The sequence below is a fragment of the Miscanthus floridulus genome, chromosome 6 (assembly GCF_019320115.1).
Source record: "Miscanthus floridulus cultivar M001 chromosome 6, ASM1932011v1, whole genome shotgun sequence".
Lineage (NCBI taxonomy): Eukaryota > Viridiplantae > Streptophyta > Magnoliopsida > Poales > Poaceae > Miscanthus > Miscanthus floridulus.
The window spans coordinates 3,327,373-3,399,461 of NC_089585.1; the positions used below are offsets into that span (position 1 = coordinate 3,327,373).

General features: G+C 43.1%; 3 protein-coding genes across 3 annotated transcripts in view; all 3 read left to right on the forward strand.

Moving 5' to 3' along the window:
• The first annotated feature begins 28,483 nt into the window (after positions 1–28,483).
• Positions 28,484–32,387, forward strand: LOC136457430 (protein FLOWERING LOCUS T 1-like). The gene is made up of 4 exons (XM_066457457.1): positions 28,484–28,823; positions 29,004–29,065; positions 29,302–29,342; positions 31,754–32,387. Exons 1-4 carry the CDS (start codon positions 28,614–28,616, stop codon positions 32,011–32,013), a joined length of 573 nt encoding a protein of 190 aa, XP_066313554.1. The 5' UTR covers positions 28,484–28,613; the 3' UTR covers positions 32,014–32,387.
• A 16,200-nt stretch (positions 32,388–48,587) lies between these two features.
• LOC136457431 (protein FLOWERING LOCUS T 1-like) lies at positions 48,588–52,496 on the forward strand. The gene is made up of 4 exons (XM_066457458.1): positions 48,588–48,939; positions 49,120–49,181; positions 49,418–49,458; positions 51,870–52,496. The coding sequence occupies exons 1-4, from the start codon at positions 48,730–48,732 to the stop codon at positions 52,127–52,129; spliced, it is 573 nt and encodes a 190-aa protein (XP_066313555.1). The 5' UTR covers positions 48,588–48,729; the 3' UTR covers positions 52,130–52,496.
• Positions 52,497–68,721: 16,225 nt separating this feature from the next.
• LOC136457432 (protein FLOWERING LOCUS T 1-like) overlaps positions 68,722–72,089 on the forward strand; it is a 3,752-nt gene continuing 384 nt past the window's right edge. The window contains exons 1-4 of the mRNA XM_066457459.1: positions 68,722–69,073; positions 69,254–69,315; positions 69,552–69,592; positions 72,004–72,089. The exon at positions 72,004–72,089 is cut by the window's right edge and continues 384 nt beyond it. Of these exons, the coding sequence (XP_066313556.1) occupies positions 68,864–69,073; positions 69,254–69,315; positions 69,552–69,592; positions 72,004–72,089 (399 nt within the window). The 5' untranslated portion in view covers positions 68,722–68,863. The remainder of the gene's footprint in view (positions 69,074–69,253; positions 69,316–69,551; positions 69,593–72,003) is intronic.

The following is a 72,089-nucleotide window of genomic DNA, read 5'->3' on the forward strand; positions in this document are numbered from 1 at the left end:
CCGGTGCAATACCCTAGGTACTATCCTGACTGACCAGTTTGATCGGATGCAAGAAGCCAGCGTCCGGTGCTTTCTGACCCAGTGTTCGGTCAGTTGACCGACGCCAGTATCTTCGTGACCAACTCGTTTTCACTTCTAACTTCTTGACCCTTGCTCCAATGTGCCAACCACCAAGTGTATCACCTTATGCACATGTGTTAGCATATTTTCACAAACATTTTCAAGGGTGTTAGCCACTCAACTTGCCACGCCACTCGATCCTAGCGATGATGCAAAGTTAGATCACTCGAGTGGCACTAGATGACTGATATGCAAACAAGTTTTCTCCTCTTGATAGTACGGCCATCTATCCTAAACCCGGTCATAAACTTCTCTACACACCTATGACCAGTGAAATGAAATGCCCTAGGTTATACCTTTGCCTTGTGCATTCCATTCCATCTCCTCCAACGTCGATGCAACACATGCACTAACACGATCAACAATGATATGATCCACTTCATATCATCATGTGATCATATTAGTTCATCGATCTTGACTTTACTTGCTCTTCACCGTTGCCATCATCCATCGACGCCAAGTCTTGCTCAAGCTTCACCACCACGCGGTCCATCACTCCAAAGCCTTTGACTTGCCCTTCACGCTTGCAACCGGTCCATCAAGCCAAGTCTTGTCTTGATCTTCTCCACCTTGATCACATGACTCAATGTCATGTCTCATGTGCATTTTAGCTCCTTCATCATCACATGTGTGAGCTTTACAACATCTCCAAGCCATTTTCACCTTCATGGCATATGTTGCTCACACACATGTACCTATGGACTAATCACCTGTGTATCTCACATAAACACAATTAGTCCACCTATGTTGTCACTCAATTACCAAAACCAAACAAGGACCTTTCACTTGTTTCCAAACCCTTGGTGAGGTGGGACCTATTGTCCCTAAGGCTATTGGGGCTGCACCTGCTGCGTGGGAGCATGGTACTATGTGGAAGAAGTCTATGAAGTTTGCTAGGGCTGCCGAAATGAAGGCCCACCTGATGATTGATAGGGCCCCCGCCGAACAACCTGTACCTTCTAAGTATGAGGGTGGCTAGAAGACCCTGTAGCCACCTACTTCCTCTTCCACTCTACCTAAGAATCCTGCTGCAAGCCCTCCATGGCGATGGCAGTGTTCATCATTGCCCCAAAAGTCTGATAGTTTGCAGTGTACAGCTTCTCCTAAAGGATATAAGCGAGGCCGCAAAAGAAATGGTCCTTCTTCTTCTTGTCAGTGTCCACATAAATGCCAGCATACTGGGACAAGTGATTGAACTTATTCACATAGTCCATCACTGTCATACTCCCTGATGCAGCTCTAGGAACTCGGTCAGCTTCTAGTTGATGACACCAGTAGGAATATAGAACTCTCTGAATGCTGTGGTGAACTCCTGCCAGGTTGCCGGATGATCTAGCTGCTGCATGGCATGGAAGGTATCCCACCATGCACTTGTGGACCCCAATAGTTGCTAAGATGCAAAGCGCACTTTTTGCTCATCGGCCACATTGACCAATAGAAACTTCTGCTCCAAAATGCAAAGCCAATGCTCCGCATCTAGAGGCTCATCTATCAGTGTGAAAGTGGGCGAGTGGGTCTTGAGGAAGTCCTGGTAAGAGGAGGGTCCCTCAGGACGGCAGACACCACCCCCATTCCCACCATTGCCCCTGTGGCCTCTGCGGGCGAAGCCAGTGACAGCTTATGCCATTATCTCCATGGCATGGGCTGACTCTTGGCGAGCAGCCAACAGCTCCGCTATCATCTCTACATGAGTCATCGGAGGCGACGGTGGTGGAGGAGGACCCAGAAGTGGAGCCCCATGGCTCTCCCCGTTGTGCTCATGGGCCTAGCCACTCTCGCCATGGCTCCCGCATCCAGACCTTAGATTCAACTGTAAGAGATAGGAACCATCCATTTAGAACAACCTTCTCGATCAGAAGCTAGGAATTAGAGAAATGACAACACATTTAATTAAAGCATTCTTTTAATTAAGCCTATCACTTTACTAATCCAATTATACGTGTAGGGGGGAATTTTAGTTTAAGCAAAATGCTATTATCATGATGCATGTATCGTCCTATACGTTCACTCAAGCCAGAATATAGCGGCATTCGAACACATCGCACACTCACTTTCCGCATGCTAGATGATTCCTTACGCAACGTAAGTCAGTGTACCTACAGAAAACTAATTAGATAAAACCAGTGCCGCTATCCTAGATAGACCATATTGCTAGGGCTAATACTTATTTACATAATGTAATCGCATCCTACTTTTTGTAAAACTTTTGTTGGTCAAATTTTTAAGTTTTGAAAAAGAGTGATGAAACTCATAACCATTATTGGCTCTAGTACCAACTGTGGTAGAACCACCTTCCACCAGACACTAAGCACCCCGAAAGCAAGCTATCCATCGGGCACACCCCGAGGGAGAACCCAAAAGATCCACATATTTCCCAAGGATCCAATAATGAAAGAGAGTTACAATACTTATCCATTTCATACATCAGAAGTTCTTAAAAAGTACATTATTACATTACCAAATATCAGAGTGCAGAATAATAAATAGTGAAATTTATAAGAAGCATCTAACGATAAGAACGAGGATCTATCTGAGCCCACCAGAAGAATCCTCCACACAACGGTACTTGTCAAGCATCACCTGCAATAGGGGTAAATAAACCCTGAGTACACAATGTACTCGCTAGACTTATCTGACTAGTGGGAATAATTTCTCGACTCCAAGGAATATGAGAAGCTTTATGGTTTGCTGGTTTTCTTTTAGCAGAAAGCAATACTAATAGTGAGTCCTTATTTATGTTATTATTATCAGTCATATTAAGTTATTATCTAGCTAGTCTATATAAGCACTTGTTCTACTTTCAAGCAAGAGTTGAGCAATCAATTCTATTTCTTCTCCTTTTAACTTTTAGTTCTTACTACGATGCTAGAGGTAAGACAAGTCGTACCGACTCGGTGGTGATTCACGAACCAATGTGCCCAGCTGGGTGCCCCAAAAACACATGCCCCACTTGTACCCTAGGCACAAGCAGGACTAACTCATCGCCCTCCTATCCTAGGTGTTTAGGTCCTCGTCCAAACTTGGACTCCAATCCCCCACTCCTAAGTCCTGGACTCAGTGCAGTGCAAGGACCTCCACCATCCCTGCCTCCCATCAGTCGGTTTGGAAAGAGCCGGATCCATGACAAGAGAGCAACACATCTTCCCTACGTCAATACCCAAGTATGCGCTCAGGACAATAGATCTGTGAGTTGCCTCACGTCCATTGCAACGACCGGTCCTTAACCGACCAGATAGGAAAAAGTGTAACCAAGCTATGCCCCGTTGGCCGCAGGACACAACCCCTTACACCCACTAGTACCCAAACCATATCCCTATCCGGTCACCAATTTTCCTTTCCACCATTTTCTCATGAGGGATCATATTTATCACCTATTTGTGAGTAACGGCAGGTTACTCACGTTACTGATATCCTGAGCATAGCGGCTACTCGACATGTACTAGTAGGACTCATAAGTAGATATATTTATGCATATAGTTTCCATAAAATACTTGTAACGTAAATGGACATCATATATATATTCAGTGATAATTTAAAATAAGGATTATGCACCGGGGCTTGCCTTGGGCAGGCGACGGGTCAGTAAGGTCAGCACCAAAAGGCTCCGGGGCTCCCTCCTGCATGAGGATCTCCTCCTTGTACTCCTCAATGACTTTGTCGTACTCCTATTTATTGATGGGCATGAACTCTACCAACTCATGATCTACATGCATGAAATGATGATGCAATACTTAGTAATATAGAAACAGCAACTCTTAAAATAAGGTACATCTGTCTAACTACTAAGCTAGTGCTACAGACCATGGTACTAAGTTATTTATTGTTTCCAATAACAAGTATGAAGTATGGTATACCTTATTATAGCAACTACATGTATTCTTACTCCTAATGCTGATTTACGCTATATATGATTAAGCAAGGGTAATAGCTACTCTATTTATCAACTCACTCTAAGTCTACAAAATTTATGGCAAGTACATAATAACCTAGTGAGCCTACTGTAAAATTTTCATAGCTATAGCTACCACCAATTTACCACAAAAATTCCTACAATTATTAATCTACACAATACTAAGTTCTTTGGTTTGAATTTATGAACCTACCATTGTTATAGCTAACTGTAATCTAGCTACACTAACAAGTAGGTGGTATTTTTGTGAACCTAACAAAATTGGTTTTACTATTTTTGGACAACTACACAATTTACTACAATTTATCAAAGTTCAGCTAGAAATTATATTGAATAAATGTTGGTAATCTACTGGAGAATTGAAAAATGAATTCACCGCGCGGCCCACGAGCGACGGCTCGGCCCACCCTGGCTGCCCACTCATGTGCACGTGCAGCAACCGGTGCGGTCCACATGGTGGCGCGCGACGCGACCTACTCAGGTGGCCCACAGCGGAGCCGCGCGTGGCTGGCTCTTTAGCGAAAAAGCCCCTGTTCTCTACCCTATTTGCACAACCCACTCGAGTACTATTTCATCGAGTCATAGAGTTTGCATCTAGGACCTTACTTCTATTCGAATTCATGTTTTACGAAGCCCCTGGCCTAACTAACAAGGTCGCAGCCTCGCCGGCCAAACACTACCGAGCACAGACCTCTCCGACATACACCAGCACCCCCATGAGCTTCTACATGTCACACGCAATGGATTGAGGTAACAAACACCAAGAATAGCGCACCACGCAGGCGTGGCCACATGTCGTGGCGAGGTCTGGCCGCAGTAGCCCGATGCTGGTGAAACCACCTAACCGAACGCCTCTACTGCTACTCGGTGACCATTTGTAGGCTCAAAGTAACCACCTTGAAGCCCTAATTGAATAATTGCTGCACCCAACCGAGCTGGCCATAGGAGCGGCATCAAAACCAGCTCACCGGTGGCTGCCCCTGTGCTCCGGCGAGCCTCAGCCCTAATTGAGTCAACCAGCTACTATAGGAGCAAGAGGACCTCACTAGCGATGTGATGGATAGGCTAGGCGAAGTCATGAGGAATGACAATGGGCTGGCCACGCGTGCGAGGTTGTTCTGGTTCATGCTGGCCACGGAGAAGACGTTCCCGACGACTTGCTGCACCATTGGCAGGGCCACTGCACGGGCGAGGCAAACAAGTCAAGGAGAGGCAATAGTCGTGCTTGATTGAAACAAAAGCAAGGAGCAGTGCCCCGGGCCGAGAACTTATCTCACCGGCCATGGTGGACCGCCGAGGGGAAAACTCTCCCATTACCTCACCGGAGGAAGGAAGCCCGCCGAAATGACTCCAATCAGAAGCTAACTACTCTAGCTATTTGGGCGCACGAGTGAAAACTACAGAGTGGCGTGGCACAAAGTGTGGATAGGACGGCGAAGTTAGGTAGGGCAAGGCCATGCACATGTAGCTGAAGTGTCAATGGCAACAGCGGCCGTGTAGGAGGTGCGTGTGAGCGTGCTCGGGCAAGTGGCGACACCGGTTCGAATGAGCCGAACATGCCGGCAGACGTGATGGCGAGCAGTGGCACAGGTGGACTTCATGGAAGGGCAAAGCATCTAGGCCCATTGGGCCCTACAACGACGGGCGGGTAGTGGTGACTGGGTGCGTGTGGCGTGTACGAGCTACGCTAGAGCGTGGTGGCAGGAGGCCATGTCCAGCAGCGCAGGGAGCCATGTGCATGGACGTGGCTACACAGGTGTGATGGTGGTGACACGGCCAGCACAGCAGCGTGCGCTAGGTAGGCTAGAGCAGAGGTGCTAGGCCGAGCAGAGGCGGTGACCGCGCCCAGAAGTGGAAGATGTGTCGTGCACGCTTTTTAAAGCTGCTACCATGACCAATTCGACAATCCAAAAACTAAACCAGCCATTCTATCCTTAAGGGGGTACGTAGGGCTATCGACCTAAGCCATGACATCTCGCCACTTCTTAAGCCTATCGCTCTACAAAAAATTGCCAAACATGGCTTTGCCGACCCATTTATAGACTTACGCGAAATGACTAAACCTCGAACGGTTTTGTGTTAAATTCCATTTTCGAGCTACTTGATATACTAGCTAGCGAACCTCATCCTCGACCGCACATATTTCATCGTTGCCTATGAAGTTCGGGCTACCAACTTTACTATGTTCCATCGATGCGTTCCATAGCATTTCTGTTCGATAAAAATTCATTTAGAACCCTAAGTGATAATACGCGACACAAAATATTACATTTGTTTCTTCTTTCAAATGAATGTTTCAAGTTCCGAATATTAATTTATACTCTATAACACACACATTTACTCTCAAGTATGATGCTCATACAGTGTTTTAGCAAAAACTGTACAATGTAACACCGAGGGTGTTACAGCGCGCCTCCTCCAATGGGCGCCAGAACAAGTACCTCCTTGTGGAGGTGCAGCACGTCGAGCCGGTCGGTGACGAAGCCCAGGCTTCCAAAGAGGAAGGCCTAGGATGGCACGAAGACGGGTGGAGCCCACATCCCAATAGGTGGGAGTGTGGGAAACTCCAATGAGCTGAAGCGAGTCGTATCGCTTGAGCCTGCTATGGCGAAGATGGTGGAAAAGTGGGCCATCCGATGACCAAAAGCGTGAACGTACGACGTCTTCCCCATAGACGGCGCCAACTATCGGTGCAGAAAGTGACCAACACATAAATATTTATAGTTTTGCCGTACATTGTGATCGGATGTGGCCTACCACTCAATGACATAGGGTTTATACTAGTTCAGACAATGTGCCCTATGTCCAATTTGAGTCGGTCGATGACTTTATTCCTGAGCCTAGGTGCTCAAAGTTTGCTGTGGGGTTACAAATGGAAGGAAGTAAGATGGGGGTGCAAGAGGTCCAGTCAGACTCTAGACTGAAGGGCTGAGAGTGATGGGAGCTCCTATGTGCACTAAGTATTCAAGCGTGCACTCTGTGTAGCTTTAGAGTGTCTAAAGCTAGCAGAGGGTGAATCAATCATTGGTTGTTCATATCATCAGAGAGTTCCTAGAGTTGTGTTTGAATCATCAATGGATCCCTCTCATTGGGAGAGAGTGCACCCCCTTTTATAGATGAAGGGGATGGCCTTACAAGTGAGAGGGGGATTGTTTATGTATGTTACTAAGTCTTGTTGCCCACGCCATCGGGTACAAGATGATTGTAGGCGCCCACAACACTCTTAATGTCAGATGCATGTGGGAGGTTCTATCGTCTTCTTCTAGCATGGCAGATGTCGGCGCCTACCATACTGTTGATGCCTAGAGGCATGGGGTGGGGGGGGGGGGTTTACCATGTTCGCCTGGTATGGGAATTGATGGCGCCCATAACACTGTAGGGCAAAACATCGGCGCCCACAACACTGCTTGGGTTCTGACATGCCTGGAAGGTTGCAGGACACCCTTTTGTTATGTCCTATCCATACTGTCCTGCAGGTGTATAGGGTATGGTTGTAGTTGATTTGAGTGCCCTGCATTACTTGCTCTGCCTGTTTCCTGGGTCCTCACTACGTAGGCATCCCCAATCGGTTAGTCCCAGTTGGCTCTGACTGCGCCAGTCAAACAAGAGCTATAAGCAGAGGTTCAGTGCATCCCTGGTCGAAGACGTGGGTCAAAGTCGGAAGCGGCATTGGCAGGCCTTCCGGTCGGAGAGGTGGGCCAAAGTTAGAAGTGAGCGACGTTCCTCCTGTAAGGATCAAGATGCCCAAGATGGGGTGTGAATTGGGCTAATTCTAAAATTCTTTCAATAATTAAACCCTACGGTTTGCCCACTTTACCCCTTGTGCCTAGAAAGGGTTTCTATTGTTCTAACACACAAAAGTTTAGCAGCCTATGTTCCAATCCTACTCTAGCATGGCAATTCTATGAATGTAAAGACATCAATTGAATTGCTCAAAGTAGATGCTTAAAGTAAAGAGAGAAGGAGGAACGCGGTGATGTTTTGCCAAGGTATCGGAGAGTCGTCACTCCCCACTAGTCCTCGTTGGAGCACCTGCACAAGGGTGTAGCTCCCCCTTGATCCGCGCAAAGATCAAGTGCTCTCTATGGGTTGATTCTTCGACACTCTATCGTGGTGAATCACCCACAACCGCTCATAACTTGAGTTGGTCGTCCACAAGCTCTGTCGGATGATCACCAAGCTCCCAATCACCACCAAGCCATCTAGGTGATGGCGATCACCAAGAGTAACAAGCACGAACTCTCACTTGGCCATGACAAGCCTAATGAGAAGGGTGGATGCACACTTTGCTACTCTTGCTTTCACTAATGAGGCCACTCTTGGATTCTCAAATCTCAATCACCTCACTAGGACCTCGCTCTTCTTGGCACTCTCAAGGGTGTTTCTCAGCTGTTAGAATGAGCAAAAGTGATCCCTTGAGTGAATAGAGAAAGTATTTATAACCCCTCATTCAAAATGAACCGTTATGTGCATCTGTGGGGTGATCAGACACTCAGGTCAAGGTGATCGGATGCTCTGGTTAGTTCACTGCCTCTATGCAGTTTTAGTTGTGACCGGACACTGGCCAGCATCCGGTAATGAAAACTGTCCTCTAGAACCTTACTGGTGTTGTCCAGACTCTGGCACCCAGCATCTGGTCACTTTGCTGCTCAAAGTCCGGTCAGTAGCCTAAACCTGACCAGTGTCTGGTCAGCACTGACCGGACGCGTTCGATCAGGATTATCCCTCTTTGGAACCTTACTAGAGTTGACCGGACTTTGGCACCCAACGTTCGGTCACTCACCTCTCAGCATTCAGTCGCATCCAAACGATTCCACCTTGATTAAATGAACTGACCGGACTCTACGCCAGCATCCGGTCACATCAGAACCAATGTCCGGTCAGCATTTGACCCTCCATTCCCTTCTAACTCACAATCATATGTGAATGAAGTTTGCTCCAATTGATCTAAGGGCTTTTTAGGAGCTACCTAGTGCTAGATTAGACAAGTGTGCACCACACCTAACCCACTAGACTCACCTAGGTCAAGCTACCCATCCATTACCCCCTTAATAGCATGACCAAAGGAAAAACAAAGTCCTAAACTACTCTAAGTGTGTCCTCAACACCAAACGACACTTAGTTTTAGTTCATCCTTAACCTTGTCGTCCATCCTTTGAAAACCGAAATGATTTCCATCATAGGGGTATGACAACCATGATTGCTCAATCAATTATCATTACCATGACCTAACTTAATTGCATCTACAAAACACATGTTAGTCACAGTAATCTCATATTGTCATTAATCACCGAAACCCAACTAGGGGCCTAGATGCTTTCAATCTTCCCCTTTTTGATGATTGATGACAATACAACCTCGAGTATGTGAAAGAGATGAGGTTTTCAACATGCTTGGTTCATATAAGCTTTTGACAATAAGAACAAGAGAGTTAGGCAAGCTTATATGATCTAAGCCAACATGATGTACTCAATAGATATGAAATAAGCATGAGTACAAGTAATAAAGCTCATTTGCATCCGAGTAAAACACAGAAGCAAAGCAAATGAGCATAACACAAGTGATATGATATATAAATAATTCAAAGTAGAGAGCACACATGTCATATATCACATAAATATCATGATCATGTAGATATCACTATCACATAAATATAGTTCGATGCATGAAAGTAAACACATGAATGCATAATAGTGTATCACACATAAAAAGCCAAATATAATAGATAACCTCCCCCTAAATATGTCGCTCCCCTAAATCTAACATACTCGATCCCTCTCCCCCTTTGGCGTCAAACATCAAAACCTAAGGGTCGATCGGTGAAGCTGCAGTGGACAAGTTGGGCGCTGAGGTATAAGGAGCAAGCTGGAACTGTGTGCCATCATCATCTGATTCTTAGCTCTGAGCTGTATGACCCTCTGTAGCTAGAAGCGACGCTAAAGCATTCTGGATCGGATCAGGGACTGGTGTGGCCTATGACTCTATAGGTATGACTGTAGTAGGTGGCTTTGATGAAGCAACTAAAGAAGGGAGCATCTATGTAGTCCTAATAATAGGAGCAATTGTGGAAGGACTAGGGACATGTAGATATGGTGGAGTAGGCTACCCTATCAACTCATTGAATGTCGCACCGAGGCTCCTAAAGACTAAGATATTTGGCACAAGCAACGAGGAAGTCTGAGCTGGTATGAAGCCCGTCTAAAGAGATGTGAACTATAGGGCTAGCATTGACGAGGCAAACCACTAAGACACCTGCTCTATAGGTGAAGGAAACTATGTCGCTAGTTGTCCCTAACTCTGAAGCCCACTGGGCTGTAAAGCTAGGGTCATAGAAGTGGTGGTAGGCTGGCCGATCTAGGGTGAAGGCTGTGGTGGTGGAACCCCAATAGCAGTAACTACATGCTGCTTAAATCCGAGTAATTGCTGCTGCATGAGGAGCTACTGTTGATGCATGGCCTACTGCTTCTGCTGCTAGATTGCCTGTTGCTGTCATTGGAACTCATCCTATCTAGTCTAAAACTATGCAAATGTAGCTGCGGTCTCTTGAGCCTGGCAAGCCTAATCCTGCCTCATCCGCTCAAGTATAGCTAGTAGAGTAGGGTCTGTCTATGGTGCAGGTGGAGCTAAACTAGAGCTACCTGCCTTATGGTCATGTCACCGTGGAGGCATCTAGGGGATATCTTGGTAGTCATCATCTGAGCTGTCACTAGGGTCACTCTCTACCATCCCCTCCTGCTAAGCATCGAGCTACTCCTCCTCTGTAGCTGCTATACCCCTGATGGTCTCATCCTGCTGGCTATAGTATTAGGCACCTCTAGGTGACGGTGTGACTAGCTAGGTGCACTCGGCCTGCTATGATGGAGCATCTGGGTTATGTTATAGGCTAGAAACTCTGTAGTAGCACCAGAATACTCTACTAGCATCTCAAGAGGCCTCACTGTAACTGCCCTATGAATCAAGAATGTAATCTAGTGAGCATGTGGCAGCTGCCTATGACCTCTAAACCCCTCTACAATAGTATCCTCCATCTCTAATAATAAGAGATCCCAAATATCAAATACAGTCTGTTGCATCAGAGAGTTCAGTAGCCATAACTGAATGCAAGTCAAGCCCTCATGATATCTCATCCTTAGAAGCAGGGTCCTCCTCATGATAGCATCAAGCACTCTAGCTATAGGAGTGAGGTCACTAGGTGTCCTGCTCAACCCCTCGCCAAAAGGCTCTGTGAAGCAATAATGGACCAAATCAGTAGGAGGCACAAGACCGCTATGAGGGCATCTGGGAGGCGGTGTTTGGCCATAGCACACCTCATGTAGCTAGACGGGTTGCTCCTAAAGCCTGAGAATCTCCCTGACCCTAAAGCCCATCAGCCTATAATCTCTGCCTCTGAATGCAAAGTGAATGAATTTATGCTATGGGTCAATCCAAAGTGTAGCATAGAACTCACGGATCCAAGATGGAACACATCTGCATGTCCATCCAAGTCTATTAGCCCTGGCAAGTAAGATAGGTAAGGGCGACTCTGCTCTCCAGCTACTGCTACAATGGACTCAATGGAGCAAACCCTTTGAGACCTGAATGTTGCCCCACTGTTAAGATATGCATTATAAAAATCCCCCTGTAGTGGTGTGTAGAAGCTCTCTGATGCACACTCATCCCTCCTAGGTGGGAACCACTCCTTGAATTGCACAAATCTGAGCTGCTGCACCTGCTTGGCTATGGCGGCCCTCTAATCCAGAAGAGTCACTAGAGGTGGACCCTATGGTCTAGGAGGTGGGCGAGAACCCCTCTGTTGTGTCTCTGGCCTTAGTGTCACCTGAGTACGGGTACGACTAGAGCAACAAAGCTATGGCTAAGATGCTGGCTCTATCTCCTCGGCCTGCTCTCCCTCCTAAGTCTACTCTGCTAGCTATGGCTCCCTCTGAGGCTATGTCACCTCTAAAGCAACACGGTGTCCCTCAAGCATGATAGTCCTAGCTGGACTACCATGACAACGCTCAACCTGCTCTATAGCTGCCCTCTGGGCTGGTGAAAGCTAATCTACAATCTGGACTCCACTCCTAGCACCTCCTCTCTCTGCATGATCTGTGGTGGCTGTGACTGCTGCTACTCTCTCTATGTCAGCATCTACATACTTTCTCTTCTTTGTCGCCTTGTCTTTCACATCAGTAGGCAAGCGAGGCGGAGACCTCGAATCCTCATCACCGGGACCACCTCCGGTGTTCTTGACACATGCCATTTGAAACAATCTGCTACCTCGAACAAGAAACAACTATCACTAACACTTCTGAGGCTTGGCCTCGATCTGTACTCATGAGCTTAGCCCTGAGTTGACTGACAACTGCCAAAGTGTCCTCAACAACATCGACTCACTGCATGATGGAATAGATCAAATATATATGAATAATTTTAAATAAACATCTAGAGATGCAAAACCCTAAGAAGCAAGCAATTAGATACGAAATTAGAATCGAGGGCTTGCTACCTGATGAACCGGCGAATCAATGAGAAGAGGAACGAATTAGGGAACCACCAGATCGGCAACGACAGGTTAGGGTTTCGATGATGGCCAATCAGCGCAATGTGACATGGATCGGTGGCACTGCTGAGGAACAACGTGATTGAGGTGGCTCTGGTGGCACTATTGAACTGCGGGTGGCTAGTGCTATGGCGCGGTTGTGTAGGCATGATGGTGGCGATGGAGCAGGGCATGAGCTTGGCAGCGGCACAGGAGCAGGGCATGGGAATGGTGGTGGCACTGGACCCATAATGGTGATGCAGGAGCGGGGCGCGTGCATGGGCAAATGGCGTGGGAGCGGCGCTGGCGCGGGGAGGTGTAGTGTGGGCACGGTGGAGGAACACGGCGGCGCTGGAGGCGGTGGCTAGGGCACGAGTACGACATGGGCAAGAGCGGCGAAGTTGGTGCGGGTTGGTATGGGTTAGGTCATGGTGCGGCGCTACGGTTATATGGGGTCCCCTGACGAAATAGATAAGAAAACGGAAAAGAGTTGGAATCGCACACGATTTCTACTGATCGGATGCTCTGGTGGCAACGACCGAACGCTGCCATCTAGAGTCCGATCGACTCTAGAGAGGTCCAAAACCCCTCGAGTCATGATCAGACGCGTCCGATGACAACTGACCGGACGCAGCCAAAGTTCGGTTGATCCTGACTTTGTCTTCTTCACATGACCGGACGTAGGATCACCTTCTGATCGAACGTAGGGAGAACACTGGTCCAATGTCCGATCACTCCTTTTTAGCAATTCTTCAAAGTGCTTTGAGCTGCCTGTTCCCAATCGAGTCCCAACTTCAATAAGATCCAAATAAACACCAATTGGGACTGATGTGAGTGACCTCTCTCAAACCCTCAAGTTTTTTCAAAATATTTTGCCTTAGGCTATAATTCTTTTTAAGAAAATAGACAATAAAAGGGTGATTGTAGAGAAATGACAAAACAACATTCATGCATATGCAATGCAACACTTGAAAGTAATTATAGTTGCTTGTCATGTTTGATCCAAGGTTAAACTTCTTTACACGCTTTTTGGTGGTTATCTTAACCATGTTAGACAAGCCCTAAGTGCATTACCACAAAGTAAACATGTTGTATATTATAATGCAATGCAAGAGACAACATAAACTTATTTTCTAGTGAAGTTGCTAAAATCAAGCACATTGAGCTCATTCCTCAATCGATAAAATGTTGCCTCATCTAGCGGTTTAGTGAAGATATCTGCCAATTGATCCTCGGTCCTTACACCTTCTAGTGAAATATCATTCTTAGCAACATGATCTCTAAGAAAGTGATGGTGGATATCTATGTGCTTGGTGCGAGAGTGTTGAACCAGATTATTAGCAAGTTTTACCGCACTCTCATTGTCACACAAAAGAGGCACTTTTCTAGAACTACACCATAGTCTAGCAAAGTTTGCTTCATGTAGAGTATTTATGCACAACAAGCACCCACGGCAATGTATTCTACTTTGGCATTGGACAAAGCCACACTATTTTGTTACTTGGAGGACCAAGACACAAGTGATCTACCAAGTAAATGGCACCCTCTGAATATGTTTTTTCTATCAACTTTGCAACTGGCATAATTCGAATCAGAATGGCCAACTAATTCAAATCTAGCTCCTTTGGGATACCAAAGGCCAATGCTTGGTGTGTGCTTAAGATACCTAAGAATTCTTTTAACAACAATCAAATGAGTTTCCTTAGGATTAGCTTGAAATCTAGCACACATACACACACTAAACATGATGTTGGGCCTAGATGCGGTTAAATATAACAAGCTACCAATCATAGAGCGGTAGAGAGTTTGATCAACCGTGTTATCTTTGTCATCTAGGTCGAGATGTCCATTAGTTGGTATTAGTTTCTTGATTGGCTTACATTCATCCATTTTGATTCTCTTGAGAAGATCATTAGTATATTTCTCTTGAGAGATAAAAATCTCTTCTCTCATTTGCTTGACTTGAAAACCAAGAAAGAATGTAAGCTCTCCAATCATTGACATCTCGAACTCCTTCGACATCAATTCATCAAACTCTTTGCAAGAATCTTCATTTGATGATCCAAAGATGATATCATCAACATACACTTGACAAATCAAGATATATCCATCAAGCTTCTTGGTGAATAGTGTGGTGTCGACCTTCCTAATGGTGAAGCCCTTCTCAATGAGGAAGTCCCGAAGGCGCTCATACCATGCTCTTGGGGCTTGCTTAAGCCCATATAACACCTTGGACAACCTATAAACATGATTAGGATATCTAGGGTCTTCAAACCAGGAGGTTGATCAACATAGACTAGTTCATTTATAAAGCCATTTAAAAATGCATTTTTCACATCCATTTGATATAGTTTCATTTCATGATGTGATGCATATGTAAGTAGGATACGAATGGCTTCTAGTCTTGCAACCGGTGCAAAGGTCTCTCCAAAATCCAACCCTTCAACTTGAGAGAACTCCATTGCAACTAGTCTTGCCTTGTTCCTCACAAGAACACCTTGATCATCTTGCTTGTTGCGGAACACCCACTTTGTTCCAATGACTCTTGCACCTTGTGGTCGCTCTTCAAGAGTCCAAACTTCATTGTGGGTGAAGTTGTTCAACTCTTCATGCATGGCGTTTATCCAATCCAGATCTTGAAGAGCTTCTTCTACCTTAGTAGGCTTAAAGCAAGAGACAGAAGAGTGATGTTCAATAAATAAAGCAAGCTTTTGAGAGCGAGTCATTACTCCCTTTGATGGACTCTCTATGATAAGATCTTGTGGATGAGCTTGTAGTAGAGGTGAATTTCTTCTATCAACCACTTGAGGGGGAGGTTGTGGAGCATCAACATCTTGTACTTGTACCACCATTTGCTCATGGGAGACATGAGTGTCTTCATTTTCTACTCTCCCATTTTTATCACCATCTTATGGCACATTTGATGAAGAAGGTGGATTGATCACTTGTACATCATCTTCATCATCATTGGGCTTGATGTCTCCAACCAGAATATTCTTCATGGCCTTCCTCAATGGTTCATCACCTACATCATCAAGATTCTCATGTGCTCCTTGGGAGCCGTTAGATTCATCAAATTCCACATCATATGTTTCTTCAACCAAGCCAGTGGCATGATTAAATACTCTATATGCTTTGGACTTTGATGAGTAACCAACAAGAAAACCAGTATCACAATATCTTTGAAACTTCCCTAGGTGTTGTCGCTTCTTGTAGATGTAGCCTTTGCAACCAAACACTCTAAAGAAGGAGACGTCCGGCTTCTTCCCATTGAGCAACTCATAAGGTGTCTTGCCAAGAAACTTTTAAAGGAATAGGCGGTTGGATGCATAGCATGCGGTGTTGATAGCTTCCGCCCATAGAGCTTTGGGAGTGTTGTACTCATCAAGCATTGTTCTTGCTAGTGTGATCAATGTCCGATTCTTTCTCTCAACTACACCATTTTGTTGAGGAGTATATGTTGCGGAGACCTCATGCTTGATCCAACTTCATCACAATAGGCTTCAATGTTTGTGTTGTCAAATTCTTTCCTATTGTCGCTTCTAACACTAGTGGAGAAACGGGTTGTACTCCTGGTTCTCAACCGCCTTCAGTCCCGGTTTTGGAACCGGGAGTACGAAATCGGGACTAAAGGTCCCCTCCTTTAGTCCCAGTTTCGCGCTCGGGACTAAAGGTGCACCTTTAGTCCCGGTTGGTAAGACCAATCAGGACTAAAGGGCCTCCTGACCTGGCCACGTGGGGCGGCCCTTTAGTCCCGGTTGGTATTACCAACCGGGACTAAAGGTTTCCTTTTTTTCTTTTTTTGTTTCTATTTTCAATTGATGATTCGTTTTGGTTTTCAAATAGGTTTTTGAATACGCATTCTACGCTGCTAATAATATACGTATTCTACACGTTTATAGTGTTTGAACATTTTGTACAAACTAAAGTATGAAACTAACGTATATATTACATGCGTATACATATATTGTAAGTTATTTTATGTACATATAATATAATATATATGTATGTGTGTATATGTGTATATATATATATATTACAAATAAAGGTTGCATTGTATATTCTATCATATCCTTGGGATAACAAAATCACTCCATCTTGTTTGGCTTCCATGTTTTGTTGACGTCATTGTAGAACTCGTCGGCGGGGTTGAGGACCTAGTCATTAAGAAATCCTGCTATGGTCTCTTGAATTGCTTTCAGTTGGTCACGTCGTATGACTTTTTCCTTCAACCATAGAGTCTTCAATAAAAGTTAAAGGAAAAGTATTAATATATATATATGTGTTGGTCACTTGATTACTTATATATCTGAGCAAAATAAGAAATTGTGAATATATGAATATATTTATATAACATACTTTGAGGATCTCTTCAGGAGTTCTTTTTGTGTATGCCCCAATAAACTCGCAAACATAGTGTCCGCAGTAGTTGTTCCCCTGTTCTTGCCTCAGAACCCACTTTTATGAGAAAAAAGATCCGGTGAATTGAAAGCATGCATGGTGTTAATTGAATTATATATATAAATGTAGATAGTACTTACTTTGTGTGCGATTACATCCAGTGGTGCTTTGCAATGTTTCATGTGGTGATTCTCAATAAAACTTTTCCAAACACTATGCCCAATAAAATAAAACATTAATTTGGTCTTTAATAATTGTTGCAGTTAAGAGATCGGGGTATATATAGTTGCTAGAGAGGCCATATTACCCTTGGATAATATCTATCATGTCTTGGTACTCTGTTTGCTCTTTTCTTAACGAGTCTAAGATTCTCAACCGACTATTGGCCATATCGATGACCATCAATATCCAATGATTGCTGCATATATTTTTATACACAAATATGATCGACATTAACTAGAGTCAACATATATGTATATATATGGGAGATAGCTTAGCTAGTAAGCAAATAATTGAACAAATGTCCATATGATCGACATTAATTATTTAACACTCACTTGAAGTTGTAGGGGAAGAGTATGTCCTTGTTTTGTTGGTTCACTAAGAACCTCATGAGATTTTTCTCGAGTTCAGCTTTCCATTGAGGCAGGGGATTAGGGTATTTGAATACGACATTTGGATCAACGAAACCAACATCATTATCCTTTCTCTTTTTGAGTTATGTCATCTCATATCTGCATATATAAAAATATAGTGTGAGGATATATAATGTATATATATACATGTAGCTTTATATATACACACTTTAATAGTAGAAAATAATCACACTTATAGACAATAGCAGCTAATGAGACTTTTGTCGAGAGAGTCCAGGTGGCATATTGGTGTAATTCTTCAAACTCGACATATATAACGTCATCGTCATGGAAGTAATGTTGGTTTCTAACTCTGACAGTAACAAAGGCCTCTCCCCGTTCACACGCCACCATGTACCACTTGTTTAGCAGGTACATTTGTGTACACAGTTCACCTAAGGCCTCAGGGTTGTATAGACTCTTCCCATATTCAAATTTCTTCTAAGGATCCACTTTCAGAGCAGATGGTCCTTCAGCGAGCACTTAGGCAAGGTCCAAACCAGTTTCCTCGTAAAACCGAGCTAGCTCCTCAAAATCGACGTCTAAGTCTAAGTTCGAACCATATTGATTACGAACGACAAGAGGGGGGGACTAATTGTTGCGATTGTTGTCCGAGTTGTGCAACATCTTTCCCTGGTCTAGTCTTTTTCTGTGCTGCCTCAAATGACTTGGTGAGAGAGCGGTCGTAGTCCGATTTTGGCCGGGTCTTTTGAGATTCCCGCTTTTTCTGGTCCACCTTCTTTCTTAGAAGATCTGGAGGTAGGTAGAAGGATGATTTCTCTGGGTTCTCCCTCTCTTCTCGTTGCTTTTTTACTTTTTCAAAGAAACTATTCACATCTTTTTTTACTGCAGCTTTTAATTCCTTTTCACTTTTCTCGAAAGATAGTTTTTGGGGAATAACTAGATTAGATGAGGCTTTCTTCTTTGCCGGCTGGTGGGACAACGACTTTATTTGTGGGCAGACCTCTTAGGAGCTAGCTTCCTCTTAGTCATCAAGGGAGGCAGGGCAGCCATTGGAGGCGTTGGAGACCTCCTTGGAGGCATTGGAGACCTCCTTGGAGGTGGCGGCGGTGGCAGCGTTGCCACCTGATTGCCCGGAGCACTATGATGATCTAAAGATTGAATAATTGGACTTAGGTTGGCGGAGAGCCTGCTGTGTGATTACAAAAAAGAATAATTAGGTATAAGAAATTATTATTATTAATCATGCATGTCAATAGAAAGTTTGTGAAAAAATTGTTTCGTTCACTTTTGTCCGCACCTATTGTCTAGCAGTTGAGGAAGCGGCGGTGGACTAGAGACCCTAGGAATAATGATGTAGTGCTTGCGCCATAATATGAATGTTTTCTCTGCTTCTCCTAGAGTCTTCTCCCCATCACCTCCTGGAATGTCAAGAGGCAGGTCACTAAAACCTTTGTTAACTCTATCAACTAAGACGCTAACATATCCAGGTGGTATTATTACCCCATGGATTCTTGGTGTCTTGGTAGTATCTGGAGGAGAAAAAACACCGAGAGCCACCATGATTGTGGCATTCTCTTTTGGAATATGTAGCTCATATGATGTAAACGATGTAGTGATGTCATCCATGGGGAAACGTAGCATTGCGTCATCTTGATTTGGCAACTCTGTGGAAGCGTAGCTGCTTTTCAACTGATCAGGGGGCTAATATTAATGTTCATTCCTAGATCTGAAGCCTGCCTCTGGGCACTCATTGCTATTTGCACTTGCTTTATGATTTCGTCCTGCATTCTAGCTTGCATGTCTTTTTCGCGCTCCTGTGCTTGAAGCAACGCCTCCCGTGACTCACGAACCAATTCCTCCAACCTGCTGATCCACGCTGCATCCTCATCCTCCCTTCTCTACCGGCTTCTGTAGGTATCTCTGTTGTCAGAGAAACCATGCTCCCAAGAAATATTCCGTCCTAAACCTCTCGTCCGGCCACTGTGTTCAGCAGTCTCGAGGGCATACATCAGTTCATCCTTCTCACTATTGGGCCTAAACGCACCAATAGTTTTAGCATGTAGAGCATAAGATAATCTTTGTGTTGCTCTTTCGAGTTTTGAGCCATGAACCAGCTTCCCGGTCTCTAGGTCCAGTCTTCCCCCATGAGCGAAAACCAATTCTTCACGCGTTTAGGCCAATTGAGTGATTCTGGTGTGATACCCTTGGCAAGAATGTCCACTTCCATTTTTCCCACTTGGGAATGGCAGTCGCGTAGCCACCAGATCCCATGCCATGGTGGTATACCTTTTGTCGAGCATTCTCTTGGTTCCTTCTCACCCGTTCCTCACCCTCTTCCGATGTCTTGTACTGTACAAAATCATTCCAGTAGGGCCTCAACTTCGCGAGCGGGCCACTAGTATTGAAATTGGGCGTTATGTTCTTCTTAACGTATTTCGTGTATAGGGATTTCTTCCAAGTCTTAAATTGTGTGGCCATCTTCTTTATAGCTCAATTTCAAACTAGTTCCTTCAATTCATCATCGTTGATAGCATCATAATCATCCGCTTGCAACGTGAAATGTTGAAGAATATCATCCCAAATTAAATTCTTATCAAGATCAGAGACAAAACTAACATGAGGCTCGTTGATCTTTTGCTTCCATTCATGGGCACTGATCAGAAGTCTGTCCCTTACAGAGCACCCACAGTGTTGCACGAATTTTCTTGCGTGTGGACCAAGTGGTTCGCCTGTCTCGATATTGAATTCCGATATTATATAGCGCCCCTCCAATGGCTTTTTTGGGCCTTGAATTTTTTTGCTTTTCGCCGTTGTTGTCGTCGATCCAAAGGGCTACGTATAATAGATGATAGATATTCAAATATATATATGTATATTATTCAAATATATATATAAATATATATACCTTGCCTGTATTTTCTTGCACAATATTTTCTTGGTTATCTTCAAGAGTCAGGTATTGACTCCCGTCATCTACATCCTGCTAGTCACCATCGGCAAATTGAGTGTCGGTGTTGATAATATTCATCATTTCTTCAGCCATGTTGTCTCTCGGGGCGGCCATCTAGCTTTTACACCACTAGATATATCTATAAAAAATAAAAATTATATCTATAAAATGAACTCCTGCAAGACGTGCCACCTCAACGAAGAATACAAGCAAGAACAAGAAAGAAAGCAACCAAATTGCAGATGAATGATTAATATCACGAGTTGGGGTCTCACAAACCGATGAACGGCGAAACTATTATTGACAGATTAATCTAAGCAAAACCCAAACCCTAATGGAGGGGTGACGGCTGTTTATGAAGACTCTAGGCTCGTGCAAGACCCCTGGATGCGCCCCTAATGGGCCCAAACTCGATACATAGTCCAACAGACCAAAAGACGGTGTCGTAGCACCCTGGCAGATTCTGGATGCTGACTTGTTTCGACGATTCCCATTGATTCCGAATAGGTTTTGATGTGAAACCACTTGGATTGGCTTCCTTATCAAATTAGTTTTCCATCCATATGTGGATCATCAAAAACGGAGTCTGGATATGTCCTGGGCGACCAGTTTAAGGCAGACTGGTCCAAGAGGCCGAGGTAGACTCGAATTCTTGTTGGACTGGGCCTCCGGCTTGTGTTGGACATCCTTGCTGGTCATCATCAATTCCACCACTTCCTCTAAGTCCTTCATGACCCTCTCCAATGTTCCTAAGCAAGATAACATCATTAGGTAGTAGTTTATTATCAAAAGTATGAAAAGTATCGCTTAAGAACGAGCTCACCTCTAAATTGAGTTGTCGCTTTCGAGCCCGAGTCATTGGACCTTGCATGACGGTTGGAGGATCAGCTGGTACATCCAAAGGAGTGATGTCCTCATCACTTTGCAACCCAAATTTTTTTAGGCCTATTCTTGTTGGGAGGTCCTAAGAACATAACTTTCATCTTTCCACTAGAGTCCTTTCTAAGCATGTAATGAGCATTGAAGGCAAAGGGTCTAGCATGCTTGGACAAGGGTTGTGGTGGTGGAGTTTGACACTCATGGGCAAAGTGGCCTTCTTGTCCACACTCAAAATACCTCTTTGGCTTTGGTTTTGACTTGTGTTGTTGTTGTTGAGCTTGAGCCTTCTTCTCTTGGTTTGCCAAGTACCTAATGCCACTTCTATCCATCTTCATGACGGTGTTCATTAGTAGCTTGCTTTAAAGATGCTTGCCTCTTGTGAACTTGCTCAATCCAATCTTGAGATGTTCTTTCTCTAACTTGAGCTTCTTGTTTTCTTCCTTGAGTGCATCATTATTCTTCTCTTCCTTGAGTTTCTTATTCTCTTCTTTGAGCTTCTCATTCTTAAGAATCAAATCACCATCATGATCAAGAGTTTCTAGTACTATAGTGTTGGTGGTTCTGAGCTCTTCATGATCTTTCTTGAGCTTTTCATTATCATGCTTGAGCTTGACATACTCATCATAGTTGTTGGTTTCAACCACTTGCTTGCCTTTGCCACTAGATCCTTGCTCAATGCTCTCAACAATTAAATCATCACATGACGTAGCTATATCAATCTTAACAACATCGTTAGTAGCATCATGTGGCTCATTGGATAAAAATTCTTGAGCAATAACAAGATTATCATGATTTATCTTGAGAGTTGTATATTCTTCTTTTAGCATATTGTGCCTAGTGATGAGCTCTTTATGCATCCCCTCAAGTTTATCATGTTTATCTTTAAGCTCTTTCTTAGAAGATTTGAGCTCCTTGAGTTTGGATGATATAGCTTCATTTGCTTCTCTAAGCTCAACACTAGCATTTTTGGCTATATCACATTTAGCTAAAAGAGAATCATTCTTAGCTTCTAGCTTGTCATTCTTAACTCTAGTCTTTCTAATGATCTTAGTGTATTGATTTAGCAATTTAACAAGATCATCATACGAAGGTGATTCATATTCATCATCATCACTATCACTATCACTATCACTATCATCATTATTAGCATGATCATCACCACTACTATCATCATCATTTGATACCTTTCGTTCACCCTTGGCAATAAGGCATAGGTGTGTAGAGGATGATAGCGGTGGTGTCGATGAGGATGATGAAGAGTCAATCACAATGGGGCCGCCTTCTCATTACCACTATCATCATCGGATGAGCAATTTGATGAATCAATGTCTATGAGCCAATCACCGACAATGTACGCCTTCCCATTTTTCTTCTTCTTGTGGAAGTCCTTCTTCTTACCATCCTTCTTCTTGTATGGCTAGTTTTTCTTTTTCTCATCTTCATCTTCATTACTTGAGTCATCTTTCTTGCCCTTGTACTTGTTCTTGTACTTGTCTTTCTTGGGCTTGGTGCATTGATGTGCTAGATGACCAAGTTCTCCACAATTGTAGCAATCCATCTCGAAGATTGGCTTCCTTCTTGTGCTAGTGAAGAACTTCTTTTTCTTGCCATCAAACTTGATGCCACTCTTGTTGAGCTTCTTTAGCATCTTGGTGGTTCTTCTCACCATGAGAGCAAGACTTGCATCATCAACTTCATCATCACTTGAGCTCTCATACTCAATTCTAGCTTTTCCCTTCTCTTGGCTAGCCTTGAATGCTAAGTCTTTGTCTTTCTTCTTGGTAGAGGATGAGCCATCTTGTGGTGTGACGTGCATGTACATCTCATGAGCATTGATCTTTCCCAAGATTTGAGTCGCTGTAGCGGTGGAAAGATCACCTTGATGAAGCATGGTCATAATATGTCCATATTTATCAATGGGGAGGACACTCAAGATCTTTCTTACAACATCAGATGGTTGCATTTGAGTGAGTCCAAGCTCATTGACTTCCTCTACAAGAACATTCAAGCATGAGTACATTTCATTAGCACTCTCTTTAGGAAGCATCTCAAAAGAATTAAGCTTTTTTATTACGAGATGATAGCGTTCCTCACACTCGCTCTTAGTTCCGTCATGGAGCGCACAAATGTCCGACCATAGTGCATGGGCGTCCTTGTGGTTCCTCACCCGGTTGAACATATCTTTGCAAAGGCCTCTAAAGATGGTGTTTCGAGCATTTGCATTCCATTTCTCATAGTTCACTTCATCGCCTTGAAGGTGCGTGGGATCCTGAGCTTTTGGGAATCCTTGTGAGGCGGCTCTAAGTATTCCAACATCTAGAGCTTCTAAATACGCCTCCATGTAGATTTTCTAATAAGGAAAATCATCCCCCTCAAAGATAGGAGGAGGTCCATTTCCATGAGACATCTTTCTCTAGGCGGTTAAATCTAAATACATGAGCACGAGGCTCTGATACCAATTGAAAGGATCAAGATGCCCAAGAGGGGGGGTGAATTGGGCTAATTCTAAGGCCCCGTTCGCTTGTCTTAAAAATGGCTGGTTCGGCTTCTTTTTTCAGCCAGAACAGTATTTTTCTCTCACAACAATTCAGCCGGAACAGTGTTTTTCAGCCAGTTTCAGCCAAGTTTCAGACCAGCGAACGGGGCCTAAAATGCTTTCAATAATTAAACCTTACGGTTAGCCCACTTCACCCCTTGTGCCTAGAAAGTGTTTCTATTGTTCTAACGCACAAAAGTTTAGCAACCTATGTCCCAATCCTACTCTAGCATGGCAATTCTATGAATGTAAAGACACGAATTGAATTGCTTAAAGTAAAAAGAGAAGGAGAAACACGGTGATGTTTTACCGAGGTATCGGAGAGTCGTCACTCCCCACTAGTCCTTGTTGGAGCACCCGCGCAAGGGTGTAGCTCCCCCTTGATCCGTGCAAGCATCAAGTGCTCTCTACGGGTTGATTCTTCGACACTCCGTCGCGGTGAATCACCCACAATAGCTCACAACTTGAGTTGGTCATCCACAAGCTCCGTCGGATGATCACCAAGCTCCCAATCACCACCAAGCCGTCTAGGTGATGGCAATCATTAAGAGTAACAAGCACGAACTCTCACTTGGCCACGACAAGCCTAATGAGAAGGGTGGATGCACACTTTGCTACTCTTTCTTTCATTAATGAGGCCTCTCTCTTGGATTCTCAAATCTCAATCACCTCACTAGGACCTTACTCTTCTTGGCACTCTCAAGGGTGTTTCTCAGCTGTTGAAATGAGCAAAAGTGATCCCTTGAGTGAATAGAGTAGGTATTTATAACCCCTCATTCAAAACGAACCGTTATGTGCCTCTGCAGGGTGACCGAACGCTCCGATCAGTTCACCCGCCTCTATGCAGTTTAAGTTGTGACCGGACACTGGCTAGCGTCCGGTCATCACTGACCGGCCGCGTCCGGTCACAAAAACTGTCCTCTAGAACCTTACTGATGTTGACCGGACTCTAGCACCCAGCGTCCGGTCACTTTGCTACTCAGCGTCCGGTCAGTAGCCAGAACCTGACCAGCGTCCGGTCAGCACTGACCGGACACCTCCGATCAGGATTCTCCCTCTCTGGAACCTTACTGGAGTTGACCGGACTCTGGCACCCAGCGTCCGGTCACTCACCTCTCAGCGTCCTGTTGCATCCAGACGATTTCACCTTGGTCAAATGAACTGACCGGACTCTACGCCAGTGTCCGGTCAGTATTTGACCCTCCATTCGCTTCTAACTCGCAATCATATATGAATGAAGTTTGCTCCAATTGATCTAAGGGCTTTTTAGAAGCTACCAAGTGCTAGATTAGACAAGTGTGCACCACACCTAACCCACTAAACTCACCTAGGTCAATCTACCCATCCATACCCCCCTTAATAGTACGGCCAAAGGAAAAACAAAGTCCTAAACTACTCTAAGTGTATCCTCAACATCAAACGACACTTAGAACTAGTCCATCCTTAACCTTATCGTCCATCCTTTGAAAACCGAAACGATTTCCATCGTAGGGGCATGACAGCCATGATTGCCCAATCAATTGTCATTACCATAACCTAAGTTAATTGCATCTGCAAAACACACGTTAGTCACAGTAATCTCGTATTGTCATTAATCACCGAAACCCAACTAGGGGCCTATATGCTTTCACCTCCTTGGCCAGGCCTTTCGATCGGAGAGGCGGGCCAGAGTCGGAAGCGAGGTCTTCCGGTCGGAGAGGCTGGCCGGAGTCGGAAGCGAGTGTCGCTCCTCCTAGCCAGGCCTTCCGGTCAGAGATTGGATCGTCCTTCTGGCCTGTCGTTAGTTATTTGGGCCAGCTCAGGAGTTGCACGTCGTTCGCAACATCGTCTGCTGAGCCGAGCTTTTGCTGGGAAGCAGGTCCATGAGGGACCTCGGGTTTATGAACCCTACACTATGACACCAAATTAGAGTCCCTAAATACATTATGAAATATATTTCTATATTGTACTTATTTGATGTCATAGAAGTTGTCACCTTTTTCTATAAAGTTGGCTAAACTTAAGATATTTAATTTGATTCAAAGTGGTCCGAGGAATTGATTTATTTTGGTTCAGATAAAGTACTATGAAAATACTATATCTTATAATGAATCTAACAATAGTATTTTTATAAACCTACTCCATCGGGTAATTATTATGCATCATAAAATAATAGTATTTTTTATTATATATTTGATTGAATTTAAAAAAAATGACTTTTTAAAAAAACGAGATGTGCAATTATTTCACTAAGGAGGTAGTTGTTGATATAGGACAAAACTAAACTGTTTTTTTTTTCACATTCAGAGTGCGTACGAAGTAGAAACGTTGGCCTTGGCTTTTTTTAGGCTCGTCCTGTGGTACAGCCGATGCCGAGGTTGTGGCCAGCAAAGGCGATTCCGGCTGTGGGATCCTTGTGACGATCTTTCCTGGACACTGCGACGCCCATTCCTTTTTTTTTTTTTTTGACAACATACGCCCATTCCTTTGTTATCTGGGCGCAAGTTGCTTGGCAACCGCAGATTCGTCGTGCTCAGCATTATCGATCGCCACGAATTCGGAGAGCACAAAACAAAAGTGGATTCCGGGACGTCAAAGAGGCCAGCACCTTTGTACTTGTTCGTTGTATGTAACATATGCATCATGTCCTTTAATTTATCGAAAGGGCAGAAATTCTTTCATGACACCGCCCGTACAAGTGTTAGCTCCACCGGCACATATATAAACATGTGATGATCGATGCACCATGTCAATGCATGCAATGAAAATGACATAAAAAAGCGTGCACATGTGGGCACCTATCTAGTGTTTTTGGTTTATTCTAAGTCAACAATAAAATAAAGCGTGCACATGCACGCGCACGGAATTATATATTATGTGAAAATGACATAAAAGTGGAAAAAGAAAATTCATCCAAAAACATTTTACTCCCTTTTCCCTAAATAATTAATTTCTAGAGTTGTCTTAAGACAAACTTTTTTATGTTTGACTGAATTTATAGAGAAAATATAAATATTTGTGACACCAAATTATTATGTTATGAAGATAACAGTTTATGGTGTACCCAATGATACTAATTTGGTATCATATATATAAATATATACTATGACGTTTTGAAAAATGAAAAATTGGAACACCCATAGTTCATTTCAAGACACACTATATATGGCTAGCTGTTGTATGTACAGTTGAGATTCATACTCATTTTTCAAAAATCATACGAGAATATTAAATCTTGGGTGCATAACAGTACATGATTTTACCTTTTCTAGCTAGCCTGGCATCTCTAGCATTGTATCCTGACGACATGATGAGGCGCTTTCAGCGAGGTGCACATGGCCAATACCCAGGAGAGGAGGAAAGCGTTGCTTCTCTTATGAATCCCCCATTGAGAAAATCTATATATATCTTAATGCTTAACTGCGGCTTAGAAATGCATGAGTGATGACGTGTGCCGTTCTGGATGGATTTTTCCTGCTTCTCATTTGTTCTCTCTCCGCCCCAAAATTATTAGTGATTTAGGTTTGTTCTAAGTCAAACCAATTTAACTTTAATCAAATTTATAGAAAAGTACATCGACATTCATGACACCGCCAAATATGTATAATATGATATTTTGTAATAAATTTAATAATACTTATTTGGTATCATAAACATTAGTATTTTTATAAACTTATACAATCAAACTTAAAATGATTTAACTTAGAACAAACCTAGAATGTCGGTTATTTTAGGATGGAGGAAGTATAATTAAGCTAGCGATGTGGGCATGAGCAGACCAAACATGCCCTAGAGTTGACCCATCATGAATCTCGTGCTTGGCTATAATAAGTAGTCCCAGTTATAACATAATACTATATATTCTCCAATGAAAAAAAAAAGCCTATCAAGACTTCCGCACTATCTACAAAGGCGACACTTTGATTAATAATATCTGTAGTATAAAGCTGTTATTCATATTATTGAAAGAGCTTATATATTTCTTATGAAGGTATTTTTCATAATGAATCTAGTAATGTCAATCTTACGTTATGAATGCATATACATATACAATATTAGATATTCTTAGACGAAGGTAAAAACAATGTTCTACCTATTAGGACAAATCTAGCTAGATGGACTTTGACGAAGCAAATTTAAAATTTTATATAAGAGACCCTAAAGTGCATATAAGCATGCATCGAGCCTTTCGGACAAAAGCAATAGCTTGATTATTGCTTTTCAGAAATATTCTTTTTTTTTTCTCCATCAAGCGCCTGCGAAGAAGATAAGAGTATCTCCGAGAGCCTTTCTAAATCTCACTCTCTAAATTATCATTTAGATAATCATTTGCATAAAAATCGTTTTCTATATCTTTTCATTCTCCAACAGTTTTTCTATATCTCATGAGTAGTCTAGAGAGTCATTTCTCATCTTCTATTTTTGGCTAGCAAAAAATCTAGAATAAAAGATGATTATATTTGGATAACCATTTAGACAAACCATTGGAGGATAGTTTTTCACTAAAATCTCTATTCGTGGCATTTAAGAAGGGAATAGAGAGTCCTTGAGATGCTCTAACCCATAAACACGCACGGACTCTGAGGTCACCTCAGGACTGTGGCGTAGGCCGGCATGTAGATGATGTGAATGCTTATATAGTTATATATATATAACGCGACAAGATAGAAGGTTGGACCATAAGCTTGCTAGCTTTCAAACGACAAACTGCTTACACTGCAATGCTCTCGATGTCGACGACGTCAAGGGACAGCCTGGTGCTGGGGCGGGTGGTCGGCGACGTGGTGGACCCGTTCTCGCCGACGGTGGCGCTCCGGGTCTCCTACAACGGCCGGCGCCTCATCAACGGCTCCGACCTCCGGCCGTCGGCGGTGGCAGCAAGGCCTCGCGTCGAGATCGGGGGCACCGATTTCAGGCAGTCCTACACGCTTGTAAAGTGTTCCTCCATGCATCTCTTTTGGCTGATATTAGTCCTAATTATTAAAAATCAGCCTTGCTTGACGTGCGTGCATGCATGTCCTATTGCCATTCCTAGCTAAGCTAACTGATTATTCATGATGCGTTCATTTACATATGCCGTCCGCGTGGCTCTTGGATCATCGAATCAAAAGGTTATGGTGGATCCTGACGCTCCCAACCCGAGCAATCCGACGTTGAGGGAGTATTTGCATTGGTACCATATGTACATATAATTAATCCTCGCACATACTCCATCCGTTCCAAAATAACTGCACATCTTAAGAAATGAGTCAAATGCTATTTTAAATTTAACTAGATTTAAAGTTGAACTTCAAAAATTAAGTGAGAAGTGCAGCTATTGTGGGGTGGAGGGAGTAAAGTATTGTGTTTATGTTCTAAAAGCCATGCATAGTTATATTTGGATTTCATTGATCACCTTTCATTTTGCAGGTTGGTGACAGATATTCCTGGGACAACTGAAATTGAACATGGTGAGTAGAAAAGTGCAGTAGCTAGAAATGCGTTGTGCATGTCAGCAACATCACGTGTCTTTTTTTTTTTGGCGAATTAGCAGCATCACGTCTCGATTGCATTGTGATCCACTTTTGAGTGAGGAAGTAAGAGAGCTCAAATCAACATCAGATAATTAAATGCTTCGATATTACACCATAAAACTAGACAATATTCTATGTGCCAATATAATTCAAACGGAAGAATTCTAGCCCGAACCTAAAGTCGCACCGGTGGTCCAAAGGGTCCAGTGGTGATGAATATAACTCATCACCGCCGGATGATATGCCGCTTGAGCCGGCGACGATGAAGTCTTCATCATCGTTGAATCATATACCGAAACGGTGGTGATACCACCCTCGTTACCACCAGATGAAACAACGAGCCGGCGGTGATAAAGTATTATCACCGCAGGTTTTGATCGGTGGTGATAAGCCTGGTTATCACTGTCCACTTTCATCACCAATGCTGATGAAAACTGGTGGCGAGGTGGAGGAGGACGGGGGTTATAGCCGCCAGTGATGAGGTTTGTGCAGTAGTAGAGTATCGGAGAGCGTCAACTAATAAAATTATGTCATGCATGGGCCATTTCTTCTTGGTCCTGGACTATAGGGACTCTGGATTTTTAAGCATGGCGCCTTCTTAGAAATTAAACCTAGCTAGAGTGGTTACTATGTTTGTGTTGATGTGTTATGAGTGAATTGAGGAAGAAATATACAACTTATTACAAATGCTTCCTTTTGATATTATACATGAATACAACTTTGTACAAATTATTTAGGATTCAGTATGTATCTTTTAATTGTATAATCAAAGCCATTCCAATTATCTCTAGCTAGCTTTACGCTTTCATCGACCGTTATTCGTGCACCTTCTACTCTCTGTAAGTAAACCTTTACAGTTTGTCTTAATTATTTCTCAATATATGATGAGCTTGTTTAGATATTGGACAATTGAAACTCAAAAGATGGCATGCTTCGTTCTAAATCTAGGAAGGCTCCAAAGCCCCTGCCTTATTCCAAATTGCATCGGGTCAATGCATACTTATACATGCATTATGATCACTGCATACTGATACAGACATCATGTTCTAGTATAATCTGACTGGTGGCAAGATGTTTGAGTTATTGAGTAGCTTTCTTTTTTAGTGCTTCATACCTCAATTTTTTTATATTACATGTATGTAGAAGTATCATACAGAGTACATATCACAAAAATTAAACACCATCATTACAGTACAGACCGGTAAAAGATGCATACATATATAGAGAACACGATTAAATTCATGAATGATGAGTTTGCTGATAAGGAAGTTAATGAAATGAACATGTGAACACTGTGAATAGCTAATTAGTGTCCTCTAACCTACTATGGACGATGACGGACATGTTCTTGTAGGAATTAATACTTCACTGTTTTGAAATCCTACAGGTTAGTGCATGACCATTGGATCCTCTTATACATCAATTCTAGAACTTGTGAAACATGCATAATCAAACACTTTGCAAAATTGTAATATTAAACATTTATTATATGTGATTTATTTGAATATCATTTTTTGAGGGGTGAATATAATTTTTTGTTTGTGGAGAAATTATATTAGACTGTTGAATTCTCAAACTTTTTTACTAAAATAATGTGATACGGATCATATAGTATATATATTTTAAAAAGATGAGTATTACTTTGTTCAATTAATTATGATCATCATAGTATTAGTTCAAAAACGGAGACATGTTTCGAAGAACGTACGTTGTCCATCCGATATATCTTCAATCAAAAAAAAACTTGAAGCTCCAACCCACTATATATGGACGCGGCCACAAACAAAAGGAACTCGGACTAAATGTATTTTTTTGTTATATTATATTATATAGTTCAACTGCAATTCTCTTTTCATAGTAATTAATTAACAAATCTATATCTATAATCCTCACTATATGTTTTATCTAATAATATGTAAATCATCTACATCATCTCCTGCTAATTATCTACATCTCTCATTAACAACCATCTTATCCCACTAAATTCCGACCACTTAATATAAGTTATCCACTAAACGGAGTTACTACTTTTGATATATAAGAGATATAGAAAGCATCCGTGTATTACGATTTGTTTTGTTGTTTTATCATCTTATACAATTCGATCTAATTTTATTGGTTTTTCATTGATCCTTTTATTGTAGTCTTGCTCAGTTTTGATAAGAATGAAAGTAAACATACGTAAGTTGAGCTCATACATGTAATATTTTTATTTCTATGAAAATTCCACGACAACGCGTGGAATATTATTCTAGTCTGGTAAAAAAAAGGAGAAATCCATGCATGGGTGATTCCGTATGCATGGATATGCGTTTCCAATAATTGGCTGCATACACGCACGCACGCAGGTCGCGAGGTGATATGCTACGAGAGCCCTCGGCCGCCGGCGGGGATCCACCGCGTGGTGTTCGTGCTCTTCCAGCAGATGGTGCGCGGCTCCGTCGACCAGCCGCCGCTTCTCCGCCACAACTTCTGCACCCGCAACTTCGCTGTCGACCACGGCCTGGGCGCCCCCGTCGCCGCCGCCTTCTTCACCTGCCAGCCCGAGGGTGGCACCGGCGGCCGCCGCCACGTCCTCCGCCAGCCAAGGACATCGCCGGCGTCCTAGCTATCTAGCTGCAGAATGGCCGCCAGTGCGAGTACGTACGTGCCACAAACGTACAGGCTACGACGACGACGACGTACGTGTACGTACGCACTTTATCAGCACGATGATGATACGTATATACATACATGGTGTATGTGTACGTATGCACGTACGCAAGCGACAACCTAACGACGTCCCAAGACTAAGAATCTCGTGTGTGTGTGTGTGTGTGTGTGTGTATACTGCGGTTTGTGATTGATCATGGTGAATTATACGGAGTACTAGCTAGCCTGCTGTATTTCATGGAGCTGCATGAGATACCTCTTGCAGTTAGTGCATGTGTGTACTCGCGTACGTAGTTAACCTGTGATCACCGAGAAATAAAATAAATGTCGTCCCAGTTTATTAGTAGCCTGTTTAAATTACTCCGTACAAAACTAATGTAGCAATTTCAAGCATTTCGACATGATAACTTAGATAACTTAGCATTTTGAAATGGCAAAAGAAAAAGAAAAGGTATATGCTAGTTACATGGAATATTTATTTATTATCATTTTATTGTACCCAAAGCAGTAACGATACTAATGATGAAAATATTAATAACAAGGTGATAGGTGAGAGCACCAAATAGTTACATCTGGATTATGCAAATGGCATATACGGACATCTTCCGTGGTTCTGACCCATTAACCCCTACACATTCCTTACTAACTCTATAGTACTTGAATAATCTGAACAGAATTTTCTCTTTCCTTTTCAGAAGTATTAATTTTCAAATGAACTTCTATGAAAAGTTAGACATCTAACTGTTGACTGATCAATGGAAAAGGAATTGCGCACTCCATTACCTGAACCAAATGCAAACTCCAATCAGAACCTGACCTGAACCAAATGCATAATCCAAACAGGAATTAGCCAATTAGGCAAGTCGATTACCATGGCCGTCTGGGCACTGGCCGGCTGCCAGGCTGCGGCTGGCTCCTGGCTGGCTTGGCTGTTGCGTGTTGCCTTGTCGCTGATGCGGCTGGGCGTCTGTGCCCTGCGGCTTGCCCGCCGGAGCCCCTGCTCGCAACTGCCGACTGGCGGCCTCGCAGTCGGCACGGGGGCGGCCGGCGTCGTTGGCTGGCTTCGGGTGACGGGAAGTTTCTCACGCCCGTAGAGAAAGGGAAAGAGGTGGGTTGCGTGGGACACGGATTGGACCTTACTGGACCTAAAGAGGAAACGGCGGCGAAGGTGAAGAAAAGGCCCAAGTCGCGACTACTGTCTTCTACAACCTCCAGGTCGCATCTCCAGCCCCTCCTATGCTTCAAAAATACTGCAAACTTCATGGAGATTTCATGGGGGGCTCTAAGGGTTTGGCAGCCGTCCCCCCCCCCCCCCCCCCCCCCCCCCCCCCACAGACACACACACACACCCCAGCGCCTGTTCTTGATATAAGTTTCTTGGACGTTTGAGGTCCTTTGCTCCGGGTTGGTAGGTTAGTAATACCAACCCGGGTTAAAGGGTCACTAGTACAGAAATAAGCTGTACTTCCGGTTGGGAAACCCCTTAAGTCCCGGTTTCTCAACCGGGAGCACGAATCCGGGACTAAAGGGTCCCTCCTTTAGTCCCGGTTTCTCGCCCGGGACTAAAGGTCCACCTTTAGTCCCGGTTGGTAATACCAACCAGGGCTAAAGAGGCCTCTTGGCCTGGCCACGTGGGCCGGCCCTTTAGTCCCGGTTGGTATTACCAACCGGGACTAAAGGTTTTCTTTTTTTCTTTTTTTTGTTTCTATTTTCAATTGATGATTCGTTTTGGTTTTCGAATAGGTTTTCGAATATGCATTTTACGCTGCTAATAATATTCGTATTATCCGTTTGTATTCAATCCAGTTTCAAAAACAGCAGTGGTACATTTCGGCCATGGCGGTGCTCCACAACCAGCGTACCCATATACACAAAGAAAGAAGATGGATCTGCGGCACAGTGGAGCAGCACGCCACGGCCATGGCACAGCAGGCACAAGAGCCGGCTCGATGGCTCAGCGCAAAATCATGCAACAAAAATCGAAGAACCATATCCCATTACAAGATTGCCGGCACGAGGGCTCGGCACACGCATCCATCCGATTACAAAAGGGGTAATAAGAAGAAAAGGCGGTCACCGTGGCGGCTTGGTGCAGATGTAGGGGCGGTGGAGATTCGCAGTTCGGTCGCCGAATTAGGCGATGCCGGCTCACGGTGCGCCTCGGCGTCGGGCTCAACCGCCAGGGACGTCGGGGGAGTTGTCGAGGGGGTAACTGACAGCTTGTGGACGGGGCATCGTGTGGCCGAACTCGGGGTCCGGATCGACGCAGACGTGCTCATGCTCCTCAGCGGCGGCGCTGGACTCGGGTCCGCCGGTCTCGGGGAAGATGAGACCCGCGGGATGGGAGGGAGTCTCATTGCCGGCTCCGGGGCTCCTCGTCCTCGGCGGTGCGTCGGCTCGGGCGGCTCCTCCGCTGTGGCGTCGGGCTCGGGCGCGGGGAAGGTGCGGCAGCGCTTCCACTGGCGTGCTGCAGTGGCGATGGGTGACGAAGATGAAGAGTGAGGAGGAAGAAGAAACGGCTGCCTTATATAGGGGAGGGACCTTTAGTCCCGGCTCATGTAAATGTCCGGGACTAAAGGTATTACCTTCAGTCCCGGCTCGTAATACCAGCCGGGACTAAAGGTCTTGGTGCAGATGTAGGGACCCGTCCCGTTGCTGCCCGCGGCGTTGTCACTTGCGGTCGGGACTAAAGGTCTTGGTATGCATCGTTGAGCACATCTGTAGCGTTATCTGCAAGGACGTTTTCCTGTCGCGCGGCAGTGACTCTTCGGTACGGTTTGTTTTCATGTGTGCTCTCGGCTAGCCTAGCCACCTGTCAATGTCAGATACAGTATATATTAGGAGTAGTAAACGCAAATGATGAAGTCCTGTACCATGCATACCAAGAGTAAATCTACGGGTTCAACTACAGATGTGCTCGACGATGTTACCGGGAGTGCTAAACATTTATGATTTTTTACCGTAGTAGTAAGTACGTGTACAAGAGTGTACAACTAGTTACCAGGACACCCACCCTATCATTGTACTCCAACGGTCTACGGTGTAGTACGTCGAACAGACGAGCACTACTACTCTCCACTGTTGACGACAGTGATCTCCTCCGATCCGGACACGCACCCACTATTGCATTGCAGGCCGTCCGGCCAAGCTAGCCTTTTTTTTACCTTTAGTCTCGGTTGGAGACAGCAACCGGGACTAAAGGTCTCATTCTAGTTCCGGACGGAGCCTCTAGCCGGGAGTAAACTTTTACTCCCGGTTGGAGGGACCAACCGGGAGTAAAAATTAACCTTTAGTCCCGGTTGGTAGCTCCAACCGGAACTAAAGGTCCCCTGCAGCAAAAGTCTGCCACAGTAGCCGTTGGGCCGGGACCTTTAGTCCCGGTTGGAGCTACTAACCGGGACTAAAGGTTTCTCTAGTCCCGGACGCGAAAAATACCGGGACTAAAGCTAAATTTCGAAGTGGATCAAAAGTCGTTTCTCTACTAGTGGGTCTATATTAGTTCGGGGCGGTTGATGTTACCAACCTGGACTAAAGAACTGACCCTTTAGTTTCGGTTGATAACACCAATCCAGACTAACGTAGACCCTTTAGTTTTAGTTGGTGTTCCCAACCCAGACTAAAAGTCCTTCGATGTCATGTGCTCTGTGTAGGTGGGATAGAAAGGTACGCGCAAGACAATACATAAGGTCTTAGGTTTGAATCCCAAGCGAGACATAGAAGTGGGAGGCATTATTTTCTTTATTCTCGAAGGACCTTTAGTCCGGGTTCAAGGCAACCGGGACTAAAGAGTCATGTCCTTTAGTCCCTAATTCGTAGTCCCGGTTGAGAAACTGTGAATAAAGCCTTGTATGCGAATTTAAAACTTTTTTTATAATATAAATTGGTTTAAACATATATGTGTTTAATTAATAATCTCAAAAATAATGACACAAGGACTCAACTAAGCAGTTCCACTACAATATAAGAATCTCTACAGTAGAACGACCAGATTACAAAGTTTTTGGTTTCGAAGCTAGAGCTTATCAATCAGCCTCTAAGAATATGCTAATAAATTTACTGAAGGTGAAAAGAATAGTGGCAATCGCTGTCACAAAGTTCTCTCGCTAGCATGGACCCATAGATTCTTCTGCTGCTTCTAGGTCTAATACTTGGAGCCGTCTCTGTACCAGTTGACTAGTGGCGGGCTAATTAATTTGTTAAAGCCAGACTCAGCTGCTCTGGCTGCAAATAAGCTGCAAGACGCGGGTGACAATCAAAGCCTGTCGGCTGTCACGGTATATATAGTTTGTCACCTAAGGCCTTGCTACCTGACCCTGTTTGGAACACGTCACTTACTTTCTATTTCTGCAGAAATTAAATTGATTCTTATGATTTTTTTATGAAAATCTTATGGAATTCATGCGTTCCAAATATATGACCCTAAAACTGATGAGTCATGGAAAAAGCCTATTACTTTCCACTTGAAAATAGCAACGGGTTTCAACATGGCCAGCCCTTTACTTTTTATTTGTCAATGGTGACACGACGGTTGTAAACCATACGGACTTTATCCTAAAAGGAAAGGAGGAGAAATTCTAATCCTAGTCTGTTTGTATGTGTGTTTTTACCAAAACTTTTAGACCTTGGCAGGACTATATATACGTGGGAGCTCTATGTTGTAATTACTAATATTCATAGTAATAAAGAATAGTCTTTGTGGTGGGTACGACCCCAGATACCTACGGCAGACTACATGGGCCGCGCTGCCAGGGGCGGTCTAGCCCACAAGACGAAGTCTTGTGGAGCACGGCGCTACTCGGCGCGAGACGCAAGATTCCGGAAAGATATCCTGAAGATACAGCGTAATCTGTTAGATATGTTATGATCCCGTGATTCATATAATCTGTTATTACTTACCGGTTATCTCCCAGATCTAACCGGCCTGTAACCCTACCCCCGTCTATATAAGGCGGGTAGGGGACCCACTCAAAACACACGCAATATCATACTATAGCCAATATAAACCAACAGACCACAGGAGTAGAGTATTACATCATGTTGATGGCCCGAACCTGTCTAACTCTTATGTCTCTGTTGCCTTTTTGTTCTGAATTACGCGTTGTGGGGGTATGGCCCCCAAGACATGGGCTGCACCATCAGAGGTGGTCCGGCCCATAAGATCAAGGCATGCACGGCGCTGCTCGGCATGCACCGCAATCTATTATATAGTACCAAATAGGCTACTTTACTTGTAACCCTGCCCTTTCATACTATATTAGGAGAGGCAGGGGTTCCCTAGCGGACACAACGATCAATCTAGATCTATCTACTACATCTCAATACAATACACCAAAGACACAGGACGTAGGGTATTACGTCGATCAGACAGCCCGAACCTGTCTAAATCGTTGTCTCTGCGCCTTGTGTCACCATCCGGTTTCTGATTACGCGCACCCCCATCGACAAATCTACTATCACGGGATACCCCTCGGTGGAATGCCGATGATATTCTGTCGACAGTTGGCGCGCCAAGTAGAGGTGTGCGCTTGATCCATAGCGAACCAGATGGACCTCAAGATCAATCCCATCCGTGGCGATTTGGCTTCTGACGGCGGCGTCGGTCATCTAGGATGGAGTCGTCGTCTTGAGGCTATTCGTGGCGGCTTGACGTCGCTACGCAACTCGTCCTGATACTCCTGCGTTTGGCCACGTGATTCTACGCTCCACAGCAAGTTCGGCATCAAGAATGCTGCTTGTCGTCTCGTCTCCGTCCACTCCAGATGCGATTTCATCTCAGCTTTGTTCAGATCCGATCTAATCACAAGTCGATCTGCAACTCCACCTTCTCCGTCTCCAACATGCATCAATGTTCAAATCAAGGCCTTAGTAATCAAGAAGTCTCGTTGTTACGAGACAGTGACGCACGTACAGCGACATGCAACTTGCATCATACAAGCAGCGACAAGCAGACAACGAAGGAATCTGTACGCCATGCAAGCCAATTACTTGAGCCATGCAAAGCTATTTGCATGCGCTTATGTATATACGTATATACATGGAAGGAAGGCCAACTATGATTGCTACGGCACTTGCATGATCACCGAGAAGAACAGCGTCATGACAACCGCGACCGTCGTCGTGACGACAGTTCGGAAAGCTCGAGCGCCGGGCAATTTCGTCAACACCAACCAGATAATGCCATACGTCGCCGACCAGACATTCTATCTAAAGCTAAGTCATATTTTAATATTCTTCTAAATATTCTCCAATCTTCGTTAATCGCCATAATGTTTCTTCGAACTGTTTTCTCCATGTTTGCTCTCCAAACGATTTTTCAAACCCTCGAACAGTCACGTTGATGCTCGGATGCCTCCAAAGATGGCCCTATCTCCGTCTCCTCCTTACACGTGCTATGGGCTCCGCGCTCTGCGTTATGGGTGGTCGGTAGCGGCTCCTTGGTCACTTCTGTTCCTCCTACACGTGCACGGGCTCCGCGCTCGGCGTTATGGACTATGGGCTAGCTAGAGCTGTAGACTTAGCTACACACTAACTGGTCGGGCGGTTTATATTAAACATAAATATATTTTTGCTCCAACTGATCGCCGAACTGCATACGCCGTTTCATAACCATTGCTCATTTTTCTCCAGAGTTCATTTATTTTTACATCATGTACTACCTGTTCTACATGTTTGTATTGCAGGATCCTCGTCCAGGTAATCGGACCACCTGGTGCTCGGACTTCTCCACCGATCAACTGGTCGGACCGCTTGGTTCATGGACTCCGTCGTCGACCAGTTGATCAGACTGTTCGCCGGTCGCTTCTACTCAATGTTCACTTTGTCGCCGACCAGTCGACCAGACTGTTCATCGCTCGTGCTTCATCGCCAGCGACGTCGGTTACTCCTCGGCCCTCAGATTCTTCATGCTCGAGGACTAAGTGGGCACACTTAACCGCACGGACGTTGTCAGCTACGTCGGTGCTCGGACCTCGCCGCCTACGCCGGGGACTCCTCGGTGCTCGAACATCGCCAGCGACGCTAGGGACTCCTCGCTCCTCGGTGCTCGGTCATCGCCAGCGACACCGGGGACTTGGTTTCTTGATTGGCTTACATTCATCCATTTTGAATCTCTTGAGAAGATCATTAGTATATTTCTCTTGAGAGATGAAAATCCCTTATCTCATTTGCTTGACTTGAAAACCAAGAAAGAATGTAAGCTCTCCAATCATTGACATCTCGAACTCCTTTGACATCAATTCACCAAACTCTTTGCAAGAATCTTCATTTGATGATCCAAAGATGATATCATGAACATACACTTGACAAATGAAGATATATCCATCAAGCTTCTTGGTGAATAGTGTGGTGTCGACCTTCCCAATGGTGAAGCCCTTCTCAATGAGGAAGTCCCGATGGCGCTCATACCAAGCTCTTGGGGCTTACTTAAGCCCATATAACGCCTTGGACAACCTATAAACATGATTAGGATATCTAGGGTCTTCAAACCTGGGAGGTTGATCAACATAGACTAGTTCATTTATAAAGCCATTTAAAAATGCACTTTTCACATCCATTTGATATAGTTTCATTTCATGATGTGATGCATATGCATGTAGGATATGAATGGCTTCTAGTCTTGCAACCGGTGCAAAGGTCTCTCCAAAGTCCAACCCTTCAACTTGAGAGAACCCCTTTGCAACTAGTCTTGCCTTGTTCCTCACAACAACACCTTGATTATCTTGCTTGTGTGGAACACCCACTTTGTTCTAATGACTCTTGCACCTTGTGGTCGCTCTTCAAGAGTCCAAACTTCATTGCGGATGAAGTTGTTCAACTCTTCATGCATGGCATTTATCCAATCCGGATCTTGAAGAGCTTCTTCTACCTTAGTAGGCTCAAAGCAAGAGACAGAAGAGTGATGTTCAATAAATAAAGCAAGCTTTTGAGAGCGAGTCATTACTCCCTTTGATGGACTCTCTATGATGAGATCTTAAGGATGAGCTTGTAGTAGAGGTGAATTTCTTCTATCAACCACTTGAGGGGGAGGTTGTGGAGCATCAACATCTTGTGCTTGTACCACCATTTGCTTATGGAAGACATGAGTGTCTTTATTTTCTACTCTCCCATTTTTATCACCATCTTGTGGCATATTTGATGAAGAAGGCAAATTGATCACTTGTACATCATCTTCATCATCATTAGGCTTGATGTCTCCAACTAGAATATTCTTTGTGGCCTCCCTCAATGGTTCATCACCTACATCATCAAGATTCTCATTTGCTCCTTGGGAGCCGTTAGATTCATCAAATTCTACATCATATATTTCTTCAACCAAGCCGGTGGCATAATTAAATACTCTATATGCTTTGGACTTTGACGAGTAACCAATAAGAAAACCAGTATCACAACATCTTTGAAACTTCCATAGGTGTTGTCGCTTCTTGTAGATGTAGCCTATGCAACCAAACACCACAAAGAAGGAGACATCCGACTTCTTCCCATTGAGCAACTCATAAGGTGTCTTGCCAAGAAACTTTTGAAGGAATAGGCGGTTGGATGCATAACATGCGGTGTTGATAGCTTCCCTCCATAGATCTTCGAGAGTGTTGTACTCATCAAGCATTGTTCTTGCTAGTGTGATCAATGTCCGGTTCTTTCTCTCAACTACACTATTTTGTTGAGGAGTATATGTTGCGGAGACCTCATGCTTGATCCCAACTTCATCACAATAGGCTTCAATATTTGTGTTGTCAAATTCTTTTCCATTGTGGCTTCTAATCTTCTTGAGCTTCACTTCAAAGCTCTCTTGGCAAACTTCTTGAAGCATGATGCAACTTTGGATTTGTCATGAAGGAAGAACACCCATGTGTATCTTGAGTAGTCATCAACAATCACAAGACAATAAAGATTTCCTCCCAAACTCTTGTATGTTGTTGGTCCAAATAAGTCCATGTGAAGGAGCTCTAGCACTCTTGTGGTTGACGTGAAAGCTTTTGTAGGATGAGTGTTTGCAACTTGTTTGCCGGCTTGACATGCACTACAATGCTTGTCCTTCTCAAACTTCATATCCTTCAACTCTCTCACCAAATCATTCTTCATTAGATTCTTGAGTGAGCTCATCTCAACATGAGCAAGTCTTCTATGATATAGCCACACAAGTATTGTTTTGGTGAATAGGCAAGTCTTCAAATTAACATCTTCGGAGGTGAAGTCCACTAGATATAGGTTGTTGTATCTAAATCCCTTAAATATCACTTGATCATCATCTTTCTTGGATACAATAACTTCCTTCTCAGTAAATAGGCACTGAAAGCCAAGATCATACAATTGTCCAACGGATAGCAAGTTGAAACTTAATGAAGCAACATATAGCACATTTGAGATTGAATGATCATTTGATATTGCCACTTTGCCCAATCCTTTAACCTTGCCTTTTGAATTATCTCCAAATGTGATTCTTTCTTGTCCATCTACTTCTTCATCTAGTGAGGTGAACATACGAGGATCACCGGTCATATGTCGTGTGCAACCACTATCAATTACCCAATGACTTCCACCGGTCTTGTAGTTCACCTACACACAAGAGATCAAGCTTTAGGAACCCAAACTTGTTGAGGGCCCTTGACTTTCTCAACAAGTGACTTTGCAACCCAAATTTTCTTAGGCCTATTCTTGTTGGGAGGTCCTAAGAACATAACTTTTATCTTTCCACTAGAGTCCTTTCTAAGCATGTAATGAGCATTGAAGGAAAAGGGTCTAGCATGCTTGGGCAAGGGTTGTGGTGGTGGAGTTTGACACTCATGGGCAAAGTGGCCTTCTTGTCCACACTCAAAACACCTCTTTGGCTTTGGCTTTGACTTGTGTTATTGTTGTTGAGCTTGAGCCTTCTTCTCTTGGTTTGCTAAGTACCCAATGCCACTTCTATCCATCTTCATGACGGTGTTCATTAGTAGCTTACTTTGAAGATGTTTGCCTCTTGTGAACTTGCTCAATCCAATCTTGAGATGCTCTTTCTCTAACTTGAGCTTCTTGTTTTCTTCCTTGAGTGCATCATTATTCTTCTCTTCCTTGAGTTTCTTGTTCTCTTCTTTGAGCTTCTTATTCTCAAGAATCAAATCACCATCATGATCAAGAGGTTCTAGCACTATAGTGTTGGTGGTTTTGAGCTCTTCAAGATCTTTCTTAAGCTTTTCATTATCATGCTTGAGCTTGACATACTCATCATAGTTGTCAGTTTCAACCACTTGCTTGCCTTTGCCACTAGATCCTTGCTCAATGCTCTCAACAATTAAATCATCACATGATGTAGCTATATCAATCTTAACAACATCGTTAATAGCATCATGTGGCTTATTGGATAAAAATTCTTGAGCAATAACAAGATTATCATGATTTATCTTGAGAGTTGTATATTCTTCTTTTAGCATATTGTGGCTAGTGATGAGCTCTTTATGCATCCCCTCAAGTTTATCATGTTTATCTTTAAGCTCTTTCTTAGAAGATTTGAGCTCCTTGAGTTTGGATGACATAGCTTCATTTGCTTCTCTAAGCTCAACACTAGCATTTTTGGCTATATCACATTTAGCTAAAAGAGAATCATTCTTAGCTTCTAGCTTGTCATTCTTAGCTCTAGTCTTTCTAATGATCTTAGTGTATTGATTTAGCAATTTAACAAGATCATCATACGAATGTGATTCATATTCATCATCATCACTATCATCATTATTAGCATGATCATCACCACTACTATCATCATCATTTGATACCTTTCGTTCACCCTTGGCCATAAGGCATAGGTGTGTAAAGGATGATGGCAGTGGTGTCGATGAGGATGATGAAGAGTCAATCACAATGGCGGTCACCTTCTCATTATCACTATCATCATCGGATGAGCAACTTGATGAATCAATGTCTGTGAGCCAATCACCGACGATGTATGCCTTCCCATTTTTCTTCTTCTTATGGAAGTCCTTCTTGCCATCCTTCTTCTTGTATGGCTTGTTTTTCTTCTTCTTATCCTCATCTTCATTACTTGAGTCATCTTTCTTGCCCTTGTACTTGTTCTTGTACTTGTCTTTCTTGGGCTTGGTGCATTGATGTGCTAGATGACCAAGTTCTCCACAATTGTAGCAATCCATCTCGAAGATTGGCTTCCTTCTTGTGCTAGTGAAGAACTTTTTCTTGCCATCGAACTTGATGCCACTCTTGTTGAGCTTCTTTAGCATCTTGGTGGTTCTTCTCACCATGAGAGCAAGACTTGCATCATCAACTTCATCATCACTTGAGCTCTCATACTCAATTCTAGCTTTTCCCTTCTCTTAGCTAGCCTTGAATGCTAAGTCTTTGTCTTTCTTCTTGGTAGAGGATGAGCCATCTTGTGGTGTGATGTGCATATACATCTCATGAGCATTGATCTTTCTCAAGATTTGAGTCGGTGTAGCAGTGGAAAGATCATCTTGATGAAGCACGATCATAATATGCCCATATTTATCAATAGGGAGGACACTCAAGATCTTTCTTACAACATCGGATGGTTGTATTTGAGTGAGTTCAAGCTCATTGACTTCCTCTACAAGAACATTCAAGCGTGAGTACATTTCATTAGCACTCTCTTTAGGAAGCATCTCAAAAAAATTAAGCTTTTTTGTTATGAGATGATAGTGTTCCTCACGCTCGCTCTTAGTTCCCTCATGGAACGCATAAATGTCCGACCATAGTGCATGGGCGTCCTTGTGGTTCCTCACCTGGTTGAACATATCTTTGCAAAGGCCTCTAAAGATGGTGTTTCGAGCATTTGCATTCCATTTCTCATAGTTCACTTTATCGCCTTGAAGGTGCGTGGGATCCTGAGGTTTTGGGAATCCTTGTGAAGCGGCTCTAAGTATGCCAACATCTAGAGCTTCTAAATACGTCTCTATGTAGATTTTCCAATAAGGAAAATCATCCCCCTCAAAGATAGGAGGAGGTCCATCCCCGTGAGACATCTTTCTCTAGGTGGTTAAGCCTAAATACGTGAGCACAAGGCTCTGATACCAATTGAAAGGATCAAGATGCCCAAGAGGGGGGTGAATTGGGCTAATTCTAAAATTCATTCAATAATTAAACCCTACGGTTAGTCCACTTCACCCCTTGTGCCTAGAAAGTGTTTCTATTGTTCTAACACACAAAAGTTTAGCAACCTATGTTCCAATCCTACTCTAGCATGGCAATTCTATGAATGTAAAGACACGAATTGAATTGCTCAAAGTAAATGCTTAAAGTAAAGAGAGAAGGAGGAACGCGGTGATGTTTTGTCGAGGTATCGGAGAGTCGTCACTCCCCACTAGTCCTCGTTGGAGCACCCGCACAAGGTTGTAGCTCCCCCTTGATCCGTGTAAGGATCAAGTGCTCTCTACGGGTTGATTCTTCGACACTCCGTCGCGGTGAATCACCCACAACCGCTCAAAACTTGAGTTGGGTCATCCACAAGCTCCATCGGATGATCACTAAGCTCCCAATCACCACCAAGCCGTCTAGGTGATGGCGATCACCAAGAGTAACAAGCACGAACTCTCACCTGGCCATGACAAGCCTAATGAGAAGGGTGGATGCATACTTTGCTACTCTTGCTTTCACTAATGAGGTCTCTCTTTTGGATTCTCAAATCTCAATCACCTCACTAGGACCTTGCTCTTCTTGACACTCTCAAGGGTGTTTCTCAGCTGTTGGAATGAGCAAAAGCGATCCCTTGAGTGAATAGAGGAAGTATTTATAACCCCTCATTCAAAACGAACCGTTATGTGCCTCTGCGGGGTGACCGAACGCTCCGGTCAGCTCACCCACCTCTGTGCAGTTTAAGTTGTGACCGGACACTGGCCCGCGTCCGGTCATCACTGACCGACCGCATCCGGTCATGAAAACTGCCCTCTGGAACCTTACTAATGTTGACCGGACTCTGGCATCCAGCGTCCGGTCACTTTGCTGCTCAATGTCCAGTCAGTAGCCAAAACCTAACTAGCGTCCGGTCAGCACTGACCGGACATCTCCGATCAGGATTCTCCCTCTCTGGAACCTTACTGGAGTTGACTGTACTCTGGCACCCAGCGTCCGGTCACTCACCTCTCAGCGTCTGGTCGCATCTAGATGATTTCACCTTGATCAAATGAACTGACCGGACTCTGTGCCTGCGTCCGGTCAGCATTTGACCCTCCATTCACTTCCAACTCTCAATCATATGTGAATGAAGTTCGCTTTAATTGATCTAAGGGCTTTTTAGGAGCTACCTAGTGCTAGATTAGACAAGTGTGCACCACACCTAACCCACTAGACTCACCTAGGTCAATCTACCTGTCCATACCTCCCTTAATAGTACGGCCAAAGGAAAAACAAAGTCCTAAACTACTCTAAGTGTCTCCTCAACACCAAACGACACTTAGAACTAGTCCATCTTTAACCTTGTCATCCATCCTTTAAAAACCGAAACGATTTCGATCGTAGGGGCATGAAAACCATGATTGCCCAATCAATTGTCATTACCATAACCAAAGTTAATTGCATCTGCAAAACACATGTTAGTCACAGTAATCTCGTATTGTCATTAATCACCGAAATCCAACTAGGGGCCTAGATGCTTTCACCTCCTTGGCCAGGCCTTCCGGTCGAAGAGGCGGGCCGGAGTCGGAAGCGAGGTCTTCCGGTCGGAGAGGCGGGCCGGAGTCGGAAGCGAGTGTCGTTCCTCCTGGCCAGGCCTTCCGGTCAGAGATTGGATCGTCCTTCTGGTCTGTCGTTAGGTATTTGGGCCAGCCCAGGAGTTGCACGTCGTTCGCAACATCGTCTGCTGAGCCGAGCTTTTGCTGAAAAGCAGGTCCATGAGGGACCTCGGGTTTATGAACCCTACACTATGACACCAAATTAGTGTCCCTAAATACATTATGAAATATATTTCTATATTGTACTTATTTGATGTCATAGAAGTTGTCACCTTTTTCTATAAAGTTGGCTAAACTTAAGATATTTAATTTGATTCAAAGCGATTCGAGGAATTGATTTATTTTGGTTCAGATAAAGTACTATGAAAATACTATATCTTATAATGAATCTAACAATAGTATTTTTTATAAACTTACTCCATCTGGTAATTATTATGCATCATAAAATAATAGTATTTTTTATTATATATTTGATTGAATTTAAAAAAATAACTTTTTTAGAAAACGAGATGTGCAATTATTTCACTAAGGAGTTAGTTGTTGATATAGGACAAAACTAAACTGTTTTTTTTTCACATTCAGAGTGCGTACGAAGTAGAAACGTTGGCCTTGGCTTTTTTTAGGTTCGTCCTATGGTACAGCCGATGCCGAGGTTGTGGCAAGCAAAGGCGATTCCGGCTGGGGGATCCTTGTGATCTTTCCTGGACACTGCGACGCCCATTCCTTTTTTTTTTGTTTTGACAACATACGCCCATTCCTTTGTTATCTGGGCGCAAGTTGCTTGGCAGCCGCAGATTCATCGTGCTCAGCATTATCGATCGCCACGAATTCGGAGAGCACAAAACAAAAGTGGATTCGAAGGTAGCCGGGACGTCAAAGAGGCCAGCACCTTTGTACTTGTTCGTTGTATGTAACATATGCATCATGTCCTTTAATTTATCTAAATGGCAGAAATTCTTTCATGACACCGCCCGTACAAGTGTTAGCTCCACCGGCACATATACAAACATGTGATGATCGATGCACCATGTCAATGCATGCAATGAAAATGACATAAAAAAGCGTGCACATGTGGGCACCTATCTAGTGTTTTTGGTTTATTCTAAGTCAACAATAAAATAAAGCGTGCACATGCACTCGCACGGAATTATATATTATGTGAAAATGACATAAAAGTGGAAAAAGAAAATTCATCCAAAAACATTTTACTCCCTTTGTCCCTAAATAATTAATTTCTAGAGTTGTCTTAAGACAAAAATTTTTTATGTTTGACTGAATTTATAGAGAAAATATAAATATTTGTGACACCAAATTATTATGTTATGAAGATAACAGTTTATGGTGTACCCAATGATACTAATTTGGTATCATATATATAAATATATACTATGACGTTTTGAAAAATGAAAAATTGGAACACCCATAGTTCATTTCAAGACACACTATATATGGCTAGCTGTTGTATGTACAGTTGAGATTCATACTCATTTTTCAAAAATCATACGAGAATATTAAATCTTGGGTGCATAACAGTACATGATTTTACCTTTTCTAGCTAGCCTGGCATCTCTAGCATTGTATCCTGACGACAAGATGAGGCGCTTTCAGCGAGGTGCACATGGCCAATACCCAGGAGAGGAGGAAAGCGTTGCTTCTCTTATGAATCCCCCATTGAGAAAATCTATATATATCTTAATGCTTAACTGCGGCTTAGAAATGCATGAGTGATGACGTGTGCCGTTCTGGATGGATTTTTCCTGCTTCTCATTTGTTCTCTCTCCGCCCCAAAATTATTAGTGATTTAGGTTTGTTCTAAGTCAAACCAATTTAACTTTAATCAAAATTATAGAAAAGTACATCGACATTCATGACACCGCCAAATATGTATAATATGATATTTTGTAATAAATTTAATAATACTTATTTGGTATCATAAACATTAGTATTTTTATAAACTTATACAATCAAACTTAAAATGATTTAACTTAGAACAAACCTAGAATGTCGGTTATTTTAGGATGGAGGAAGTATAAGCTAGCGATGTGGGCATGAGCAGACCAAACATGCCCTAGAGTTGACCCATCATGAATCTCGTGCTTGGCTATAATAAGTAGTCCCAGTTATAACATAATACTATATATTCTCCAATGGAAAAAAAAAAAAGCCTATCAAGACTTCCGCACTATCTACAAAGGCGACACTTTGATTAATAATATCTGTAGTATAAAGCTGTTATTCATATTATTGAAAGAGCTTATATATTTCTTATGAAGGTATTTTTCATAATGAATCTAGTAATGTCAATCTTACGTTATGAATGCATATACATATAAAATATTAGATATTCTTAGACGAAGGTAAAAACAATGTTCTACCTATTAGGACAAATCTAGCTAGATGGACTTTGACGAAGCAAATTTAAAATTTTATATAAGAGACCCTAAAGTGCATATAAGCATGCATCGAGCCTTTCGGACAAAAGCAATAGCTTGATTATTGCTTTTCAGAAATATTCTTTTTTTTTTGTCTCCATCAAGCGCCTGCGAAGAAGATAAGAGCATCTCCGAGAGCCTTTCTAAATCTCACTCTCTAAATTATCATTTAGATAATCATTTGTATAAAAATCGTTTTCTATATCTTTTCATTCTCCAACAGTTTTTCTATATCTCGTGAGTAGTCTAGAGAGTCATTTCTCATCTTCTATTTTTGGCTAGCAAAAAATCTAGAATAAAAGATGATTATATTTGGATAACCATTTAGACAAACCGTTGGAGGATAGTTTTTCACTAAAATCTCTATTCGTGGCATTTAAGAAGGGAATAGAGAGTCCTTGAGATGCTCTAACCCATAAACACGCACGGACTCTGAGGTCACCTCAGGACTGTGGCGTAGGCCGGCATGTAGATGATGTGAATGCTTATATAGTTATATATATATAACGCGACAAGATAGAAGGTTGGACCATAAGCTTGCTAGCTTTCAAACGACAAACTGCTTACACTGCAATGCTCTCGATGTCGACGACGTCAAGGGACAGCCTGGTGCTGGGGCGGGTGGTCGGCGACGTGGTGGACCCGTTCTCGCCGACGGTGGCGCTCCGGGTCTCCTACAACGGCCGGCGCCTCATCAACGGCTCCGACCTCCGGCCGTCGGCGGTGGCAGCAAGGCCTCGCGTCGAGATCGGGGGCACCGATTTCAGCCAGTCCTACACGCTTGTAAAGTGTTCCTCCATGCATCTCTTTTGGCTGATATTAGTCCTAATTATTAAAAATCAGCCTTGCTTGACGTGCGTGCATGCATGTCCTATTGCCATTCCTAGCTAAGCTAACTGATTATTCATGATGCGTTCATTTACATATGCCGTCCGCGTGGCTCTTGGATCATCGAATCAAAAGGTTATGGTGGATCCTGACGCTCCCAACCCGAGCAATCCGACGTTGAGGGAGTATTTGCATTGGTACCATATGTACATATAATTAATCCTCGCACATACTCCATCCGTTCCAAAATAACTGCACATCTTAAGAAATGAGTCAAATGCTATTTTAAATTTAACTAGATTTAAAGTTGAACTTCAAAAATTAAGTGAGAAGTGCAGCTATTGTGGGGTGGAGGGAGTAAAGTATTGTGTTTATGTTCTAAAAGCCATGCATAGTTATATTTGGATTTCATTGATCACCTTTCATTTTGCAGGTTGGTGACAGATATTCCTGGGACAACTGAAATTGAACATGGTGAGTAGAAAAGTGCAGTAGCTAGAAATGCGTTGTGCATGTCAGCAACATCACGTGTCTTTTTTTTTTTGGCGAATTAGCAGCATCACGTCTCGATTGCATTGTGATCCACTTTTGAGTGAGGAAGTAAGAGAGCTCAAATCAACATCAGATAATTAAATGCTTCGATATTACACCATAAAACTAGACAATATTCTATGTGCCAATATAATTCAAACGGAAGAATTCTAGCCCGAACCTAAAGTCGCACCGGTGGTCCAAAGGGTCCAGTGGTGATGAATATAACTCATCACCGCCGGATGATATGCCGCTTGAGCCGGCGACGATGAAGTCTTCATCATCGTTGAATCATATACCGAAACGGTGGTGATACCGCCCTCGTTACCACCAGATGAAACAACGAGCCGGCGGTGATAAAGTATTATCACCGCAGGTTTTGATCGGTGGTGATAAGCCTGGTTATCACTGTCCACTTTCATCACCAATGCTGATGAAAACTGGTGGCGAGGTGGAGGAGGACGGGGGTTATAGCCGCCAGTGATGAGGTTTGTGCAGTAGTAGAGTATCGGAGAGCGTCAACTAATAAAATTATGTCATGCATGGGCCATTTCTTCTTGGTCCTGGACTATAGGGACTCTGGATTTTTAAGCATGGCGCCTTCTTAGAAATTAAACCTAGCTAGAGTGGTTACTATGTTTGTGTTGATGTGTTATGAGTGAATTGAGGAAGAAATATACAACTTATTACAAATGCTTCCTTTTGATATTATACATGAATACAACTTTGTACAAATTATTTAGGATTCAGTATGTATCTTTTAATTGTATAATCAAAGCCATTCCAATTATCTCTAGCTAGCTTTACGCTTTCATCGACCGTTATTCGTGCACCTTCTACTCTCTGTAAGTAAACCTTTACAGTTTGTCTTAATTATTTCTCAATATATGATGAGCTTGTTTAGATATTGGACAATTGAAACTCAAAAGATGGCATGCTTCGTTCTAAATCTAGGAAGGCTCCAAAGCCCCTGCCTTATTCCAAATTGCATCGGGTCAATGCATACTTATACATGCATTATGATCACTGCATACTGATACAGACATCATGTTCTAGTATAATCTGACTGGTGGCAAGATGTTTGAGTTATTGAGTAGCTTTCTTTTTTAGTGCTTCATACCTCAATTTTTTTATATTACATGTATGTAGAAGTATCATACAGAGTACATATCACAAAAATTAGACACCATCATTACAGTACAGACCGGTAAAAGATGCATACATATATAGAGAACACGATTAAATTCATGAATGATGAGTTTGCTGATAAGGAAGTTAATGAAATGAACATGTGAACACTGTGAATAGCTAATTAGTGTCCTCTAACCTACTATGGACGATGACGGACATGTTCTTGTAGGAATTAATACTTCACTGTTTTGAAGTCCTACAGGTTAGTGCATGACCATTGGATCCTCTTATACATCAATTCTAGAACTTGTGAAACATGCATAATCAAACACTTTGCAAAATTGTAATATTAAACATTTATTATATGTGATTTATTTTAATATCATTTTTTGAGGGGTGAATATAATTTTTTGTTTGTGGAGAAATTATATTAGACTGTTGAATTCTCAAACTTTTTTACTAAAATAATGTGATACGGATCATATAGTATATATATTTTAAAAAGATGAGTATTACTTTGTTCAATTAATTATGATCATCATAGTATTAGTTCAAAAACGGAGACATGTTTCGAAGAACGTACGTTGTCCATCCGATATATCTTCAATCAAAAAAAAACTTGAAGCTCCAACCCACTATATATGGACGCGGCCACAAACAAAAGGAACTCGGACTAAATGTATTTTTTTGTTATATTATATTATATAGTTCAACTGCAATTCTCTTTCATAGTAATTAATTAACAAATCTATATCTATAATCCTCACTATATGTTTTATCTAATAATATGTAAATCATCTACATCATCTCCTGCTAATTATCTACATCTCTCATTAACAACCATCTTATCCCACTAAATTCCGACCACTTAATATAAGTTATCCACTAAACGGAGTTACTACTTTTGATATATAAGAGATATAGAAAGCATCCGTGTATTACGATTTGTTTTGTTGTTTTATCATCTTATACAATTCGATCTAATTTTATTGGTTTTTCATTGATCCTTTTATTGTAGTCTTGCTCAGTTTTGATAAGAATGAAAGTAAACATACGTAAGTTGAGCTCATACATGTAATATTTTTATTTCTATGAAAATTCCACGACAAACGCGTGGAATATTATTCTAGTCTGGTAAAAAAAAGGAGAAATCCATGCATGGGTGATTCCGTATGCATGGATATGCGTTTCCAATAATTGGCTGCATACACGCACGCACGCAGGTCGCGAGGTGATATGCTACGAGAGCCCTCGGCCGCCGGCGGGGATCCACCGCGTGGTGTTCGTGCTCTTCCAGCAGATGGTGCGCGGCTCCGTCGACCAGCCGCCGCTTCTCCGCCACAACTTCTGCACCCGCAACTTCGCTGTCGACCACGGCCTGGGCGCCCCCGTCGCCGCCGCCTTCTTCACCTGCCAGCCCGAGGGTGGCACCGGCGGCCGCCGCCACGTCCTCCGCCAGCCAAGGACATCGCCGGCGTCCTAGCTATCTAGCTGCAGAATGGCCGCCAGTGCGAGTACGTACGTGCCACAAACGTACAGGCTACGACGACGACGACGTACGTGTACGTACGCACTTTATCAGCACGATGATGATACGTATATACATACATGGTGTATGTGTACGTATGCACGTACGCAAGCGACAACCTAACGACGTCCCAAGACTAAGAATCTCGTGTGTGTGTGTGTGTGTGTGTGTGTGTATACTGCGGTTTGTGATTGATCATGGTGAATTATACGGAGTACTAGCTAGCCTGCTGTATTTCATGGAGCTGCATGAGATACCTCTTGCAGTTAGTGCATGTGTGTACTCGCGTACGTAGTTAACCTGTGATCACCGAGAAATAAAATAAATGTCGTCCCAGTTTATTAGTAGCCTGTTTAAATTACTCCGTACAAAACTAATGTAGCAATTTCAAGCATTTCGACATGATAACTTAGATAACTTAGCATTTTGAAATGGCAAAAGAAAAAGAAAAGGTATATGCTAGTTACATGGAATATTTATTTATTATCATTTTATTGTACCCAAAGCAGTAACGATACTAATGATGAAAATATTAATAACAGGTGATAGGTGAGAGCACCAAATAGTTACATCTGGATTATGCAAATGGCATATACGGACATCTTCCGTGGTTCTGACCCATTAACCCCTACACATTCCTTACTAACTCTATAGTACTTGAATAATCTGAACAGAATTTCTCCTTTCCTTTTCAGAAGTATTAATTTTCAAATGAACTTCTATGAAAAGTTAGACATCTAACTGTTGACTGATCAATGGAAAAGGAATTGCGCACTCCATTACCTGAACCAAATGCAAACTCCAATCAGAACCTGACCTGAACCAAATGCATAATCCAAACAGGAATTAGCCAATTAGGCAAGTCGATTACCATGGCCGTCTGGGCACTGGCCGGCTGCCAGGCTGCGGCTGGCTCCTGGCTGGCTTGGCTGTTGCGTGTTGCCTTGTCGCTGATGCGGCTGGGCGTCTGTGCCCTGCGGCTTGCCCGCCGGAGCCCCTGCTCGCAACTGCCGACTGGCGGCCTCGCAGTCGCACGGGGGCGGCCGGCGTCGTTGGCTGGCTTCGGGTGACGGGAAGTTTTCTCACGCCCGTAGAGAAAGGGAAAGAGGTGGGTTGCGTGGGACACGGATTGGACCTTACTGGACCTAAAGAGGAAACGGCCGGCGAAGGTGAAGAAAAGGCCCAAGTCGCGACTACTGTCTTCTACAACCTCCAGGTCGCATCTCCAGCCCCTCCTATGCTTCAAAAATACTGCAAACTTCATGGAGATTTCATGGGGGGCTCTAAGGGTTTGGCAGCCGTCCCCCCCCCCCCCCCCCCCCCCCCCCCACAGACACACACACACACCCCCCAGCGCCTGTTCTTGATATAAGTTTCTTGGACGTTTGAGGGTCCTTTGCTCCGGGTTGGTAGGTTAGTAATACCAACCCGGGTTAAAGGGTCACTAGTACAGAAATAAGCTGTACTTCCGGTTGGGAAACCCCTTAAGTCCCGGTTTCTCAACGGGAGCACGAATCCGGGACTAAAGGGTCCCTCCTTTAGTCCCGGTTTCTCGCCCGGGACTAAAGGTCCACCTTTAGTCCCGGTTGGTAATACCAACCAGGGCTAAAGAGGCCTCTTGGCCTGGCCACGGTGGGCCGGCCCTTTAGTCCCGGTTGGTATACAACCGGGACTAAAGGTTTTCTTTTTTTCTTTTTTTTGTTCTATTTTCAATGATGATTCGTTTTTGGTTTTCGAATAGGTTTTCGAATAGGCATTTTACGCTGCCTAATAATATTCGTATTATCCGTTGTATTCAATCCAGTTTCAAAACAGCAGTGGTACATTTTCGGCCATGGCGGTGCTCCACAACCAGAGTACCCATATACACAAAGAAAGAAGATGGATCTGCGGCACAGTGGAGCAGCACGCCACGGCCATGGCACAGCAGGCACAAGAGCCGGCTCGATGGCTCCAGCGCAAATCATGCAAACAAAAATCGAAAGAACATATCCCATTACAAGATTGCCGGCACGAGGGCTCGGCACACGCATCCATCCGATTACAAAAGGGGTAATAAGAAGAAAAGGCGGCTCACCGTGGCGGCTTGGTGCAGATGTAGGGGCGGTGGAGATTCGCAGTTCGGTCGCCGAATAGGCGATGCCGGCTCACGGTGCGCCTCGGCGTCGGGCTCAACCGCCAGGGACGTCGGGGGAGTTGTCGAGGGGGTAACTGACAGCTTGTGGACGGGGCATCGTGTGGCCGAACTCGGGGTCCGGATCGACGCAGACGTGCTCATGCTCCTCAGCGGCGGCGCTGGACTCGGGTCCGCCGGTCTCGGGGAAGATGAGACCCGCGGGATGGGAGGGAGTCTCATTGCCGGCTCCGGGGCTCCTCGTCCTCGGCGGTGCGTCGGCTCGGGCGGCTCCTCCGCTGTGGCGTCGGGCTCGGGCGCGGGGAAGGTGCGGCAGCGCTTCCACTGGCGTGCTGCAGTGGCGATGGGTGACGAAGATGAAGAGTGAGGAGGAAGAAGAAACGGCTGCCTTATATAGGGGAGGGACCTTTAGTCCCGGCTCATGTAAATGTCCGGGACTAAAGGTATTACCTTCAGTCCCGGCTCGTAATACCAGCCGGGACTAAAGGTCTTGGTGCAGATGTAGGGACCCGTCCCGTTGCTGCCCGCGGCGTTGTCACTTGCGGTCGGGACTAAAGGTCTTGGTATGCATCGTTGAGCACATCTGTAGCGTTATCTGCAAGGACGTTTTCCTGTCGCGCGGCAGTGGACCTCTTCGGTACGGTTTGTTTTTCATGTGTGCTCTCGGCTAGCCTAGCCACCTGTCAATGTCAGATACAGTATATATTAGGAGTAGTAAACGCAAATGATGAAGTCCTGTACCATGCATACCAAGAGTAAATCTACGGGTTCAACTACAGATGTGCTCGACGATGTTACCGGGAGTGCTAAACATTTATGATTTTTTACCGTAGTAGTAAGTACGTGTACAAGAGTGTACAACTAGTTACCAGGGACACCCAACCCTATCATTGTACTCCAACGGTCTACGGGTTGTGTAGTACGTCGAACAGACGAGCACTACTACTCTCCACTGTTGACGACAGGTGATCTCCTCCGATCCGGACACGCACCCACTATTGCATTGCAGGCCGTCCGGCCAAGCTAGCCTTTTTTTTTTACCTTTAGTCTCGGTTGGAGACAGCAACCGGGACTAAAGGTCTCATTCTAGTTCCGGACGGAGCCTCTAGCCGGGAGTAAACTTTTACTCCCGGTTGGAGGGACCAACCGGGAGTAAAAATAACCTTTAGTCCCGGTTGGTAGCTCCAACCGGAACTAAAGGTCCCCTGCAGCAAAAGTCTGCCACAGTAGCCGTTGGGCCGGGACCTTAGTCCCGGTTGGAGCTACTAACCGGGACTTAAAGGTTTCTCTAGTCCCGGACGCGAAAAATACCGGGACTAAAGCTAAATTTCGAAGTGGATCAAAAGTCGTTTCTCTACTAGTGGGTCTATATTAGTTCGGGGGCGGTTGATGTTACCAACCTGGACTAAAGAACTGACCCTTTAGTTTCGGTTGATAACACCAATCCAGACTAACGTAGACCCCTTTAGTTTTAGTTGGTGTTCCCAACCCAGGACTAAAAGTCCTTCGATGTCATGTGCTCTGTGTAGGTGGGATAGAAAGGTACGCGCAAGACAATACATAAGGTCTTAGGTTTGAATCCCAAGCGAGACATAGAAGTGGGAGGCATTATTTTCTTTATTCTCGAAGGACCTTTAGTCCGGTTCAAGGCAACCGGGACTAAAGAGTCATTGTCCTTTAGTCCCTAATTCGTAGTCCCGGTTGAGAAACTGTGAATAAGCCTTGTATGCGAAATTTAAAACTTTTTTTATAATATAAATTGGTTTTAAACATATATGTGTTTAATTAATAATCTCAAAAATAATGACACAAGGACTCAACTAAGCAGTTCCACTACAATATAAGAATCTCTACAGTAGAACGACCAGATTACAAAGTTTTTGGTTTCGAAGCTAGAGCTTATCAATCAGCCTCTAAGAATATGCTAATAAATTTACTGAAGGTGAAAAGAATAGTGGCAATCGCTGTCACAAAGTTCTCTCGCTAGCATGGACCCATAGATTCTTCTGCTGCTTCTAGGTCTAATACTTGGAGCCGTCTCTGTACCAGTTGACTAGTGGCGGGCTAATTAATTTGTTAAAGCCAGACTCAGCTGCTCTGGCTGCAAATAAGCTGCAAGACGCGGGTGACAATCAAAGCCTGTCGGCTTGTCACGGTATATATAGTTTGTCACCTAAGGCCTTGCTACCTGACCCTGTTTGGAAACACGTCACTTACTTTCTATTTCTGCAGAAATTAAATTGATTCTTATGATTTTTTTATGAAAATCTTATGGAATTCATGCGTTCCAAATATATGACCCTAAAACTGATGAGTCATGGAAAAAGCCTATTACTTTCCACTTGAAAATAGCAACGGGTTTCAACATGGCCAGCCCTTTACTTTTTATTTGTCAATGGTGACACGACGGTTGTAAACCATACGGACTTTATCCTAAAAGGAAAGGAGGAGAAATTCTAATCCTAGTCTGTTTGTATGTGTGTTTTTACCAAAACTTTTAGACCTTGGCAGGACTATATATACGTGGGAGCTCTATGTTGTAATTACTAATATTCATAGTAATAAAGAATAGTCTTTGTGGTGGGTACGACCCCAGATACCTACGGCAGACTACATGGGCCGCGCTGCCAGGGGCGGTCTAGCCCACAAGACGAAGTCTTGTGGAGCACGGCGCTACTCGGCGCGAGACGCAAGATTCCGGAAAGATATCCTGAAGATACAGCGTAATCTGTTAGATATGTTATGATCCCGTGATTCATATAATCTGTTATTACTTACCGGTTATCTCCCAGATCTAACCGGCCTGTAACCCTACCCCCGTCTATATAAGGCGGGTAGGGGACCCACTCAAAACACACGCAATATCATACTATAGCCAATATAAACCAACAGACCACAGGAGTAGAGTATTACATCATGTTGATGGCCCGAACCTGTCTAACTCTTATGTCTCTGTTGCCTTTTTGTTCTGAATTACGCGTTGTGGGGGTATGGCCCCCAAGACATGGGCTGCACCATCAGAGGTGGTCCGGCCCATAAGATCAAGGCATGCACGGCGCTGCTCGGCATGCACCGCAATCTATTATATAGTACCAAATAGGCTACTTTACTTGTAACCCTGCCCTTTCATACTATATTAGGAGAGGCAGGGGTTCCCTAGCGGACACAACGATCAATCTAGATCTATCTACTACATCTCAATACAATACACCAAAGACACAGGACGTAGGGTATTACGTCGATCAGACAGCCCGAACCTGTCTAAATCGTTGTCTCTGCGCCTTGTGTCACCATCCGGTTTCTGATTACGCGCACCCCCATCGACAAATCTACTATCACGGGATACCCCTCGGTGGAATGCCGATGATATTCTGTCGACAGTTGGCGCGCCAAGTAGAGGTGTGCGCTTGATCCATAGCGAACCAGATGGACCCTCAAGATCAATCCCATCCGTGGCGATTTGGCTTCTGACGGCGGCGTCGGTCATCTAGGATGGAGTCGTCGTCTTGAGGCTATTCGTGGCGGCTTGACGTCGCTACGCAACTCGTCCTGATACTCCTGCGTTGGCCACGTGATTCTACGCTCCACAGCAAGTTCGGCATCAAGAATGCTGCTTGTCGTCTCGTCTCCGTCCACTCCAGATGCGATTTCATCTCAGCTTTGTTCAGATCCGATCTAATCACAAGTCGATCTGCAACTCCACCTTCTCCGTCTCCAACATGCATCAATGTTCAAATCAAGGCCTTAGTAATCAAGAAGTCTCGTTGTTACGAGACAGTGACGCACGTACAGCGACATGCAACTTGCATCATACAAGCAGCGACAAGCAGACAACGAAGGAATCTGTACGCCATGCAAGCCAATTACTTGAGCCATGCAAAGCTATTTGCATGCGCTTATGTATATACGTATATACATGGAAGGAAGGCCAACTATGATTGCTACGGCACTTGCATGATCACCGAGAAGAACAGCGTCATGACAACCGCGACCGTCGTCGTGACGGACAGTTCGGAAAGCTCGAGCGCCGGGCAATTTCGTCAACACCAACCAGATAATGCCATACGTCGCCGACCAGACATTCTATCTAAAGCTAAGTCATATTTTAATATTCTTCTAAATATTCTCCAATCTTCGTTAATCGCCATAATGTTTCTTCGAACTGTTTTCTCCATGTTTGCTCTCCAAACGATTTTTCAAACCCTCGAACAGTCACGTTGATGCTCGGATGCCTCCAAAGATGGCCCTATCTCCGTCTCCTCCTTACACGTGCTATGGGCTCCGCGCTCTGCGTTATGGGTGGTCGGTAGCGGCTCCTTGGTCACTTCTGTTCCTCCTACACGTGCACGGGCTCCGCGCTCGGCGTTATGGACTATGGGCTAGCTAGAGCTGTAGACTTAGCTACACACTAACTGGTCGGGCGGTTTATATTAAACATAAATATATTTTTGCTCCAACTGATCGCCGAACTGCATACGCCGTTTCATAACCATTGCTCATTTTTCTCCAGAGTTCATTTATTTTTACATCATGTACTACCTGTTCTACATGTTTGTATTGCAGGATCCTCGTCCAGGTAATCGGACCACCTGGTGCTCGGACTTCTCCACCGATCAACTGGTCGGACCGCTTGGTTCATGGACTCCGTCGTCGACCAGTTGATCAGACTGTTCGCCGGTCGCTTCTACTCAATGTTCACTTTGTCGCCGACCAGTCGACCAGACTGTTCATCGCTCGTGCTTCATCGCCAGCGACGTCGGTTACTCCTCGGCCCTCAGATTCTTCATGCTCGAGGACTAAGTGGCACACTTAACCGCACGGACGTTGTCAGCTACGTCGGTGCTCGGACCTCGCCGCCTACGCCGGGGACTCCTCGGTGCTCGAACATCGCCAGCGACGCTAGGGACTCCTCGCTCCTCGGTGCTCGGTCATCGCCAGCGACACCGGGGAACTTGGTTTCTTGATTGGCTTACATTCATCCATTTTGAATCTCTTGAGAAGATCATTAGTATATTTCTCTTGAGAGATGAAAATCCCTTATCTCATTTGCTTGACTTGAAAACCAAGAAAGAATGTAAGCTCTCCAATCATTGACATCTCGAACTCCTTTGACATCAATTCACCAAACTCTTTGCAAGAATCTTCATTTGATGATCCAAAGATGATATCATGAACATACACTTGACAAATGAAGATATATCCATCAAGCTTCTTGGTGAATAGTGTGGTGTCGACCTTCCCAATGGTGAAGCCCTTCTCAATGAGGAAGTCCCGATGGCGCTCATACCAAGCTCTTGGGGCTTACTTAAGCCCATATAACGCCTTGGACAACCTATAAACATGATTAGGATATCTAGGGTCTTCAAACCTGGGAGGTTGATCAACATAGACTAGTTCATTATAAAGCCATTTAAAAATGCACTTTTCACATCCATTTGATATAGTTTCATTTCATGATGTGATGCATATGCATGTAGGATATGAATGGCTTCTAGTCTTGCAACCGGTGCAAAGGTCTCTCCAAAGTCCAACCCTTCAACTTGAGAGAACCCCTTTGCAACTAGTCTTGCCTTGTTCCTCACAACAACACCTTGATTATCTTGCTTGTGTGGAACACCCACTTTGTTCTAATGACTCTTGCACCTTGTGGTCGCTCTTCAAGAGTCCAAACTTCATTGCGGATGAAGTTGTTCAACTCTTCATGCATGGCATTTATCCAATCCGGATCTTGAAGAGCTTCTTCTACCTTAGTAGGCTCAAAGCAAGAGACAGAAGAGTGATGTTCAATAAATAAAGCAAGCTTTTGAGAGCGAGTCATTACTCCCTTTGATGGACTCTCTATGATGAGATCTTAAGGATGAGCTTGTAGTAGAGGTGAATTTCTTCTATCAACCACTTGAGGGGGAGGTTGTGGAGCATCAACATCTTGTGCTTGTACCACCATTTGCTTATGGAAGACATGAGTGTCTTTATTTTCTACTCTCCCATTTTTATCACCATCTTGTGGCATATTTGATGAAGAAGGCAAATTGATCACTTGTACATCATCTTCATCATCATTAGGCTTGATGTCTCCAACTAGAATATTCTTTGTGGCCTCCCTCAATGGTTCATCACCTACATCATCAAGATTCTCATTTGCTCCTTGGGAGCCGTTAGATTCATCAAATTCTACATCATATATTTCTTCAACCAAGCCGGTGGCATAATTAAATACTCTATATGCTTTGGACTTTGACGAGTAACCAATAAGAAAACCAGTATCACAACATCTTTGAAACTTCCATAGGTGTTGTCGCTTCTTGTAGATGTAGCCTATGCAACCAAACACCACAAAGAAGGAGACATCCGACTTCTTCCCATTGAGCAACTCATAAGGTGTCTTGCCAAGAAACTTTTGAAGGAATAGGCGGTTGGATGCATAACATGCGGTGTTGATAGCTTCCCTCCATAGATCTTCGAGAGTGTTGTACTCATCAAGCATTGTTCTTGCTAGTGTGATCAATGTCCGGTTCTTTCTCTCAACTACACTATTTTGTTGAGGAGTATATGTTGCGGAGACCTCATGCTTGATCCCAACTTCATCACAATAGGCTTCAATATTTGTGTTGTCAAATTCTTTTCCATTGTGGCTTCTAATCTTCTTGAGCTTCACTTCAAAGCTCTCTTGGCAAACTTCTTGAAGCATGATGCAACTTTGGATTTGTCATGAAGGAAGAACACCCATGTGTATCTTGAGTAGTCATCAACAATCACAAGACAATAAAGATTTCCTCCCAAACTCTTGTATGTTGTTGGTCCAAATAAGTCCATGTGAAGGAGCTCTAGCACTCTTGTGGTTGACGTGAAAGCTTTTGTAGGATGAGTGTTTGCAACTTGTTTGCCGGCTTGACATGCACTACAATGCTTGTCCTTCTCAAACTTCATATCCTTCAACTCTCTCACCAAATCATTCTTCATTAGATTCTTGAGTGAGCTCATCTCAACATGAGCAAGTCTTCTATGATATAGCCACACAAGTATTGTTTTGGTGAATAGGCAAGTCTTCAAATTAACATCTTCGGAGGTGAAGTCCACTAGATATAGGTTGTTGTATCTAAATCCCTTAAATATCACTTGATCATCATCTTTCTTGGATACAATAACTTCCTTCTCAGTAAATAGGCACTGAAAGCCAAGATCATACAATTGTCCAACGGATAGCAAGTTGAAACTTAATGAAGCAACATATAGCACATTTGAGATTGAATGATCATTTGATATTGCCACTTTGCCCAATCCTTTAACCTTGCCTTTTGAATTATCTCCAAATGTGATTCTTTCTTGTCCATCTACTTCTTCATCTAGTGAGGTGAACATACGAGGATCACCGGTCATATGTCGTGTGCAACCACTATCAATTACCCAATGACTTCCACCGGTCTTGTAGTTCACCTACACACAAGAGATCAAGCTTTAGGAACCCAAACTTGTTGAGGGCCCTTGACTTTCTCAACAAGTGACTTTGCAACCCAAATTTTCTTAGGCCTATTCTTGTTGGGAGGTCCTAAGAACATAACTTTTATCTTTCCACTAGAGTCCTTTCTAAGCATGTAATGAGCATTGAAGGAAAAGGGTCTAGCATGCTTGGGCAAGGGTTGTGGTGGTGGAGTTTGACACTCATGGGCAAAGTGGCCTTCTTGTCCACACTCAAAACACCTCTTTGGCTTTGGCTTTGACTTGTGTTATTGTTGTTGAGCTTGAGCCTTCTTCTCTTGGTTTGCTAAGTACCCAATGCCACTTCTATCCATCTTCATGACGGTGTTCATTAGTAGCTTACTTTGAAGATGTTTGCCTCTTGTGAACTTGCTCAATCCAATCTTGAGATGCTCTTTCTCTAACTTGAGCTTCTTGTTTTCTTCCTTGAGTGCATCATTATTCTTCTCTTCCTTGAGTTTCTTGTTCTCTTCTTTGAGCTTCTTATTCTCAAGAATCAAATCACCATCATGATCAAGAGGTTCTAGCACTATAGTGTTGGTGGTTTTGAGCTCTTCAAGATCTTTCTTAAGCTTTTCATTATCATGCTTGAGCTTGACATACTCATCATAGTTGTCAGTTTCAACCACTTGCTTGCCTTTGCCACTAGATCCTTGCTCAATGCTCTCAACAATTAAATCATCACATGATGTAGCTATATCAATCTTAACAACATCGTTAATAGCATCATGTGGCTTATTGGATAAAAATTCTTGAGCAATAACAAGATTATCATGATTTATCTTGAGAGTTGTATATTCTTCTTTTAGCATATTGTGGCTAGTGATGAGCTCTTTATGCATCCCCTCAAGTTTATCATGTTTATCTTTAAGCTCTTTCTTAGAAGATTTGAGCTCCTTGAGTTTGGATGACATAGCTTCATTTGCTTCTCTAAGCTCAACACTAGCATTTTTGGCTATATCACATTTAGCTAAAAGAGAATCATTCTTAGCTTCTAGCTTGTCATTCTTAGCTCTAGTCTTTCTAATGATCTTAGTGTATTGATTTAGCAATTTAACAAGATCATCATACGAATGTGATTCATATTCATCATCATCACTATCATCATTATTAGCATGATCATCACCACTACTATCATCATCATTTGATACCTTTCGTTCACCCTTGGCCATAAGGCATAGGTGTGTAAAGGATGATGGCAGTGGTGTCGATGAGGATGATGAAGAGTCAATCACAATGGCGGTCACCTTCTCATTATCACTATCATCATCGGATGAGCAACTTGATGAATCAATGTCTGTGAGCCAATCACCGACGATGTATGCCTTCCCATTTTTCTTCTTCTTATGGAAGTCCTTCTTGCCATCCTTCTTCTTGTATGGCTTGTTTTTCTTCTTCTTATCCTCATCTTCATTACTTGAGTCATCTTTCTTGCCCTTGTACTTGTTCTTGTACTTGTCTTTCTTGGGCTTGGTGCATTGATGTGCTAGATGACCAAGTTCTCCACAATTGTAGCAATCCATCTCGAAGATTGGCTTCCTTCTTGTGCTAGTGAAGAACTTTTTCTTGCCATCGAACTTGATGCCACTCTTGTTGAGCTTCTTTAGCATCTTGGTGGTTCTTCTCACCATGAGAGCAAGACTTGCATCATCAACTTCATCATCACTTGAGCTCTCATACTCAATTCTAGCTTTTCCCTTCTCTTAGCTAGCCTTGAATGCTAAGTCTTTGTCTTTCTTCTTGGTAGAGGATGAGCCATCTTGTGGTGTGATGTGCATATACATCTCATGAGCATTGATCTTTCTCAAGATTTGAGTCGGTGTAGCAGTGGAAAGATCATCTTGATGAAGCACGATCATAATATGCCCATATTTATCAATAGGGAGGACACTCAAGATCTTTCTTACAACATCGGATGGTTGTATTTGAGTGAGTTCAAGCTCATTGACTTCCTCTACAAGAACATTCAAGCGTGAGTACATTTCATTAGCACTCTCTTTAGGAAGCATCTCAAAAAAATTAAGCTTTTTTGTTATGAGATGATAGTGTTCCTCACGCTCGCTCTTAGTTCCCTCATGGAACGCATAAATGTCCGACCATAGTGCATGGGCGTCCTTGTGGTTCCTCACCTGGTTGAACATATCTTTGCAAAGGCCTCTAAAGATGGTGTTTCGAGCATTTGCATTCCATTTCTCATAGTTCACTTTATCGCCTTGAAGGTGCGTGGGATCCTGAGGTTTTGGGAATCCTTGTGAAGCGGCTCTAAGTATGCCAACATCTAGAGCTTCTAAATACGTCTCTATGTAGATTTTCCAATAAGGAAAATCATCCACCTCAAAGATAGGAGGAGGTCCATCCCCGTGAGACATCTTTCTCTAGGTGGTTAAGCCAAAATACGTGAGCACAAGGCTCAGATACCAAGTGAAATGATCAAGATGCCTAAGAGAGGAGGTGAATTGGGCTAATTCTAAAATTCATTCAATAATTAAACCCTACGGTTAGTCCACTTCACCCCTTGTGCCTAGAAAGTGTTTCTATTGTTCTACCACACAAAAGTTTAGCAACCTATATTCCAATCCTACTCTAGCATGACAATTCTATGAATGTTAAGACAAGAATTGAATTGCTCAAAGTAAATGCTTAAAGTAAAGAGAGAAGGAGGAACGCGGTGATGTTTTGTCGAGGTATCGGAGAGTCGTCACTCCCCACTAGTCCTCGTTGGAGCACCCGCACAAGGTTGTAGCTCCCCCTTGATCCGTGTAAGGATCAAGTGCTCTCTACGGGTTGATTCTTCGACACTCCGTCGCGGTGAATCACCCACAACCGCTCAAAACTTGAGTTGGGTCATCCACAAGCTCCATCGGATGATCACTAAGCTCCCAATCACCACCAAGCCGTCTAGGTGATGGCGATCACCAAGAGTAACAAGCACGAACTCTCACCTGGCCATGACAAGCCTAATGAGAAGGGTGGATGCATACTTTGCTACTCTTGCTTTCACTAATGAGGTCTCTCTTTTGGATTCTCAAATCTCAATCACCTCACTAGGACCTTGCTCTTCTTGACACTCTCAAGGGTGTTTCTCAGCTGTTGGAATGAGCAAAAGCGATCCCTTGAGTGAATAGAGGAAGTATTTATAACCCCTCATTCAAAACGAACCGTTATGTGCCTCTGCGGGGTGACCGAACGCTCCGGTCAGCTCACCCACCTCTGTGCAGTTTAAGTTGTGACCGGACACTGGCCCGCGTCCGGTCATCACTGACCGACCGCATCCGGTCATGAAAACTGCCCTCTGGAACCTTACTAATGTTGACCGGACTCTGGCATCCAGCGTCCGGTCACTTTGCTGCTCAATGTCCAGTCAGTAGCCAAAACCTAACTAGCGTCCGGTCAGCACTGACCGGACATCTCCGATCAGGATTCTCCCTCTCTGGAACCTTACTGGAGTTGACTGTACTCTGGCACCCAGCGTCCGGTCACTCACCTCTCAGCGTCTGGTCGCATCTAGATGATTTCACCTTGATCAAATGAACTGACCGGACTCTGTGCCTGCGTCCGGTCAGCATTTGACCCTCCATTCACTTCCAACTCTCAATCATATGTGAATGAAGTTCGCTTTAATTGATCTAAGGGCTTTTTAGGAGCTACCTAGTGCTAGATTAGACAAGTGTGCACCACACCTAACCCACTAGACTCACCTAGGTCAATCTACCTGTCCATACCTCCCTTAATAGTACGGCCAAAGGAAAAACAAAGTCCTAAACTACTCTAAGTGTCTCCTCAACACCAAACGACACTTAGAACTAGTCCATCTTTAACCTTGTCATCCATCCTTTAAAAACCGAAACGATTTCGATCGTAGGGGCATGAAAACCATGATTGCCCAATCAATTGTCATTACCATAACCAAAGTTAATTGCATCTGCAAAACACATGTTAGTCACAGTAATCTCGTATTGTCATTAATCACCGAAATCCAACTAGGGGCCTAGATGCTTTCACCTCCTTGGCCAGGCCTTCCGGTCGAAGAGGCGGGCCGGAGTCGGAAGCGAGGTCTTCCGGTCGGAGAGGCGGGCCGGAGTCGGAAGCGAGTGTCGTTCCTCCTGGCCAGGCCTTCCGGTCAGAGATTGGATCGTCCTTCTGGTCTGTCGTTAGGTATTTGGGCCAGCCCAGGAGTTGCACGTCGTTCGCAACATCGTCTGCTGAGCCGAGCTTTTGCTGAAAAGCAGGTCCATGAGGGACCTCGGGTTTATGAACCCTACACTATGACACCAAATTAGTGTCCCTAAATACATTATGAAATATATTTCTATATTGTACTTATTTGATGTCATAGAAGTTGTCACCTTTTTCTATAAAGTTGGCTAAACTTAAGATATTTAATTTGATTCAAAGCGATTCGAGGAATTGATTTATTTTGGTTCAGATAAAGTACTATGAAAATACTATATCTTATAATGAATCTAACAATAGTATTTTTTATAAACTTACTCCATCTGGTAATTATTATGCATCATAAAATAATAGTATTTTTTATTATATATTTGATTGAATTTAAAAAAATAACTTTTTTAGAAAACGAGATGTGCAATTATTTCACTAAGGAGTTAGTTGTTGATATAGGACAAAACTAAACTGTTTTTTTTTCACATTCAGAGTGCGTACGAAGTAGAAACGTTGGCCTTGGCTTTTTTTAGGTTCGTCCTATGGTACAGCCGATGCCGAGGTTGTGGCAAGCAAAGGCGATTCCGGCTGGGGGATCCTTGTGATCTTTCCTGGACACTGCGACGCCCATTCCTTTTTTTTTTGTTTTGACAACATACGCCCATTCCTTTGTTATCTGGGCGCAAGTTGCTTGGCAGCCGCAGATTCATCGTGCTCAGCATTATCGATCGCCACGAATTCGGAGAGCACAAAACAAAAGTGGATTCGAAGGTAGCCGGGACGTCAAAGAGGCCAGCACCTTTGTACTTGTTCGTTGTATGTAACATATGCATCATGTCCTTTAATTTATCTAAATGGCAGAAATTCTTTCATGACACCGCCCGTACAAGTGTTAGCTCCACCGGCACATATACAAACATGTGATGATCGATGCACCATGTCAATGCATGCAATGAAAATGACATAAAAAAGCGTGCACATGTGGGCACCTATCTAGTGTTTTTGGTTTATTCTAAGTCAACAATAAAATAAAGCGTGCACATGCACTCGCACGGAATTATATATTATGTGAAAATGACATAAAAGTGGAAAAAGAAAATTCATCCAAAAACATTTTACTCCCTTTGTCCCTAAATAATTAATTTCTAGAGTTGTCTTAAGACAAAAATTTTTTATGTTTGACTGAATTTATAGAGAAAATATAAATATTTGTGACACCAAATTATTATGTTATGAAGATAACAGTTTATGGTGTACCCAATGATACTAATTTGGTATCATATATATAAATATATACTATGACGTTTTGAAAAATGAAAAATTGGAACACCCATAGTTCATTTCAAGACACACTATATATGGCTAGCTGTTGTATGTACAGTTGAGATTCATACTCATTTTTCAAAAATCATACGAGAATATTAAATCTTGGGTGCATAACAGTACATGATTTTACCTTTTCTAGCTAGCCTGGCATCTCTAGCATTGTATCCTGACGACAAGATGAGGCGCTTTCAGCGAGGTGCACATGGCCAATACCCAGGAGAGGAGGAAAGCGTTGCTTCTCTTATGAATCCCCCATTGAGAAAATCTATATATATCTTAATGCTTAACTGCGGCTTAGAAATGCATGAGTGATGACGTGTGCCGTTCTGGATGGATTTTTCCTGCTTCTCATTTGTTCTCTCTCCGCCCCAAAATTATTAGTGATTTAGGTTTGTTCTAAGTCAAACCAATTTAACTTTAATCAAAATTATAGAAAAGTACATCGACATTCATGACACCGCCAAATATGTATAATATGATATTTTGTAATAAATTTAATAATACTTATTTGGTATCATAAACATTAGTATTTTTATAAACTTATACAATCAAACTTAAAATGATTTAACTTAGAACAAACCTAGAATGTCGGTTATTTTAGGATGGAGGAAGTATAAGCTAGCGATGTGGGCATGAGCAGACCAAACATGCCCTAGAGTTGACCCATCATGAATCTCGTGCTTGGCTATAATAAGTAGTCCCAGTTATAACATAATACTATATATTCTCCAATGGAAAAAAAAAAAAGCCTATCAAGACTTCCGCACTATCTACAAAGGCGACACTTTGATTAATAATATCTGTAGTATAAAGCTGTTATTCATATTATTGAAAGAGCTTATATATTTCTTATGAAGGTATTTTTCATAATGAATCTAGTAATGTCAATCTTACGTTATGAATGCATATACATATAAAATATTAGATATTCTTAGACGAAGGTAAAAACAATGTTCTACCTATTAGGACAAATCTAGCTAGATGGACTTTGACGAAGCAAATTTAAAATTTTATATAAGAGACCCTAAAGTGCATATAAGCATGCATCGAGCCTTTCGGACAAAAGCAATAGCTTGATTATTGCTTTTCAGAAATATTCTTTTTTTTTTGTCTCCATCAAGCGCCTGCGAAGAAGATAAGAGCATCTCCGAGAGCCTTTCTAAATCTCACTCTCTAAATTATCATTTAGATAATCATTTGTATAAAAATCGTTTTCTATATCTTTTCATTCTCCAACAGTTTTTCTATATCTCGTGAGTAGTCTAGAGAGTCATTTCTCATCTTCTATTTTTGGCTAGCAAAAAATCTAGAATAAAAGATGATTATATTTGGATAACCATTTAGACAAACCGTTGGAGGATAGTTTTTCACTAAAATCTCTATTCGTGGCATTTAAGAAGGGAATAGAGAGTCCTTGAGATGCTCTAACCCATAAACACGCACGGACTCTGAGGTCACCTCAGGACTGTGGCGTAGGCCGGCATGTAGATGATGTGAATGCTTATATAGTTATATATATATAACGCGACAAGATAGAAGGTTGGACCATAAGCTTGCTAGCTTTCAAACGACAAACTGCTTACACTGCAATGCTCTCGATGTCGACGACGTCAAGGGACAGCCTGGTGCTGGGGCGGGTGGTCGGCGACGTGGTGGACCCGTTCTCGCCGACGGTGGCGCTCCGGGTCTCCTACAACGGCCGGCGCCTCATCAACGGCTCCGACCTCCGGCCGTCGGCGGTGGCAGCAAGGCCTCGCGTCGAGATCGGGGGCACCGATTTCAGCCAGTCCTACACGCTTGTAAAGTGTTCCTCCATGCATCTCTTTTGGCTGATATTAGTCCTAATTATTAAAAATCAGCCTTGCTTGACGTGCGTGCATGCATGTCCTATTGCCATTCCTAGCTAAGCTAACTGATTATTCATGATGCGTTCATTTACATATGCCGTCCGCGTGGCTCTTGGATCATCGAATCAAAAGGTTATGGTGGATCCTGACGCTCCCAACCCGAGCAATCCGACGTTGAGGGAGTATTTGCATTGGTACCATATGTACATATAATTAATCCTCGCACATACTCCATCCGTTCCAAAATAACTGCACATCTTAAGAAATGAGTCAAATGCTATTTTAAATTTAACTAGATTTAAAGTTGAACTTCAAAAATTAAGTGAGAAGTGCAGCTATTGTGGGGTGGAGGGAGTAAAGTATTGTGTTTATGTTCTAAAAGCCATGCATAGTTATATTTGGATTTCATTGATCACCTTTCATTTTGCAGGTTGGTGACAGATATTCCTGGGACAACTGAAATTGAACATGGTGAGTAGAAAAGTGCAGTAGCTAGAAATGCGTTGTGCATGTCAGCAACATCACGTGTCTTTTTTTTTTTGGCGAATTAGCAGCATCACGTCTCGATTGCATTGTGATCCACTTTTGAGTGAGGAAGTAAGAGAGCTCAAATCAACATCAGATAATTAAATGCTTCGATATTACACCATAAAACTAGACAATATTCTATGTGCCAATATAATTCAAACGGAAGAATTCTAGCCCGAACCTAAAGTCGCACCGGTGGTCCAAAGGGTCCAGTGGTGATGAATATAACTCATCACCGCCGGATGATATGCCGCTTGAGCCGGCGACGATGAAGTCTTCATCATCGTTGAATCATATACCGAAACGGTGGTGATACCGCCCTCGTTACCACCAGATGAAACAACGAGCCGGCGGTGATAAAGTATTATCACCGCAGGTTTTGATCGGTGGTGATAAGCCTGGTTATCACTGTCCACTTTCATCACCAATGCTGATGAAAACTGGTGGCGAGGTGGAGGAGGACGGGGGTTATAGCCGCCAGTGATGAGGTTTGTGCAGTAGTAGAGTATCGGAGAGCGTCAACTAATAAAATTATGTCATGCATGGGCCATTTCTTCTTGGTCCTGGACTATAGGGACTCTGGATTTTTAAGCATGGCGCCTTCTTAGAAATTAAACCTAGCTAGAGTGGTTACTATGTTTGTGTTGATGTGTTATGAGTGAATTGAGGAAGAAATATACAACTTATTACAAATGCTTCCTTTTGATATTATACATGAATACAACTTTGTACAAATTATTTAGGATTCAGTATGTATCTTTTAATTGTATAATCAAAGCCATTCCAATTATCTCTAGCTAGCTTTACGCTTTCATCGACCGTTATTCGTGCACCTTCTACTCTCTGTAAGTAAACCTTTACAGTTTGTCTTAATTATTTCTCAATATATGATGAGCTTGTTTAGATATTGGACAATTGAAACTCAAAAGATGGCATGCTTCGTTCTAAATCTAGGAAGGCTCCAAAGCCCCTGCCTTATTCCAAATTGCATCGGGTCAATGCATACTTATACATGCATTATGATCACTGCATACTGATACAGACATCATGTTCTAGTATAATCTGACTGGTGGCAAGATGTTTGAGTTATTGAGTAGCTTTCTTTTTTAGTGCTTCATACCTCAATTTTTTTATATTACATGTATGTAGAAGTATCATACAGAGTACATATCACAAAAATTAGACACCATCATTACAGTACAGACCGGTAAAAGATGCATACATATATAGAGAACACGATTAAATTCATGAATGATGAGTTTGCTGATAAGGAAGTTAATGAAATGAACATGTGAACACTGTGAATAGCTAATTAGTGTCCTCTAACCTACTATGGACGATGACGGACATGTTCTTGTAGGAATTAATACTTCACTGTTTTGAAGTCCTACAGGTTAGTGCATGACCATTGGATCCTCTTATACATCAATTCTAGAACTTGTGAAACATGCATAATCAAACACTTTGCAAAATTGTAATATTAAACATTTATTATATGTGATTTATTTTAATATCATTTTTTGAGGGGTGAATATAATTTTTTGTTTGTGGAGAAATTATATTAGACTGTTGAATTCTCAAACTTTTTTACTAAAATAATGTGATACGGATCATATAGTATATATATTTTAAAAAGATGAGTATTACTTTGTTCAATTAATTATGATCATCATAGTATTAGTTCAAAAACGGAGACATGTTTCGAAGAACGTACGTTGTCCATCCGATATATCTTCAATCAAAAAAAAACTTGAAGCTCCAACCCACTATATATGGACGCGGCCACAAACAAAAGGAACTCGGACTAAATGTATTTTTTTGTTATATTATATTATATAGTTCAACTGCAATTCTCTTTTCATAGTAATTAATTAACAAATCTATATCTATAATCCTCACTATATGTTTTATCTAATAATATGTAAATCATCTACATCATCTCCTGCTAATTATCTACATCTCTCATTAACAACCATCTTATCCCACTAAATTCCGACCACTTAATATAAGTTATCCACTAAACGGAGTTACTACTTTTGATATATAAGAGATATAGAAAGCATCCGTGTATTACGATTTGTTTTGTTGTTTTATCATCTTATACAATTCGATCTAATTTTATTGGTTTTTCATTGATCCTTTTATTGTAGTCTTGCTCAGTTTTGATAAGAATGAAAGTAAACATACGTAAGTTGAGCTCATACATGTAATATTTTTATTTCTATGAAAATTCCACGACAACGCGTGGAATATTATTCTAGTCTGGTAAAAAAAAGGAGAAATCCATGCATGGGTGATTCCGTATGCATGGATATGCGTTTCCAATAATTGGCTGCATACACGCACGCACGCAGGTCGCGAGGTGATATGCTACGAGAGCCCTCGGCCGCCGGCGGGGATCCACCGCGTGGTGTTCGTGCTCTTCCAGCAGATGGTGCGC

What these genes read in the sequence shown, in the direction of transcription:
- LOC136457430 (XM_066457457.1), top strand. Translation starts at nt 28,614, where the DNA reads ATGCTCTCGATGTCGACGACGTCAAGGGACAGCCTGGTGCTGGGGCGG. An exon ending in TCAGGCAGTCCTACACGCTT is followed by an intron (nt 28,824 to 29,003) that starts GTAAAGTGTTCC and finishes TCGAATCAAAAG; the next exon opens with GTTATGGTGGATCCTGACGC. An exon ending in GACAACTGAAATTGAACATG is followed by an intron (nt 29,343 to 31,753) that starts GTGAGTAGAAAA and finishes GCACGCACGCAG; the next exon opens with GTCGCGAGGTGATATGCTAC.
- LOC136457431 (XM_066457458.1), top strand. Translation starts at nt 48,730, where the DNA reads ATGCTCTCGATGTCGACGACGTCAAGGGACAGCCTGGTGCTGGGGCGG. An exon ending in TTGAGGGAGTATTTGCATTG is followed by an intron (nt 49,182 to 49,417) that starts GTACCATATGTA and finishes TTCATTTTGCAG; the next exon opens with GTTGGTGACAGATATTCCTG. An exon ending in GACAACTGAAATTGAACATG is followed by an intron (nt 49,459 to 51,869) that starts GTGAGTAGAAAA and finishes GCACGCACGCAG; the next exon opens with GTCGCGAGGTGATATGCTAC.